General features: G+C 45.7%; 2 protein-coding genes across 4 annotated transcripts; one reads left to right on the top strand and one right to left on the bottom strand.

Moving 5' to 3' along the window:
* Positions 1-1824: 1824 nt before the first annotated feature.
* PI4K2A (phosphatidylinositol 4-kinase type 2 alpha) lies at positions 1825-38468 on the top strand. Its single transcript, XM_066355251.1, has 9 exons — positions 1825-2350; positions 12510-12710; positions 18165-18296; positions 18690-18843; positions 25729-25790; positions 28902-29001; positions 30033-30166; positions 30670-30729; positions 36527-38468. The coding sequence occupies exons 1-9, from the start codon at positions 1916-1918 to the stop codon at positions 36686-36688; spliced, it is 1440 nt and encodes a 479-aa protein (XP_066211348.1). The 5' UTR covers positions 1825-1915; the 3' UTR covers positions 36689-38468.
* A 2116-nt stretch (positions 38469-40584) lies between these two features.
* On the bottom strand, positions 40585-49525 carry AVPI1 (arginine vasopressin induced 1). 3 transcript variants are annotated; one of them, XM_066355270.1, is made up of 4 exons: positions 49365-49515; positions 49001-49260; positions 42092-42388; positions 40585-41170 (listed from the first exon to the last, which is right to left on the bottom strand). In XM_066355270.1, exons 3-4 carry the CDS (start codon positions 42376-42378, stop codon positions 41011-41013), a joined length of 447 nt encoding a protein of 148 aa, XP_066211367.1. In that variant the 5' UTR covers positions 42379-42388; positions 49001-49260; positions 49365-49515; the 3' UTR covers positions 40585-41010. The 3 variants fall into 3 exon arrangements, with proteins under 3 accessions (XP_066211367.1, XP_066211368.1, XP_066211366.1); XM_066355271.1 differs by lacking the exon at positions 49001-49260 and having other exon boundaries at positions 49365-49525; XM_066355269.1 differs by having other exon boundaries at positions 49001-49515.
* Between the last annotated feature and the right edge of the window lie 11423 nt (positions 49526-60948).

Raw genomic sequence — 60948 nt, 5'->3', positions numbered from 1 at the left:
TCAATAATAACCTCAGCAGTGATAAAAATCCACCATTTGTTGACTGCTTTTTATGTACTAAGTAAGCACTATGCAAAGTTCTTTACATACTTATTGTGATTCTTTTTTGGGTTGTTTTTTTTTTTGACAGAGACAGAGAGAGAGTCAGAGAGAGGGACAGATGGAGACAGACAGACAGGAAGGGAGATGAGAAGCATCAGTTCTTTGTTGCAGCTCTTTAGTTGTTCAGTGATTGCTTTCTCATATGTGCCTTGATGGGGTGGGGGAAGGCTACAGCAGAGCAAGTGACTCCTTGCTCAAGCCAGCAACCTTGGGCTCAAGCCAGAGACCATGGGGTCATGTCTATGATACTACACTCAAGCCGGCAACCCTTTGCTCAAGCTGGCGAGCCTGTGCTCAAGCCTGATGAACCCATGCTCAAACCGGCGACCTTGGGGTTTCAAACTTGGGTCCTCCGTGTCCCAGTTTGACGCTCTATCCCAGGGGTTGGGAACCTATGGCTTGCGAACCAGAAGTGGCTCTTTTGATGGCTGCACCTGACTCACAGACAAATCTTTAATTAAAAAAAATGTTAAAAATATAAAACATTCTCATGCATTACAATCCATTCATTTCCTACTGCTCATGTTCATGGTTGCAGGTGGCTGGAGCCAATCACATCTGTCCTCCAGGACAACACCAAATTTTTATTGGATAATGCCTAACGTATACGGGTCGTTGTATGGCTCTCATGGAATTACATTTTAAAATATGTGGCGTTCATGGCTCTCTCAGCAAAAAAGGTTCCTGACCCCTGCTCTATCCACTGCACCACCGCCTCGTCAGGCTATTATGATTATTTAATCAATTGAAGAGATGATTATTCCCATTTTATAGGTGAGGAAAGTGAAGTTTAGAGAGTTAACTAATACAGAATAAGTGATAAGTATGAAACCAGGGTTTAAACTCAAAACTAAAATGTCTCTGATTGTCTCTTTCTTCCCTTCTCCCCTCCCCCTTGATTTAATTACATTCTTCCTTTAAGACTTAGCTCATAGTACATGCACCACCCGGCCTTTGCTGACTCTCAGCCTACTCTCAAGTCACTGAACTTCTATTATAATTTTCAGCCCTGATTGCTGGCTCTTTTTTTCCTACTGCCTCAGAGAGCTATATGTCTTCAACTTGAGGGCAGAAACTATACCATTCTTCACTTGACCACTAATAAAAATGTACTGAGCATCTACTGTGACTAGGCACTGAGGTTTTACAGTGATTTAAATAAAACGGTCATGGACTCTTACCTCGAAATTTTTTAGTCTAATGGGACATTTTCCCTCAATTAACAAATATTGAATTTTATGCCAAGAACTGTGTAAGCTGCATGAGAGCTGCGATTTTGAAAAACTTTTTTATTTAGGTAGAGCAGGTATTTTTGTTTCTTTGCTTCACTGCTGTTTCTCCACCTAGAACACTGTAGGATCCTAATATATATTTAGTGACTGAGTGTATGATTGAATAAATGCAGATACAAAGATTAGATTTCTCTGTCTCACAGTGGGCACTCAATAATTAGTGACTGATTAAGTAGGCTACTTTATTGAAATCTTCCAGAGGTGGGTCAGCAATTGAAGGCTAAGAGCTGAGGGCGTGTCTGACCCGAGCTTCGCTCCTGGAGCATGCGCTGTCCTCACAGAAGGTGACGAGCAAGAAAATGCGGAGGTCGCGATTGCGTAGGCGCTGATTCTGATTGGCTACTGTTAGCCCGCGAGGGGTCGTGCCTACGCGTCGCCAAGTAAACAGGAAGATGGGGGCGGGGCCAAAGAGGCCTCACGACCTGGTTGGCCAGGCGGGCGTTAGGGGTGTTACGGATTGGTCCCGGCCGGGAGTTCGGCTGTGTGGAACGCGCCGGTCTCGGGAACCGGCGGCCTAAGGGATGGACGAGACTAGCCCACTAGTGTCCCCGGAGCGGGCCCAGCCTCCAGACTACACCTTTCCGTCCGGGTCAGGCGCTCACTTTCCGCAGGTGCCGGGGGGCGCGGTCCGAGTGGCGGCTGCGGCCGGCCCGGCCCCCTCTCCGCCGGGCTCGCCAGGCCACGACCGGGAGCGGCAGCCACTGCTGGATCGGGCCCGGGGTTCGGCGGCCCAGGGGCAGACCCAAACCGTGGCAGCTCAGGCCCAAGCGCTGGCCGCCCAGGCCGCGGCAGCTGCTCACGCCGCCCAGGCCCACCATGAACGGAACGAGTTTCCAGAGGACCCGGAGTTCGAGGCTGTGGTGCGACAGGCGGAGTTGGCCATCGAGCGCGGCATCTTCCCCGAGCGCATCTACCAAGGCTCCAGCGGAAGCTACTTCGTCAAGGACCCTTTGGGGGTGAGAGCCGGGTGGGAACCGCGGCCACCGGCTGCGGGGAGGGTGGGCCTGTTCTGGGGAGTTTGGGACTTCGCCCGGCCAGAGGGAGAAGGGGGGCTGAAAGAAAGGCTGCAAAAAGAAAGACACCTGACAGTGCGAGCCCCCTGTTAGGATTTTGGAATGTCATGGACACTGGAGAAGGGGAAGCTCTGCGGAATGAAGAAATAAATCAGAACCTATTTAGTGGGGGAGGAGTGAGCGAAAAATGAAAAGAGGAAATTGACCAGATACAGGCCAGGGGCCCAGCGGTATGGTGGGGCAATCTACTTCTGGACTGAGGCGCGTGGGGAGATGCTGCTTTCTAGTAGGTTCCCTGGCTTTAAACTACAGAGACTGCTATTCGACCATTAACCTCCAGATGTACAGAGTTTTGCTTTGGGCCCGTTTTTCTCTCTTTTTGGACCAAACCAGTGTTGTCGCTGTTAATTGAAGAGGACGTGTAACCCATCAGACGTTCTCGAGGTTTCAGATTCAGCCTTCTTGTGCTGTGGAGATAGATGTCTTCTGCCAGCTTCCCCGGCCAGGCAGTGGTGATAGAGTGGGTGGAATCACCAGTTTTCATCTGTCTTGGTTATTGCTCACTTTTGGGAAATTGTTCAAATCCCTTTTCATGGTTCCTCAAGCTTAAGATGGAGTTTTAGAATCATGGGACTGTCAGCTGCCTTTTTTGCTTTCATTTCTCTCCCAGGACTATCATAATTAGCCATTCAGTTAAGGGAGAGTGTTTGCTGACCTGTATTTTGTCCCTTCCCTTTGTATAAAGGGGGATGGGATGGGGCATGGACTGACCAGGGCAGTTGAAAGGTGACCTTTGTTCTTTTTTTTTTTTTTTTAAACACGGGAGAAACAAATTTGATTTCCTCGTTATGGAAGCCTCATAAACAGCTGAGATCCAAAGGCAATTGAGGTTATGCCTCAATTCGCAGCTAAGGGATAGGAGTTGAGGTTAGAGGTGGAAGGCAGTACACAGGGAAGTTAAGAAGAGCAGGTAAATGTGTCAGATCTCTTTGGTAGAAGCTCTCTTTCTGGGTCAGGCCCCCTATCTAAGTTCTTTTAGGGAGTTAAGGGAGATGAGTCTGCTAGGTCTTGATTGCCTTCAGCTCAAAACAGTCTATATGCACAAGTGGCACATTTAGGGTAGTATGATCTGCTGTCCTATAGTCCTGCCTTTGAAACGTCCCCAAGAAGTCTAGCTAAAGGTTGAGTTGGGAGATTGTGCCATTTTATTGAACCAGTTCTTAGTCTTGAGAATACACCAGTTTACTTAAACAATTGTCTCATTTTAGGAGGCAGTGATGCAGGCGGGCTGTCAAAGTTAGCCCTATTATTACTCAGTTATTTAATAAGAGGCAGTTCTGTGGAAACAAAAGAAAAACAAAGTTTGATGATTGGAACAGATTATAATCCCAGTTTCTTAGTTCTGAAGGCAGCTAGCTGAGGCTGAGATTTCCAGATGTCCAGCTTGAAGCAGCTGGAGTGAGGGCAGGCAATGACAAACTGATAGATTTTTCTGGTTTGCAGTTTAAATGTCTTGAGATCTTTCAGGGTGACTTACCTTTATTCTTTTGAGAACTGCAGAGGTATCATTGAAATATCAGTGAGTCAAAAATATCAAGTCTTCTCTGCTAGAGTTTTCAGATGGGCCAGAATGGTTTATTGGAAAAATATGTTATAGTTCTTAGAATGATGGGTGTCAACGCTCCCTTAAATTTTCCCTGCATCTCTCCTGTGTGAACTCTTTTTTCTTTCTTTCTTTCTTTTTTTTAGTGAGGTATGTGTGTGTGTGTGCACGTGCGTGTGTGGTGGTGGAGACAGACTAGAAGGGAGAGAAATGAGAAGCATCAACTGGTAGTTGCAGCACTTTAGTTGTTCATTGATTGCTTCTCATATGCACCTTGCGGGTGGGGGTTTGGAGGCTCCAGCCGATCCAGTGACCCCTTGCTCTAGCCAGTGACATTGGACTTCAAGCCAGCTACCTTTGGGCACAAGCCAGCAACCATAGGATCATTTTGATGATCCCATGCTCAAGCTAGTAAGCCTGCACTCAAGTCAGATGATCCTATACTTAAGCCGGCAACCTTGGGGTTTAGAACCTGGATTCTTAGTATCCCAGGTCAATGCTTTATCCACTGTGCTACTACTAGTCAACTCTTTAAATGGGTAATATGCTATTTTGATAGGCGTGCTAAGTGGCCAGGATGGACTGTGACTTATAGCTCTTGGTTAGGTTCATCAGATGATCCAATTATTCTCCCAGATGTTATCGTCCCTAAATTGTCAACAAGAACCAGAGAGCGCCTGACCAGGCGGTGGCGCAGTGGGTGGGGCGTTGGACTGGGATGTGGAGGACCCAGGTTTGAGACCCCGAGGTTGCCAGCTTGTGCGCGGGCTCATCTGTTTTGAGCAAAAGCTCACCAGCTTGAGCCCAAGGTCTCTGGCTCAAGCAAGGGGTTGCTTGGTCTGCTGAAGGCCCGCGGTCAAGGCACGTATGAGAGGGCAATCAATGAACAACTAAGGTGTTGCAACGCACAATGAAAAACTAATGATTGATGCTTCTCATCTCTCTCCGTTCCTGTCTGTCTGTCCCTGTCTATCCCTCTCTCTGACTCTCTCTCTGTCAAAAAAAAAAAAAAAAAGAACCAGAGAGCAATTCTACCATCAACTGAATTAACATAGACTGGGTTGGGGAAAGCTTTGAGAGTAATAGGTCTTTCCAAGTTCCTCAAATAAGGGAGCAGTGAGTTAAATGGAAAGCTCAAAGGGGAACCATCACTTCTAGAAGAAAAGAAAGCTGAGTGTCCTGAGTGTTAGCAAGATGCTTTCATCTTTTTTTTGGTAAATCAGAATGACACTTAAGGTCTGAGTGGTTTTTATTTTAGCTTGTTGACTGATTATTTTTGCTAGGTACAGGAGCCAGAGGAAGGTTTTTGTTTTTCTTTCATGGATACTGTTACAGCTCTGTTGGAAGTGTGTCAGATCAGCCCAGAAGTGATCAGGTGCTCTAACAGGTGGGAGTAATATGATCTCTTAATTCTACCTGGGAGGTAAAGTACTACTACTTCAGTATATAGGCCACAGAGCATGACAAACTGTGGGTAGTTTCTTGGTGATTTGTAGGATTCTAGTTTCTGTAATTTCCTGGCCACTGTCCTTTCTTAGAGGGACTTTTGAGTCTGACCTGTGGTCGCACAGTGGATAAAGCCTCTACCTAGAATGCTGAGGTTGCCGGTTTGAAATCCCTGACTTTCCTGGTCAAGCACATACAAGAAGCAAGTACTATGGTTGATGCTTCTCACTCCCTCCCCCTTTCTCTCTCTCTCTCTCTCTCTCTCTCTCTCTCTCTCTCATAGACTGAATTCTCTCTCTTTCTCTTTTCCCTCTCTTTAAAAAATCAATAAATAGCCTGATCTGTGGTGGCGCAATGGATAAAGCATCGACCTGGAACCCTGAGGTCGCGGGTTCGAAACCCTGAGCTTGCCTGGTCAAGGCACATATGACAAGCAATCAATGAACCACTAAAGTGAAGCAACCATGAATTGATGCTTCTCGTTCCTCCCCCTTCTCTCTTTCCCCTCTCTCTGTAAAATCAATAAATAGAAGCTTTAAAAAAATCAATAAATAAAATCTTTAAAAAAGAGGGACTGTCGAAACATATATAATAACCTCACAAAACTTATTAATGTAACCATCATGTTCCCACTGTGGAAAATGTGGTTTAGAGCAGAGGACCACTTCCTAAATGCTGTGGTGTGTCATACTGGCCCACAGACTCATTGTACTTGGTCTTGTCATCTTTGGCCCTGCTCCAATTGTGTTTATTTTACTTAACAAATACTTAGATTGCACTTACTATATGCCAGGTAGTGTTTTAAATGCTTTACAAGTAATAGCTCACTCAATTCTCATAACACCCTCTGAGGTAGGTGCTATTATTATCGCCACAGATGACAGATACCAAGGCACACAGTATAAGTAATAGGCCCAGGGTTTCACAGCCAGTAAGTGGGAGGTGGGCTAGAGACCCAGGTGAACCGGCTCCAGAGTTCATACTCCTAAATACTATGCTCTGCTGCCTCAGAGTTAGTGTCCTCTGAATTTCTGCTTTCTCTTTTCAGCTACCATTTTGGTTAGGATTAAATCTGACTGTGTGAGCCCTGGCCAGGTAGGTCATTTGGTTGGAGCATTATCCCTATCCACCAAGGTTGTGGGTTTGATCTCTGGTCAGGATACATGCAAGATGTTTCTCCTCCTTCCTCTCTCTCTTCAAAGTCAATTTATATTTTTTTAAATGAGAGGAGGGGAGATAGACTCCTGCATGCACCCCCACTGGGATCCACCTGGCAACCCCCGGGTAGAACTGATGCTCAAATTAGCTGAGCTATTTTTAGTGCCTGAGGCTGACCTGTTCAGACCAACTGAGCCATCCTCAGCTCCCGGTTTGATGCTTGAACTAATTGAGTCACTGGCTGTGGGAGGGGAAGAAGGAGAGAAGGGGGAGAGGGAAGGCAGAGAAGCAGATGGCCGCTTCTCTTGTGTGCCCTGACTGGGAATCGAAACCGGGACATCCATACACTGGGCTGATGCTCTACCTGCTGAGCAAACTGGCCAGGATCAAATTAGTACATTTAAAAAAATGAATTTGTGTGACAGAAAATTTTAAATAATAATGATTTGAATAAAAGTACATTTAACTCTCATCTGACCAGCAGTGTCACAGTGGATAGAGCAGCAACCCAGAACTCTGAGGTCACTTGTTCAAAATCCTGAGGTCACTGGCTTAAGCATGGGCTTGCCACACGAGTATGCGTGGGATCATCAACATGATCCCAAGGTTGCCGGCTGAGCCCAAAGGTTGCTGGCTTGGAGCCTCCCAGTCAACATCAGTGCACAACTAAAGTGAAGTAGCTACAAGTTGATGCTTCTCACTTTTCTCCCTCCCTCTCTCCCTACCCTCTCTCTCCCTTCCTATCTTTCTTTAAAAAGTTTTTTTTTCTTTTTTATCTCTCTGTCTTAAAAAAAAAAAAAAAAGGTACATATAACTCTCATAAAAGAAGTCTATAGGCTACCCCACCCAGGGCTGGCATGGCATTTCACTGTATCAGGAATGCCGACTCCTTCCATCGGCTGACCAGCCATCCTTAGCAGGTGGCTTCCATTTCATGATCCAAGATGGCTACTCAGACTGCAGACATCTTACCTGCTTTTCAGCCAGTTGGAAGAAGAAAAGGGAAAGGGAGCGTATGCCCCCGCCCTTTAAGGCATTTCCTAGAAGTCGCCCCAGACCTTTCTCCGTATATCCCATTGTTCAGAACTTAACTGTGTTAGTGTCTGTGAACTATATCTTTATTTTGCCTAGCTAAAAGTCAGGGGTCTAAAAAAGAAGGGGGAACAGAGATTGGGGGAACATTAGTTTCTGTGACAGTTACATTTGGAAGCAGACAGTCCAAAAGTTATTTGAAGATTAAAGCCCTGACTCCGTTTCTCAATTTAGGAAGGTTTCTCCTTCAGGGTGAGCAAGTGGGGACCTGGAATAGCAAGATGGAAAATGCTAGATCAGAAGTCATAGTAGAGAGTACAGTACTCCTATTACCCTCCTCAGTTACACCCTTGCACTTGAGGGCTCATGTTCAATCACCTACAGAAGTATTTTTTGAGCATTTTCTGTTTTGTGAGGCTAGTAATACTAGATGTTCATATTGCTCAAAATCATACAAAAGTATGTTATAATACTGAATGTGCAACTGCTAGCTACCTGTGCCTTCCAAGAAATTGATGTCTTTTCATTTGGTTGAGAACCACACTGACAGCCAAATAAAGAATAAAGATCTCAAATAGAATCAATTTTTTTACTAAAATGTTATGAGGTAGTCAACTTTGGTTATCATATCTAAGTGTAGTTCTTGAGGTTTTCAGTAACATCTACCCTCTCTTATAGGCAGCTGTCCCAGGCCACAGTTGTAATGGATGAGGCAGGTGGGGTCGAAGGTAGTGGGTAAGAAGATAAATAAATACAAGCTAAAGCTCTTCATTATATTCTCTTTGGATCCCATCTTCTTTCAGGTTCTCCTATATCTGGAGTAACCCCGCCCTCTCTTTTGTAAGAGTCAGCATGTAAATAAGATTTCTCTGCCTAAGGAGCTGAGTCAGGGAGTACTTTTTTTTTTTTTAAAGACTTTATTCAATTTTCAGAAAGATAGAGAGACAGACAGACAGACACACAGAAGGGGGGAGGAAGCATCAACTCCCATATATGCCTTGACCAGGCAATCCTAGGGTTTTGAACCAGTGACCTCAGTGTTCCAGAGCGATGCTTTATCCACTGCGCCACCACAGGTCAGGCAGAGTACTGTTTTTTTCATCCTTTAATACAAAATACAGTGGTTTTCTCTCTCTCTTTTTTTTTTTTTTAGGTGAGAGGAGGGGAGATAGCGAGGTAGACTCCTGCATGCACCCCGACTGGGATCCACCCAGCAACCCTGTCAGGGGTTGATGTTCGAGTACTGTACCAAGTTATTTTTAGCACCTGAGACTGACTTGCTTGAACCAACTGAACTATCCTCAGCACCTGGGGCCACACTGGAACCAATCAAGCCACTGGTTGCGGGAGCAGAAGAGGGAGAGAAGGGGTAGAGGGAGAAGGAGAGAAGCAGATGGTCGATTCTCCTGTGTGCCCTGACTGGAAATCAAACCCAGAACATCTATACCAGGGCCGACGCTCTATCCACTGAGCCACTGACCTTGGCTACAGCAGTTCTCAGAGTGTGGCCCAGGGACCCTGGGAGTCCCTATTGGGGTCCACAGGTCCAAACATTTTTTTTTTCAGTGAAAGGAGGGGAGGCAGAGAGACAGATTCCTGCATGCACCCCGACCACGACCCACACAGCAAGCCCACTAGGGGGAGATGCTCTGCCCATCTGGGGTATTACTCTGTTGCTTAACAATGCAGCTCTTCATTGAACCATCCTCAGAGCCTGTGGCCAACTTGCTCCAATCGAGCTATGGCTGCAGGAGGGGGGGAGAGAAAGAGAGAGAGGGGTGAGAGGGGTAGGGGTAGAGAAGCAGATAGGCACCTCTCCTCTGTGCCGAGAGAGAGAGAGAGAGAGAGAGAGAGAGAGAGAGAGAGAGAAGTGAGAGGGGAGGGGTGGAGAAGCAGATGGCACCTCTCCTGTGTGCCCTAACCAGAAACTGAACCAGGACCTTTAAACACCGGGCGATGCTCTACCACTGAGCCAGTTGGCCAAGGCAGGTTAAAACTTTTTTTTTTTAAATTTAATTAATTTATTTTTTACAAAGACAGTGAGTCAGAGAGGGATAGACAGGGACAGACAGACAGGAACAGAGAGAGATGAGAAGCATCAATCATTAGTTTTTAGTTGCGCGTTGCAACACCTTAGTTGTTCATTGATTGCTTTCTCATATGTGCCTTGACTGAGGGCCTTCAGCAGGCCGAGTAACCCCTTGCTGGAGCCAGCGACCTTGGTTTCAAGAGTTTCATAAGAGTTCTAAGACTACTTTGCCTTTTTTTGTTGTTAATTTCCTTATTCGTTTACAGTGGAGATTTCCAGAGGTTACATGATATATGGTATTGAAACACACTTAATATTAAGGAAGATGTGAGAATCCAGTTGTCCTTTATAAGCCAGACTTTAGATCTGCAAAAATATAGAACAAAGCCAATCTTATCAGTAAAAATTGTTTTGAAAATAGTTATTTTTTATAAAACATGTCACTTATGTTAACATGTAGTGGGGTTCTTTTTATTGAATGAATTCATAAGTAGTTTTAACATTTCAATTTTAATTTCTACTAGAGGAAATATAGAGTTTACCCATATAAACAAAAGCTTTTAGGGTTCCTTAATAAGTTTTAAGAGTGTGAAGGAATCTTGAGACCAAAATGTTTGGTCATGTTTACCAAACTTAAAAATTATTAAAAGTTATTTCTGTATATTTTAGTGCATAAAATGAGTGATGTGCTTGAGCTGTCTTAGATTTTAGGTTCCAGAGGGAAAAGCCCCTTTAGCATAGCACAGTACCCTCTTCCTTGTGGTTGGTGGATAGATGCAGGAAACCCTTTGAGTTCCCGGCTCCACTAATTGGTTGTGGGTCCTGAATGTACTTCTGTTCCTCCATCCTTCCCATCCTACCATTGCCTCATTTTTCCAGTCTAGACATTATTTTTAGGGAAGCCCCTGCTGTACTGAGATAACCACAATTACTAATGCTGTTAGAATTGACGGAATGCTTTCTGATTCTCCTTACGGTGGAAGGAAACTGAGAAGTTTGAAAGGTTAGTCTATAAATGATGTTTGGCTGCACTCTTGGCCTTCAAGTTCTGCTTTCTTTAAGGGGAAGTATTTAAGCTGAGCCCTGGCATTTTTCAGCCTTGCTAGTAGCAGGAATGTCTTGTTTTCCCTTTTGGGGACCAGCTTGCTGAACGCCACATTGTGCCTCAGTTGAACTGACTGTTAGGTTCTGGGATATGCCTCACTGTTGTCCTGTGGTTCACTGCCCAGATTCCAGAGAGCTACAGTGGACTCATCAGTCATCATCCGAGTGTCAAGCTGCTGTGTAATTCAGAGCCCAGGGTCCCAGGGAAGCAAAGATAGAAAGATTCTTGCTAGCCACTTTGAATAAGAAAGTAATTCCAACTTATGATATGACTTATATGCATTTGACTTTTTCCAGTGGATAAGTTTGTTTATCTTTAAGAATAAATTGATTCTTTTGGAGGGGGGAAGAGAGTTCTACATTTTTCTAGCCCTCTCAAATCCTTACAAGGGAGGAACTGGTCTCACAATTGACCAAATACTGTTGAAGACATGTGCCTAGCCAACTCGTAATGCGGGCAGATGGGTGTATGTTTTCTGCTGTGACCTGCCATTCAGGAAGTGACACCCACAGGAAAATGTCTTATGACCCAGACTAGTTTGAGTTCGCTGTGGGATTAGGAGAGAGGGAGAGTCATATGATATAAAGATGAATTACTTGGATAGCATATTTACTTCTGTTCCTTTGAAATGACCAGTTTGACTGTAGGGAATAAGAAAAATGGAAAACAGCCTCAGAAAGCTGACTGGCCTGGGAAGAAACCTTTGGGAGGGAGGACCACAGTTTCTAGGTTGCAGTAGCATCACATATTTCCAAGGACCTTTGAGGATTAAGTTACTGTCTTCTAGAGAAGATGGGTTTAATCTTTGTGGCCTCTCATGTCCTGGTCTCTTGCCTATCTGAATGACTTAAGAGAACCCCATTCTAATCAGATAACAGATTCTTTTATCTGCTGTGATTTTTCTTTTCTGTTGCTTCCTTATTTTGTCATTCCTGATTTTTTTTTATTTTTACAGAGACAGAGAGAGAGTCAGAGAGAAGGACAGATAGGGACAGACAGACAGGAACGGAGAGAGATGAGAAGCATCAATCATCAGTTTTTCGTTTTGAACGTTGTTCATTGATTGCTTTCTCATATGTGCCTTGACTGTGGGCCTTCAGCAGACTGAGTAACCCCTTGCTCGAGCCAGCGACCTTGGGTCCAAGCTGGTGAGCTTTGCTCAAATCAGATGAGCCCACGCTCAAACTGGCGACCTCGGGGTCTCGAAACTGGGTCCTCCACATCCTAGTCCGACACTCTATCCACTGCGCCACCGCCTGGTCAGGCCTGATCTTTTTATTGTACGGTATTAACACCTGGGGGTGGGAGAGTAAGGCTGATAGAGGAAATCAACCACCTAGGAAGGAATTTTCTTAACCTCATTCCATAATACTTTACTACTTTCCTTTTAGTTGATAATACTGTGAGTCTTTACATAATTGATGCAAAGCAATAGTGTATATGCATATATCTTGGAAGTTGGGGTTTGATGGTGTTAAAATGTTTTGTATCACATATATCAGACTTGGCACCTTTGGCCACAGCCCTTTCTGTCAGTGGGTGGGTCTCTTAGCTGCATAGATGACCTGGTGTCTTCCCCTTGTAAGTTGGGGAGAATCTAGTGTCTGACTGTAAGTAGAGGTTGTCTTCCCATGCCCTCTCGTTTCTTTCTACATCCTTGCTGACCTGGTATGTGAGCTACTTGAATCAATTTGTTTTTAACGTCCTTTGTTTTCTTTTGTCTGTGTAGAAGATCATTGCTGTCTTCAAACCCAAGAATGAAGAGCCATATGGGCACCTTAATCCTAAGTGGACCAAGTGGCTGCAGAAGCTGTGCTGTCCCTGCTGCTTTGGCCGTGATTGCCTTGTCCTCAACCAGGGCTATCTCTCAGAGGCGGGGGCCAGCCTGGTGGACCAGAAACTGGAACTCAACATTGTACCCCGCACAAAGGTCAGTGACCTGTCTCCAGGGGCTTTACTGCCTGGTCCAGTGAGGGCTCTTTATGCCCCGCGTTTAGGGTTCTCAGCCCTTTTTTGTGTGTGGTGGGTAAGTGCGGAGAGGTGGGTGTAGCCCATGATTTGATCATCTGCTGACAGCTGTCCTGAGAAGGGCATACATACAGTTTTTACATCAATTTCAGGAAGTTGCCGACATTCTGGTACACGTTTATGGGCTCCCTGCCTCTTGGTTATTTTTGTTGTTGTTGTTTTGTTTGTTTAAAATTTTTATTTTATTTGATTTTAGCAAGATAAGGAGATAGAATGAGAGGGACAGGAACATTAATCTGTTCCTGTATGTGCCCTGACTCGGTATCAAACCAGTGACCTCTGCACTTCAGTATGATGCTATAACCAACTGAGCCATCTGGCCAGGGCTGTATCCCATATAATCTCAAGCTGGTTAGAAACCTAGCTATTTTTGTGGTTCACTCTCAGATTTCCAAGCCATCCCAGGATCTAGATACAGTCTAGAATGGACTAGCTGATGTCAGCTAAGCACTTCTGTGGTCTGCTAAGAAGGACTAGAATGGGCCAAGGGCTAGAGTAAAGATCTGGCCTGAACCCCTACAGGGAACTGACATGGAATTCTCCTCACTCATCTCTATGCTATGGAATTCTGGTACTTGTCTAAACATAAAATTGGTGTCCCGGGAGGCAAATGCACCCTTAGAATGGATTTGTGTACACGTTATGTGGTATAGACTTAGATGAAGTTCTAAGGAATGGTCTGGATCGTACCCCTCTTACTCCCCCAAAATGCTTAAATACAGAATTAATTGCATACAATATAGGAAATTGACTGAGGCCAGGTTAAGAACCCCTGTACTACAGGGGTTCCATGAAACTTTCTAGGGATCATGAGGGGAAGGAATCAGCATATAAATATTAAAGGATATGTCATCAGCCATTGAGTCTGAAGCTGTCTGAGGTTTAGTAACTTAAGGTGGAACTCTTGGTATGATGCCCTAAGGCTTTAGAAGTGTCTTTGTAGCTCTGAGTCTTAATTATCTTGGAGAATCTGAGGAAAGCTATTGATTTTGTTCTCCCAAATTATTGTTCTCCATATGATTGCAGTAAGTGGTTCACAGACCAGTTGAAGTCCATCCATTGACCCTGTTGGAACCTTGCTTCTAAATTAAAAACCCCTACTTGAAGTTTTCTTCACAGGTTTAGTTAGGTGACTCGTGGGCAAAGAAAACTGATCAGGAGAAAGGAGCTTCCCTTCACTCTGTTTTCCAGGGTATTTTAGAAGAAAATGTGCTTGTTGTGGATGCTCCTTTGCCACCAAACTACAAACAATAAGCCAGTGAGTTTGTAAGTCTGTAGAAGTCAAGAACCGTTTCTTGAAATATCCTTCTCCCATTCTCAGCACCTAGCAAAGTCCTGTACTTTAGTAAACATTCTGTAAGGACCAGCTGAATCAGTGAATGAATACCAAACCATGAGAAGCAATACCAGAGATCCCCCAGCTTCAGGTCTGGGAGGGACTGATCACAGTTGTAGGTTTATAGCTCCTATTCAACATCTAATTCTCTGCCTGGCCTCGCACAGCTCATTCCTACCCTTCGTGCTTCAGTCCTCTTTGTGTGCATATAGTTAAACAGCACACTCTGACCGTCTTGTATAATAGTTAATGCTCCTGTGATCTCCTGCCTAACTGGAAATTCTTCTACTTGGCCGCTCTTACATTTAAACCCTCCTTGCTTGTCACCCTGTAATTTCCTTTCTTCATTAGGTAAGTAGCAGAGCGCCCTGGCCCTGTTCTTGCCTGTTCTTCAGGAGTGCAGTGCCTAAAACCAGGGTTTAAGTTTGAATTCTGGCTCTACAGCTTTTTAGTGGGTAACCTTTGGGCAAGGCACTTAAGAGCCCCCTCCCCCAACCACACTCAATTTACTCACTATTAAAATAGAGATATTAATAGTCCTTACTTTATAGTGTGGCTATTAAGATTACACAAAATAATCCATGTAAAACACATAGTTTAGTGCCTGGTACAATGTAAATGCTCCATACATCTTAGCCTGTGGTATTTTTATGGCTGTTCTAATCATTAATGTCAACCCCCCCACAATCTCTTTATTCCCCATCTCTGGTCTTCTTCTTTTCCTATTAGAGAACCTTAATGAGGCCTGGGAAACTTTTGAATCAAAAAGTCAGGAACAGCCTGACCTGTGGCGGTGCAGTGGATAAAGCGTCGACCTGGAATGCTGAGGTCACTGGTTCAAAACACTGTGCTTGCTTGGTCAAGGCACATATGGGAGTTGATACTTCCTGTTCCTCCCTCCCTTCTCTCTCTCTCCTCTCTCACTAAAAATGAATAAATAAAATCTAAAAAAAGAAAAAACTTAATTATGCCTGACTAGATGGTGGCGCAGTGAATAGAACTTCGGACGGGGATGCAGAGGACTCAGGTTCAAAACCTCCAGGTTGCCAGCTTGAGCTCGCGCTCACTGGCTTGAGTGCGGGGGTTGCTGGCTTGAGCGTGGGATCATAGACATGACCCCATGGTCACTGGCTTGAGCCCAGGGGTTCTGGCTTAAAGCCCAAGGTTGCTGGCTTGAGCATGGGGTCACTCACTCTGCTGTAGCCCCCTGGTCAAGGCACATATGAAAAAGCAATCAATGAACAACTAAGGAGCCACAATGAAGAATTACCTACCTGTCTCTCTACCTTCCTGTCTCTCTGTCCCTATTTGTCCCTCTCTCTGTCTCTGTCACACACACGTACAAAAAAAGTCAGGAACAACAAAAATGCTTGTCTTGTATAAGACAGATGAGACAGAACTTAGAACTTTGCAAGTTTAACATACAGCTGCTGGAGACTCGTAAGAGGAGGCCTTTCGCTCCCTGCCTCCTCACCCTGTGACAGGACTCTTTCCAGTTGATCAGAGCATCTGCCACTAATATTGGATTCATGTTGCAATGGAGCCTCAAATAGTTAAGGCTGTAATTCTCACTCAGTAGCAACTCTGCTCTCTTCCTGTAAGGGTTCAGGTTATGATAGATTCATTAGTCATAGGGGAAAATGGGGTTGTTACAAAGAGTCTGCACAAATAAATCTGATGTGGGAAAAGGTGGTTATGGCCTGAAAGAGCTGAGATTTCCCCATGGAAACTAGTAAGGTAGTCTTAGGAAAGCCTCCCCCCCACCTTTTTAAGAGAGAGGCAGGCAGGGAGAGACAGACAGTTCCAACAAACCAAGCTACTGGCCAGGGCTTAATTTTTTATTGATTGGTTGATTTTTAGAGAGACAGAGAAAGGGAGAGAGAGAGGAAAGAGAAGGGAAGCATTCATTTGTTGTTCCACTTGGTTGTGCATTCATTTGTTGCTTCCTATGTGTGCCCTGACCAGGGATCCAACCTGCATCCTTTCTGTTTCGGGATGATGCTCTAACCAACTGAGCTAACCAGCCAGGGCCAGGAAAGCCCGTATTCCTGTGCCTGAGTTTCCTGAGTCACAGGCAAAATGTCATCCTACAGTGTCTACACATACATTTAGGTGTTTCTTTAACACTGGATTTTACCCTTTTCTGTCTCTCTCATTCGTGGCAAAATAACTGGTTATTTCAAATGAATTTTTCAGGCTTAGGTAAAGAATTTTCTTACAAATTTGATTTCATGTATGTGAAAATCCACTTGTTGCTGTCTCTGAAAGAAGCTTGAGACTTATTTATTCATTCACTTAATAAACATTTTTGAGCATGTGCCAGGTGCTGTGTTAGGTATTGGGAATTCTCTTCCTCCCTAATTTATCATTAGTCCTAAGGGAGAAGTTAGCCTGACCAGGCAGTGGCGCAGTGGATAGAGCATTGGACTGGGATGTGGAGGACCCAGGTTCAAGACCCCGAGGTTGCCAGCCTGCGTGCGAGCTCAATTGGTTTGAGCAAGGCTCACCAGCTTGAGCCCAAGGTCGCTGGCTCGAGCAAGGGGTCACTCGGTCTGCTGTAGCCTCCCGGTCAGGGCACGTATGAGAGATCAGTCAGTGAACAACTAAGGAACTGCAACAAAGAATTCATGTTTCTCATCTCTCTCCCTTCCTGTCTGTCCCTCTCTCTGACTCTCTCTGTCTCTCCTACAAGAAAAAAAAAAAGAAAAGTTAGTGTTTAAAAAAAAAGAAAAGTTAGATATACATATGGATGATCACAAGACAATGTGATCAGTGCGATAATAGGTGTTCATATGGATTATGGATTACAGTGATGTCATCACAATTTGACAATCAAGTATAATATTAATGCCCATTAAAATTTTTTTAAATAGGCAGTGCATGCATCTAGTTCTAAAATCAGAAGGCACAGTGGTCTTCCAGCCACTCAGTTTCCTTCCTCAGAGGCAATTACCATTACTAGTTTCTTGTGTAATATTTCAGATATAGTCTGCATAAATGTGCATATAAATTACAAATCCTTAAAAATTAAAACTGACTTGCATATTAAATTTTTGAATTTGTACAAAATTTTGAATTTGCATATTGTACAAAATTCGAAAGGAAATAAAAGGGAATAGAGTAAATTGTAATTTGTTTTTATTTGGAGAGAAAACCGGCATTGGGCTGGCTTCTCCTAACTCAGGAAGTAGCTGTATTAGTCAGTGTAATTCACGTCAGCTGCAGTAACAACCCCTGAATCACAATAGTTTAACGTAATAGTTTATTCCTAGCTCACTTCATAGATCCATGCCCGTTAGGCAGCTCTCTTAGATCCCATGTCATTCCATGTAGTGACATGGGGTCTAGAGTCCTACTATGATGTGGCTCTGCCATCTAAGAGCCCTTATAATGAAGGGCTCCAGAGATTGGGGAATATGATAGTGATCATGGGAGGTATCAGAGGCCATGCCTGGAAGTGATGTACATACATCACTTTGTCAATATTCCATTGGTCCAAACTAGCCATATACTCTATCTTAGCTGCTAAGAAGACTGAGAAATATATTCTTACTATGTGTCCTGGAAGAGGAACAGTGTTGGTGAGCCTCAAGCTATTCTCTGTAATAGTGGGATAATTCCTTAAATTTGATTCCTTTTTTTTTTTTTTAAGGTGAGAGGAGGGGAGAAAGTGAGGCAGACTCCCTCATGTACCCTGACCAGGATCCACCTGGCAACCCGTCTGGTGCTGATGTCTGAATCAGCCGAGTTATTTTTAGCACCTAAGGCTGACACATTCGACCTACCTAGCTATCCTCAGCTCCCAAGGCCATGCTCGAGTAAATCAAGCTGCTGGCTGTGGGAGGGAAAGGAGAGGTGGGGGAGGTCAGGGGAGAGAAGCAGATGGTTGCTTCTCCTATGTGCCTTGACCAGGAATTGAATCCGGGGCATACATACTCCAGGCTGACGCTCTATCCACTGAGCCACCGTCCAGGGCCAAATTTGATTCTAACCTAGGTATCTGTTCTCTTTCCACTGTAGGTAGTACACCTGGCCAGTGAGACCTTCAACTATAGTGCCATTGACCGAGTGAAATCCAGAGGCAAGCGGCTTGCGCTTGAGAAAGTGCCAAAAGTTGGACAGCGGTTTAACCGCATTGGGCTACCGCCAAAGGTATAGACTATACTTATGCGACTTATTAAAGGTGATAATTTATAGTGGCATAGCCATTCAACTGGTGAAGCAGAGTACCTACAGACTTGCAGATGGGCGTGTGAATAGCCTGTCCTGAGGCTCCTGTCTTCCTCATTTCTGTCAAGGGCCTAAGATGCTAATTTTCTCACTTTACTCTGGACCATTTGGATGGGCTTCTTGAATTTGTCTGGGCAATCTCTATCACAGCCCTTTTCTCCTGTATTTGCAAGGAGATGAAGACATAAACATCTTGAAAACATCTTCCTCTTCTGATATAAAATCTACAGGGCCTTAGTGGGACCCTGGCTTACTCTTGGGATCTTGGAACTTGGGCTATAGGGAAATAACTTTCTTCCTCTTTCTTGGTTGCAGGTTGGTTCATTTCAGCTCTTTGTCGAAGGTTACAAAGACGCAGATTACTGGCTAAGGCGTTTTGAAGCAGAACCTCTCCCTGAGAACACTAACCGGCAACTGCAGCTGCAGTTTGAGCGGTTGGTGGTGCTGGATTACATCATCCGCAATACTGGTGAGCCCTGTGGGTGGTCTCTGCCATGTGCCAGACTGCTGAAGCACAGGGGAGGCCTGGGGCCTTGTAGGGCTTGGTATCAGAGTGCCTTATCAGGATGAGTTTTTTCTAAGTCCAAAGAGTTATGCACATTTGGGGAGGGTCTTAGAGCATACTTTTCCAAGACAAGCTTTGCCCAGGCACATTATGTGCTGTTATCAGAGGTGGGAAGGCCTGGAGCCAGTAGTTACTTTTTTTTTCTTCCAGTATTTAAGTTTTATCTTAGCTTCTTTCCTGGTCCCAGACAGAGGACACCAAGCTTGGCCTTCCAAAGCAACATGAAGAGTATAAAAGTACTCTTAACCTTTGTCCCCAGTCCTTCTTGTAGCAGCAAGGCCTATTAGAGAATGGTTTTGTCTTTAAGTACCTCGTATAAGTGGATTCTCACAATATTTGTCATTTTGTGATTGGCTGATTTCATTTAGTATAATGTCCTCAAGTTTCATTCATGTTATGACTAATAGTCCAGTGAGCTGTACCATTTACATGTCCATCGACATTGCAGAAGAGTTTCAGTTTCTCCACATCCTTGTCACCACTTGTTATTATCTAGAGTTTTTTTTATAGTAGTCATCCTAATGTTTGTGAGGTGGTATCTCCTTGTAGTTTTGGTTTGTATTTCCCGAATGATTACTTATGTTGCACATAACTTTCTATTCGAATTCTCTGCCCATCTTCAAATTGGGTTGTTTTATTGTTGTGTTATAGTTCTTTATATATTCTAGATATTAATTAATTAATTAACTACAAACAATCCCTTCTGTTCTGTAGGTTGCTTTTATACTCTGTTGATGGTGTCTTTTGATGTCATTAATTTTAAAATTTTCAGAACATTCAATTTGTTTTTTCTTTTGTTCTCTGTGTCTTTGGTATTATATCTAAGAAATAATTGCCAAATCCAATATTGTGAAGTTTTTATCCTTTTTTTTTTAAGTTTTCCATTAATGTATGAGAGGAAGGAAGAAGAGGGGGGAGAGAGAGAAAGAAATCAATGCTTTGTTCCATATTGTTGTATCATTTATTGTGTATTTATTGATTGTTTCTCTTACATGCCTTGATCAGGGCCTCAGTACGCCAGGGTGACGCTTTATCCAGTGAGCCACCTGTCTAGGGCCCCTGTTTTTCTTTTAAGAATCTTACAGTTTTAAGATTTAGATTTAGGTCATGGATCCATTTTGAGTTAATTTTTATAAACGGTGTTAGGAAGGGTCCAACCTCATTCTTTCTTCTTTTTTTTTAATCTTAGAGGAGAGGAGGCAGAGAGAGACTCCCAGATGCACCCAGACCGGGATCCACCTGGCAAGCTCACCAGGGGGAGATGTTCTGCCCATCTGGGGCCCTTGCTCCGTTGCAACTGGAGCCATTCTAGTGCCTGAGGCGGAGGTCATGGAGCCATCCTCAGTGCCTGGCGCCAGCTTGTTCTAATTGAGTCTTGGTTGCAGGAGGGAAGGAGGCAAGAGTGGGAGGAGGGAAGGAGGGAGAGAGAAAGAAGCAAGAGGGGGAAAGGTGGAGAAGCATATGGGTGCTTCTCCTGTGTGCCCTGACCAGGAATTGAACCCAGGACATCCACACACTGGCCTGATGCTCTACCACTGAGCAAACTGGCCAGAGCCTCCTCTTCTTTTTTTCTTTTTTTCAATGTTTATTTTATTGATTTTAGAGAGAGAGGAAGAGAGAGAGACAGGAACATCACTCTGTTCCTGTATGTGCCCTGACCAGGATAGAACTGGTAACCTCTGCTCTTCTGGATGATGCTCTAACCAACCGAGCTATCTGGCCAGAGCCTGACCTCATTCTTTTGCATATGGCTATTGAGTTTTCCTAACACCATTGTTTAAATGACTGTCTTTTCCCCATTGAATGGTCTTGCCACCCTTGTCAAAGATCATTTGATCATACATATGCAAATATTTATTTCTGGACTCTTATTCTATTCTATTGGGCTGTTTATTTTTACAGTGTTTCAATACCATACTGTTTTGTAGTAACTTGAAATCAGAAAGTATGAGTCCTCTAGCTTTGTTGTTCTTTTTCTAGATTATTTTGCTATTCAAGGTTTCTGTTTATTCCATATGAATTTTAGGATGGTCTTTTCTATTTCTTCAATTGTTGTGGTTATGATAGGAATTTCATTCAATCTGTTGATTGCTTCAGCTATTGTTGACATTTTTTTTGACAGAGACAGAGAGAGGAACAGACAGGGACAGACAAACAGGAAGGGAGAAAAATGAGAAGTATTAATTCGTTGCAGCATCTTAGTTGTTCATTGATTGCTTTCTCATATATGCCTTGATGGGGAGGGAGGGAGGGCTACAGCAGAGAGAGTAACCCCTTGCTCAGGCCAGTGACCTTAGGCCAGTGGTAGTCAACCTGGTCCCTTCCACCCACTAGTGGCCGTTCCAACTTTCATGGTGGGCTGTAGTGGAGCAACCAAAGTATAAATAAAAAGATAGATTTAACTATAGTAAGTTGTTTTATAAAGATTTATTTTGCCAAACTTAGTGAAAATCTGACATAAAGTACTTGGTAAGTAATTATTATTATATGCTTTAACTTGCTGTAACTCTTCTTTATAAATTTTATAAAGTAAAGTTACTTCCCTACTTTATAAATCACCATTACTGTGGAACCAGTGGGTGGTTAGAAATTTTACTACTAACAGAGATACAAAAGTGGGCGGTAGGTATACTACAAAAAGGTTGACTACACCTGCCTTAGGCTTCAAGCCAGTGACCTGTGTGCTCAAGCCAGCGACCATGGGGTCATATGTATGAACCCATGCTCAAGCCAGCGGCCCCACACCAAAGCTGGTGAGCGCTCAAGCTAGATGAGCCTGTGCTCAAGCCTGCAACCTAGGGGTTTCAAACCTGGGTCTTCTGCCTCCTAGTTCGATGCTCTAGCCACTGCGCCACCACCTGGTCAGGTTGTTGTTGACATCTTAACAATATTGTCTTCCAGTCTATGAATATGGGATATCTTTCCACTTATTTGTGTCTTTTTTAATTTCTTTCAGCAATGTTTTGTCATTTTCACTATATAGGTCTTTAATCTCCTTAGTTAATTTCTAGCTATTTTATTCTTCTTGATGCTATTGTAAACAGTTGTTTTCTTAATTTTCTTTTTGGATTGTTCATTGTTACTGCATAGAAATGCAACTGGTTGTTGTGTGTTGACTTTGTATCCTGATGCTTTGCTGAATTTATCAATTAGTTCTAACAGTGTTTTGTGGAATTTTTAGGGTTTCTACATATACAGTTACATTATCTGCCAAGAGAGATAATTTTACCTATTTCTTTCTGACTTTGGATGATTGTTATTTCTTTTTCTTGTATAATTGCTCTGGTCTTCCAGTAGTATGTAAAATGGAAGTTGTGTAAGTGGGCATCTGTGTCTTGTTCCAAATCTTAGAGGGAAAATTTTTGGTTTTTTCACCATTGAGTATGGGTTTTTCACATATGACTTTTATTATGTGGAAGGGGTTTCCTTCTTTTTATTTTTTATTTTTAAAGACTTTATTCATTTTAGAGAGGAGAGAAGGAGTAGAGAGAGAGAGAGAGAGAGAGAGAAGGGGGGAGGAGCAGGAAGCATCAACTCCCATATGTGCCTTGACCGGGTAATCCCAGGGTTTCAAACCAGCAACCTCAGCGTTCCAGGTTGATGCTTTATCCACTGTGCCACCACAGGTCAGGCAGGATTTCCTTCTAATACTAGCTCATCAAGTGTTTTTATCATGAATGTATGTTGAGTTTTTTCTGATGCTTTTTTTTTTTTTTTGTATTTTTCTGAAGCTGGAAACGGGGAGAGACAGTCAGACAGACTCCTGCATGCACCCGACTGGGATCCACCCGGCATGCCCACCAGGGGGCGATGCTCTGCCCCTCCGGGGCATCGCTCTGCCGAGACCAGAGCCACTCAAGCGCCTGGGGCAGAGGCCAAGGAGCCATCCCCAGCGCCCGGAGGGGAAGAGAGAGACAGAGAGGAAGGAGGGGGGGTGGAGAAGCAAATGGGCGCCTCTCCTATGTGCCCTGACTGGGAATCGAACCCAGGTCCCCCGCACGCCAGGCCGATGCTCTACCACTGAGCCAACTGGCCAGGGCTGATGCTTTTTCTATATCAATTGAGATCATTAGTTTGTTAATGTGATGTTTTACATTAATCCATTTTTTTTCTTTTTTTTTAAGTGAGAGGAGGGGAAATGCCCACATCCACTCCAACTGGGATCGACCTGGCAGCCCCCACCTGGGACCTTGAGTCAACCTAGCTATTCTTAGTTCTGATGCTTGAACCAATCAAGCCACTAGCTATGAGAGGGGAAGAAAGAGAGAAGGGGGAGAGGGAGGGAAGAGAAGCAGATGGTCACTTCTCATGTGTGCCCTGACCTGGGATCCAACCCAGGACTTCCTCATGCTGAGCCAATGCTCTATCCACTGAACCAACCAGCCAGGGCACATCGATCCATTTTCCTGTGTTGAACCATCCTTACATTCCAGTAGTAGATATTGGTCATGATACGTAATTCTTGTAATATGCTGCTGAATTCAGTTTGCTGTATTTTGTTGAGGATTTTTGCATCAATATTCATAAGGGATATTGGTCTCTAGTTTTCTTTTGTTCTTTATCTGGCTTTGGCATCAAAATAATGCTGGCCTTGCTTGACCAGGCAGTGGCGCAGTGGATAGAGCCTCGGACTGGGATGCGGAGGACCCAGGTTTGAGATCCCGAGGTCGTCAGCTTGAGCTCGGGCTCATCTGGTTTGAGCAAAGCTCACCAGCTTGGACCCAAGGTCGCTGGCTCGAGCAAGGGGTTACTCAGTCTGCTGTAGCCCCACGGTCAAGGCACATATGAGAAAGCAATCAATGAAAAACTAAGGTGTCGCAACGAAAAACTGAGAATTGATGCTTCTCATCTCTCTCCGTTCCTGTCTGTCCCTATCTATCCCTCTCTCTGACTCTCTCTGTCTCTGTAAAAAAAAATAATAATAATGCTGACCTTATAGAATGAGTTAGGGAGTATTCCCTCCTCTTTAATTTTTTGGAGAGATTTGAGGACGGTTGGTATTAGTTCTTTAAATGTTTGGTAGAATTCACCAATGAAGCCATCAGGTCAAGGGTTATTATTTGTTTAGAGTTTTGATAACTGATTCAATTTCCTGACTAGTTATAGGTCCACTCAGATTTTCTGTGTCTATTTAGTTTTAGTAGGTTTTGTGTTTCTAGGAATTTGTTCATTTTATTTAGGTTATTCAGTTTGTTGGCATGAAGTACTCACAATACCCTCTTATCATTATGTAGACTCAGTAGTAATGTCCTCACTTTAGTTTCTGATTTTAATAATTTGAATATTCTCTTTTTTTCTTCGTAGTCTTTTTTTTTTTTTTTTTTTTTTTTTAGAGATACAGAGAGAGTCAGAGAGAGAGGGATAGATAGGGACAGACAGACAGGAATGGAGAGAGATGAGAAGCATCAATCATTTTTTGTTGTGATACCTTAGTTGTTCATTGATTGCTTTCTCATATGTGCCTTGACCGCGGGCCTTCAGCAGACCGAGTAACCCCTTGCTGGAGCCAGCGACCTTGGGTCCAAGCCGGTGAGCTTTTTGCTCAAACCAGATGAGCCCACGCTCAAGCTGGCGACCTTGGGGTCTCGAACCTGGATCCTTCCGCATCCCAGTCCGACGCTCTATCTACTGCGCCACCGCCTGGTCAGGCTTCTTCTTAGTCTTTATAGCTAAAAGTTTGTCAATTTTATTTATCCAATGAGACAACTGTTATATTTTAATGTTAGAACATTTAGTTTAATTTTTATAATGTCTATATAGGTATGTTTGGCTTTTCATCTACCATCTTATTATTTGTTTTCTGCCTATTTTTTTTTTCAGCCAGTAAAGCAAGATTTATTGTTCATGCAGTAGGAAAATCAGAGAAAAGGGGGTCTTAGGAGACTGGTGCAGGGGATTGGGCCAGGATGAGCTGCTGCTGCCCATTGCTAACCTGGTTGCAAGTCTAGTGGGGTCTCTTAGAGCTTGGAAAAAAAGAAGAGCAAGGCAAGGAAAACAGCCTGAGGAGAAGAAGAGGGGGATGAGGGAGAAGGGAAAGACAGAGCTGTGCTTCCTGCAGGGAGAGTGCCTCTGCCTGTTTTCTTCTATTCACCCTTTCTCACTGTGATCTTTCTTTCTTCCTTATTTTCTTATATTATTTTATAATCATTTGATATCCTTCCTCTTTTAGCATAGAAGTAGTATATGCCTTGTCTTTTCTCTTGGTGGTTACCTTAAAGATTACAATCTGAATCCTTTCTTCTCCAAATCTAATAATACTAATTGGTACCTTTAGTATTTTCTTGGACAATGCAAAGATCTTAGAACCCCTTAGCTCCATTTACCTACAGACTTTTAAACTGTTATTGTTATGTGTTTAAATTATATATGTATATGTATGTATGTATGCATATACAAACACATATAAAACTGTAAGACATACCGTGTCACTAATGACAATTATGGAGACTTTTGAACATACACAAATAAGCAGAATAATGAACCAGTCATTCTACCTCTTAGCCTCTTCCCAGCTCATCAAGTGCTCTGTAGGAAAAGAAGCCACAGATGCTGGACTCCCTCTGGATTTCCTTTCTCTTCCAGATCTTGATACTTTAACTCTTAATGATCTTGTTAAAATCTCCAAAGTCTTCAAGAGACATTTTAAAACTTTATAGTTTGCAGTTGTTTTAAGTAGAATAATTAGTCCAAGTGTTCAAAATACACCTAGTCTACCATGAAAATGAAAGTTGCCCCCCACCTGTTTTTGTTTTTGTTTTTTTTGGTAACTTTATGTTTCTGTTTACACAGATCGTGGCAATGACAACTGGCTGATTAAATATGACTATCCAATGGATAGTTCTGGCTCTCGGGTAAGAGGTTCATTTATATCTTGAAGAATAGGATGAGGTAGATTATAAGCATTCAGAAGAATTAGAATAACATATATTTAAGATTGCTAGATTAAGCCCTGGCCCAGTAGCTCAGTTGGTTAGAGCATCATCCCAATATGCCAAGGTTGCGGGTTCGATCCCTGGTCAGGACACCGATAAGAAGCAACCAATGATCCTGATCTATGGAGGCTCAGTGAATAAAGTGTTGACGTGGAATGCTGAGGTTGCTGGTTCAAAACCCTGGGCTTGCCCTGTCAAGGCACATATGAGAAGCAACTATAAGTTGATGCTTCCCACTCCAACTCCCCCTGCCCTCTGCTGCCTTTCTCTCTCTCTGTTTTCTCTCTAAAATCAATAAATGAAATCTTAAAAACTAATAAAATGACTCAACCAATGAATGCATAAGTGGAACAAAAAATTGATGCTTCTCTCTCTCTTCCTTCCCTCCCTCCTCTCCCTTCCTCTCTCCCTTTCTTCCTCTTTCCCCCTCTCCCTCTTTCCCCTTTTCCTCTTCCTCTCTCCCTCTCCTTCCTTCTCTCTTCTTCTCCTTCCTACTCTCTCAAAAAATTTAAATGTATAGATTAGTGTTTAGTAGAGTTTCTCTCTGTTTTTTAAGGAATATATTACTAAATGATGTTAATGGAAATAGAATGAAGAAAAATTCAGATTAATTTGGGACATGCTTTATGCCTTAGCGATCCACATTGCACAGTAGCATAGTAAAGGTCTGAGAAGTTGTACATTAAATGAACCTGTTTAATTTTGATTGCACTGGTGATTTCTATACTTTTTTGACTGTGGAATACTTTTTTCGCAACAGACCATAATTCCAAAGAACATCAGTTTAGAGAAAGTTGCTTCCTGCAACTTTCTTTACTCTCATTCTTTCTGTACTTCACTACACTTCTCTAACCATGTTCAATCTGAACATTTAAAAATATTAATGGGGGCCCTGGCCGGCGGCTCAGTGGATAGACCACCAGCCTGGTGTGTGGATGTCCAGGTTTGATTCCCGGTCAGGGCACACAGGAGAAACACCCATCTGCTTCTCCCCTCTCCTACCTTCTCTCTCTCTTCCCTTCCCACAGTCAGTGGCTCAATTAGTTCGAGTGTGGCCCTGGGCACTGAGGATAGCTCTGGGGGAGCATGACAGCCTCAGGTGCTAAAAATTGCTCAGTACTTGGGCATCGGCCCATGGCCTCCAGGTGGATCCTGGTCAGGGCACATGAGGAAGTTTGCCTCACTGTCTCCCTCCTCTCACCAAAATAAATAAATAAATAAATACATAAGTAAATAAATACAAATTAATGAGGAGGCTACCTGGAGAAGGAGGAAGTGAGATTGGTTTTTCTTCCTCATAATGTTTTCTTTTCCTTCCAGCTTTATTGATATATAATTACAGATAGCATTATATAAGTTTAAGGTGTACGATATTATGATCTTTAAAAATTACTGATTTGAGAGAGAGACAGGAAGGGGAAGAAAGAATCATTGCTTTCCTGTTCCACTTATTCATGCATTCATTGGTTGATCCTGTGTGTGTCCTGGCGAGAGATCAAACCTACAACCTTGGTGTGTTGGGACAACACCCTAACCAACTGAACTACCCGGCCCAGGCTACAATGTGATGCATGTATATATTGTGAAATGTTTACCATAATAAGGTTAGTTCTCACATCCTCATAATATTTTTACTTCCTTTTTTAATAGTCGTTCTTAAATTTGGACCTCAGGCCCTGGCCGGTTGGCTCAGCGGTAGAGCGTCGGCCTAGCGTGCGGAGGACCCGGGTTCGATTCCCGGCCAGGGCACATAGGAGAAGCGCCCATTTGCTTCTCCACCCCTCCGCCACGCTTTCCTCTCTGTCTCTCTCTTCCCCTCCCGCAGCCAAGGCTCCATTGGAGCAAAGATGGCCCGGGCGCTGGGCATGGCTCTGTGGCCTCTGCCTCAGGCGCTAGAGTGGCTCTGGTCGCAATATGGCGACGCCCAGGATGGGCAGAGCATCGCCCCCTGGGGGGCAGAGCACCGCCCCTGGTGGGCGTGCCGGGTGGATCCCGGTCGGGCGCATGCGGGAGTCTGTCTGACTGTCTATCCCGGTTTCCAGCTTCAGAAAAATGAGAAAAAAAAAAAAAAAAAAAAAAAAAAAATTTGGACCTCAGAATTACCTGAAGAGCTTATTGAAAGTAGTACAGATTCTTCAAGGCTTTCCCCCATTATGTTGGATAAAACTCAGGATTTCGTACTTTGAATAAGGTATCCCAGGGGGTTTTGATGTAGGCGTCCTGGACCTATGTTGCCTGTTCCTCTGCTGGCACCAGTGAACCTGAAGCATGGAGCCAAGTAGACAGTCGTGGGCTGTCCCAGGTAGCCTGCCCCACTCTTTTTGCATTCAGCTCTTGTCCTTGTCCTTTTTCTATATCACTGAAGCAGGGAACAGACTCCTGTGTGCGGGAGCAGCCACCTGTTATCTTCCATGGTCCTGTTATCTCACTGGAAAGATGTGGTCACCACCAGTGAGGTGGCGTCTGAGTCAGGGTCCACACAGAAGGACTTTGACCAACTGACGTTGATTTGTAGTTCTTTTTTTCATACCCTCAGGAATCACGTTGCCTTTCCCTGGAAGGAATGGTTTCTAGGTATCTTTTGTTATTGTCAGTTCCCTTCTTACCAAGGACTATGGAACTCCTGGGGCAGTACGCCTTTTTTTTTTTTAAGATTTTATTTATTGATTTTAGAGAGAGGAAGAGAGAAAGGAGGGGGAGGAATAGGAAGCATCAGCTGTTAGTAGTTGCTTCTCAGTATGTGCCTTGACCAGGTAAGCTCGGGGTTCAAGCCAGTGACCTCAGCATTCCAGGTCAGTGCTGTATCCACTGCGCCACCACAGGTCAAGTCCACCTTTTCTAAGACCAGAAAGGGACTTGAACAAGCCAAGGTAGAGGTGCCATAAGTGTGCTGAGTAACAATGTGGAAACCAGTTCAGAGGTTGAATAAGGATTGGTGCTTGAGGAGGATGAGATGGGGTGTTTTGCTACTACTTTTAAGGGCCTGAGGCACATGGGCCCCTAAATATTTAGTTTTTTCTTGCTTTTCAGGACACAGACTGGGTGGTGGTGAAGGAGCCTGTTATCAAGGTGGCTGCCATTGACAATGGACTGGCTTTCCCCCTGAAGCATCCTGACTCCTGGAGGGCATGTAAGTCTCAAGACCACTGTGTCTCTTTTCTTACTAGGTCTCAGTTTGCTCATCTGTGCAAGGTAGGTAATAACACCTGTATCATAGGATTGTTCCTATGAAGTAGGAATGAAATGAAGAAGTAATGAAATAATGCAGCCCATTCACTTTAGCACAATGACTGGCACATGGCAACAACTCCATAATTGAGCTAGTATTATCATTTTTACCCCATATTATTCCCATTAGAAGCAGAGAGTGGAGTTTTCTCATCTCTGCTTTGCATTTTTCTTATTCCTTCTGAGGACTATCTTTTTTTAAAATTCATTCTATTTCTGTTTAAATACAAGCTGTTTTCCATGTTCTGTCTTACTTGCTGACATCCTGGAAACCAGCTCTTGCCCTATTATAACTGAGAAACTTCTTTTTTTTTTTTTTACAGAGAGAGGGATAGATAGGGACAGACAGACAGGAACGGAGAGAGATGAGAAGCATCAATCATCAGTTTTTCATTGCAACACCTTAGTTGTTCATTGATTGCTTTCTCATATGTGCCTTGACCGCGGGCCTTCAGCAGACCGAGTAACCCCTTGCTGGAGCCAGCGACCTTGGGTCCAAACTGGTGAGCTTTGCTCAAACCAGATGAGCCCGCGCTCAAGCTGGCGACCTCGGGGTCTCGAACCTGGGTCCTCCTCATCCCAGTCTGACGCTCTATCCACTGCGCCACCATCTGGTCAGGCCTGAGAAACTTTTAAAAAGAGGTAGAGATACAGGTGGGGGGTCACTAAACCCGTTGCAGCGCTAGTTTGTCCTCAGAGTGAGCATCTCAGTGTCTCAGGATCAGTCATTGATTTCTAGATAGCCTTGTGTCTTGGAAGGTCATGTAATATCTGGAAAAGTACAAGCTCTGAGACTAGGCCGACCTGGGTTTGAACACTAGTTCCTCCACTTACTGTGTAACCTTTAGGGTTCACAGCTCTTGTAACTTTTCTGTTGTATATGGAGGAAGAGATGGGCAGGCTTTCTTTCAATACCACCTTTGCTCTTTTCAGATCCTTTTTACTGGGCCTGGTTGCCCCAGGCAAAAGTCCCATTCTCTCAGGAGATCAAAGATCTGATTCTTCCAAAGATATCGGACCCTAACTTCGTGAGGGACTTGGAAGAGGACCTATATGAACTCTTCAAGGTTAGCCCTGGAAACGTCGCCTTATAACCATATAGAAGAAGGAATTCTGAAAGGTTTTCTAATTGATCTTAATACAAGCTCGAGAGCAAGGCTAACACCCTTCTGACTTCTATTAGCCCTTGAAGAACAAGATTCCCACATGTGGACCGCAGCATCTAGTTTGGATTGGTTTGAAAAACACTGGCAGCTGTGATGAATCACACTGGTGTTTATCCTGTGTGTCATGTGACTGCAGTATATCTGCAGAGCTCTCATTTCAAATGGAATAGTGGATCCTGGAGTTCTTTAGAGTTAGTAATGAGACTCAGGACAAAGTCTTTACTTGTTCTCTGTTTCCCCAAACTGTGAATCAGGGAGTTTGGGGGTTGTAGTTAACTTCACTAAGCCTCATAAGCCTTGTGTAGGTTTTGTTTATTAGCAGGTCTCTAACTGGGTTAGGAAAATGGGTTCTTCGGAGGGATTCATGCAGGTTCCATCTCCTACTGCCTTCCTTGCCTTTGCAGAAAGATCCTGGTTTCGACAGGGGTCAGTTCCATAAGCAGATTGCTGTCATGCGGGGACAGGTAAGCCAAGGACATCTGGTGTCATCCCTGGAATCCCTCTGGGAGGGTTATATGCTCATTTTGAGTAAATGTGTAAAGATTGTATTTTATTAGTCTATGTCATAAGTTGTTGTGACTCTGTAGTAACACATGAGAGGAAAGGTAGCTTTCCCTAGTCTCCCACCTCTTCCAGGGTATCTAGTAGTTGATGCACTTACTGTGTGCTTACTTCTCTTGTTATTTGCTGGACAGTTCATTGGTAAATTTACCCAGCAGTCCCTTGTCCTCAAGTTGCTCAAGGTAGACCATATGCCTTGGTGGTTAAGAGCTAGGCGCCGAAATCAGACTGCTTTACTACTAACATGCTCTGTGGCCTTGGGCAAGAGACTCTGCTTCCTTGTTTATAAAATGGGACAGTAAAGTACTTTGCAGAGTTGGCCAGAGTATTACATGAGATAATGCATAGCAAGTGTTTAAGCCCTGGCTGGGTAGCTCAGTTGGTTAGAGCATCATCTGGATATAACAAGGTTGTGGGTTTGATCTCTAGTCAGGATACATATAAGATTCAACCAATGGGGGGGGGGGGAGAGAATCAACCAATGAATTCATAATTGAGTGGAAAAACAAATCAATGTTTCTTTCTCTCTCCCTTCCTCTTTCTCTGAAAATTAATTTTAAAAATTTAATACAGTAAGCCTTCAAGTATTTAGTAAAAACAATGCCTGGCACATAATAAACACTCAAATATTGACTATGGTTATAATTTATTTTGTTATAGTTATAAGTCATATTAATTCTCTTTCCACTTCACCTTCAAAGAGAGCTAAGGAAACTCCCAGGGCGTTATTGATCTTCCAAAGCACAGTAAAGAATATGCTTGAAAACTTCTTTTAAAACTCTGTAGGAGCCTGACCTGTGGTGGCACAGTGGATAAAGCGTCAACCTGGAAACGCTAAGGTTGCCTGTTCAAAACCCTCGGCTTGCCTGGTCAAGGCACATATGGGAGTTGATGCTTCCTGCTCTTCCCCCCTTCTCTCTCTCTCTCTCTCTCTCTCTCTCTCTCTCTCTTTCCCCTCTCTATAATGAATAAATAAAATCTTAAAAGAAACAAAAAACAAAAAAAAAGCCTCTGTAGGACACTGACATTCACATTGAAGTCTTAAAGAGAGCTGGGATAGCCTGGTGGTTAAGGGCACAAACTGGTCAGAGTGCCTGGGTTTAAATCCTGGCCCTAAATCCTGGCTCTGTCATTTACTGGCTATGAGGTCTTGGACAAGTTACTTCATTTCTTTTTTTTACTGCCTTCCTTTGTAATACGGGATTAATAACAACATCTACCTCAGTAGGTTAGTATGAGAGAAATGATTTAAAACAGAGTAGTCTAGCAATACTGAAATACTCGACATGTTAGCTATTTTGAACATCATAAAGTTCCGTGTGCATCTGGCTCCTCCCAGCATGTAGGTGGCCAGTATATTAGTCACATCTTCACTTGCTTACCAGTCACCTATCAAAGCAAAATGAACCTCTGCCTTACAGAAATATGACATACTGCAAGGAAAGGAGGTTACAACTCTCTACCTACCTCACCTGTAATCACACAGTGGGCTATATAAGGGCCCTGAGCTAAAGGAGAAAAGTGAAGAACCCTCAGAGAGAGACTCGAGTGGTAGTTGTTACCATAAAGGCTTCTAACCAGGAGTTATATAAAGAATGCAGGAGCTGGCCCTAGCCAGTTGGCTCAGTGGTAGAACATTGGCCTGGTGTATGGATGTCCCGGGTTTGATTCCCAGTCAGGGCACACAGGAGAAGCACCCATCTGCTTCTTCACCCCTCCCCCTCTCACTTCCCTCACTCCCTCCCTTTCTCCTATCCTCCTTCCCTCCCTCTGTCCTTTCCTCCTTCCCTCCCTTCCTCCCTCTCTTCTTCCTTCCCTTCTCTCCTTCCCTCCCTCCCTCTCTCTTCCTCCTCTTGCAGCCATGGCTCAGTTGGAGCAAGTTGGTCATGGGCACTGAGGATGGCTCCATAGCCTCCATCTCAGGCACTAAGAAGAGCTCAGTTGTTGAGCAATAGAGCAATGCCCCAGAAGGGCAGAGCATCATCCCCTATGGCAGGGGTCGGGAACCTTTTTGGCTGAGAGATACATGAACGCCACATATATATATATATATATTTTTTTTTTTTTTCATTTTTCTGAAGCTGGAAACAGGGAGAGACAGTCAGACAGACTCCCGCATGCGCCCGACCGGGATCCACCCGGCACGCCCACCAGGGGCGACGCTCTGCCCACCAGGGGGCGATGCTCTGCCCATCCTGGGCGTCGCCATGTTGCGACCAGAGCCACTCTAGCGCCTGGGGCAGAGGCCACAGAGCCATCCCCAGCGCCCGGGCCATCTTTGCTCCAATGGAGCCTTGGCTGCGGGAGGGGAAGAGAGAGACAGAGAGGAAAGTGCGGCGGAGGGGTGGAGAAGCAGATAGGCGCTTCTCCTGTGTGCCCTGGCCGGGAATCGAACCCGGGTCCTCCGCACGCTAGGCTGACGCTCTACCACTGAGCCAACCGGCCAGGGCCTACGCCACATATTTTAAAATGTAATTCTATGAGAGCCCTGGCCGGTTGGCTCAGTGGTAGAGCATCGGCCTGGTGTGCAGAAGTCCCGGGTTCGATTCCCGGCCAGGGCACACAGGAGAAGCGCCCATCTGCTTCTCCACCCCTCCCCTTCTCCTTCCTCTCTATCTCTCTCTTCCCCTCCCGCAGCCGAGGCTCCATTGGAGCAAAGATGGCCCAGGCGCTGGGGATGGCTCCTTGGCCTCTGCCCCAGGCGCTAGAGTGGCTCTGGTCGCAACAGAGCAATGCCCCGGAGAGGCAGAGCATCGCTCCCTGGTGGGCAGAGCGGTCGCCCCCTGGTGGGCGTGCCGGGTGGATCCCGGTCGGGCGCATACGGGAGTCGGTCTGACTGTCTCTCCCCGTTTCTAGCTTCAGAAAAAAAAAAAGAAAAAAAAAATGTAATTCTGTGAGAGCCGTACAACGACCCGTGTTCATTATGCATTATCCAATAAAAATTTGGTGTTGTCCCAGAGGACAGCGTGATTGGCTCCAGCCACCTGCAACCATGAACATGAGCGGTAGGAAATGAATGGATTGTAATACATGAGAATGTTTTATATTTTTAACATTATTTTTTTTTTTTAAGATTTGTCTGCGAGCCAGATGCAGCCATCAAAAGAGCCACATCTGGCTCGTGAGCCATAGGTTCCCAACCCCTGCCCTATGGGCTTGCCGGGTAGATCCAGTCAGGGCGCATGTGGGAGTCTGTCTCTGCCTCCCTTCCTCTCACTGAATAAAAATTAAAAAAAAAAAAAAAGAATGCAGGATCTGCCCTGGCTAGATATCTTGGTTGGTTAGAGAGTTGTCCCAATATGTAAAGGTTGCTAGTTCAGTCCTCAGAGCACATATAGAAATACATCGATGTTTCTCTCTCTCTCTCTCGCCCTTCCTCTCTCTTTCAAATCAAATTAAAAAGGAAAAAAGCAGGATCTGAGGGAAAGCCTTTTTAAATAACATTTTCTTTTTTTTTACTTTTTTTTTTTTTCATTTTTCTGAAGCTGGAAACGGGGATAGACAGTCAGACAGACTCCCGCATGCGCCCGACCGGGATCCACCCGGCACGCCCACCAGGGGCGGTGCTCTGCCCCCCAGGGGGCGATGCTCTGCCCATCCTGGGCGTCGCCATATTGCGACCAGAGCCACTCTAGCGCCTGAGGCAGAGGCCACAGAGCCATGCCCAGCGCCCGGGCCATCTTTGCTCCAATGGAGCCTTGGCTGCGGGAGGGGAAGAGAGAGACAGAGAGGAAAGCGCGGCGGAGGGGTGGAGAAGCAAATGGGCGCTTCTCCTATGTGCCCTGGCCGGGAATCGAACCCGGGTCCTCCGCACGCTAGGCCGACGCTCTACCCCTGAGCCAACCGGCCAGGGCTAAATAACATTTTCAAATAACATTCTCTAGCATTATATGCCTGTTACACATTTCTCAACTTTTTAAAATTTATTTATTGATTTTTAGAGAGGAGAGGAAAAGAAAGAGACAGAGAGAAAGAGAAATATCAATTTGTTGTTCCACTTATTCATGCCATCATTGGTTGATTCTTGTATGTGCCCTGACCAGGGATGGAACCCACGCCTTGGCATATGGGGATGACGCTCTAACCAACTGAGCTACTGGGCTAGGGCCTGATAAATCTCAACTTTTTAATTTGAAAAATTTCAAATCTTGAGTGTGATCTTCTAGAGTCACCACTTGTGACATTTAGTTAGCCACATTTGCTTTATCTTATATCTGTATATATTAATATATTATCTATCTGAATATTAGCTATATCTATTTCTCCATATATATGTACATATTTATATATCATTATATACTGCTCATAAAAAATAAGGGGTATTTCAAAATGAATATGAAGCTATAAAATATCCCCTAATTTTTGTGAGCAGTGTACAAGTATATATATATATATTTTTTGCCAACTTCTAGACTTTTCTTTGAAGATAGGTAAAAAGGAAGATAGAATTTTAGAAAATAAAGGTAAAGTCATATTATACTGGTTCCTTATCTCCTTTCTTTTTGACTAATCCTGTGATCAGTTTTCCATGCCAATAAAATATTTTTATTTATTTATTTATTTTAATTTTTTTTTGTATTTTTCCAAAGTGAAAAGCCGGGGCAGGCGCGGGGGGGGGGGGGGGGGGCGGAGGCAGACAGACTCCTGCATGCACCCGACTGGGATCCACCCAGCATGCCCACCAGGGGGCGGTGCTCAGCCCCTCTGGGGCGTTGCTCTGTTGTAACCAGAGCCATTCTAGCGCCTGAGGCGGAGGCCATCCTCAGTGCCCAGGCCCATTTTGCTCCAATGGAGCCTTGGCTGCGGGAGGGGAAGAGAGAGACAGAGAGGAAGGAGGGGGAGGGGAGGGGGGAGAAGCAGATGGGCGCTTCTCCTGCGTGCACTGGCTGGGAATTGAACCTGGGACTTGCACACACTGGGCTGATGCTCTACCGCTGAACCAACTGGCCAGGGCCTTTTTTTTACTATTTTTTAAGATTTTTAAATTTAATCATTGGAGAGATATGAGAGAGAGAGAGAAGGAGGAGGAGGGAAGCAGGAAGCATCAACTCCCATATGTGTCTTGACCAGATAAGACCAGGGTTTTGAATCAGCAACCTCCACGTTCCAGGTCGACACTTGATCCACTGTGCTACCACAGGCTAGGCCTCAAATATCTTTTTTAATATTTTCTTATCCCTAAAATTATTAATTGATCTTATACTCTTAGGCATTTATATCATTTTCACCTTATGAATTGCATTATATTAGTTAAAACATGCTCTGTGCATGTCCACAATTGTTTCTATCATCCTAAAAAGTGGACGTGCAAGTCAGAGGGCCTGTTTGTGATAAGCCTTGATCGCCCACCCACTAGCCTCTCTGAGAGACTGTCCTGCCCTCCAGCCCTACAGCCGTGTCTCTGAACTCCCCCCAACTCTGAGTCCCCGTTTTCTTTTGTATCTTTACTAAAAGGAAGGGCAACATATAGGAGATATTTCTTATCATTTGTATTTTTAAAATGACTAGAGACGTTTTCATTTTCTATATATTGCCCACTTATATTCTTACTCTTATAAGTAGCTTATTTGCACAATTTTCTGTTAGCATGTTGTCTATTTTTTTATTGATTTATAGGACCATCCTATCTGCCAGTCTCCTCAGAGGCAGATTTGGATGCCTAAGGTCTTCCTTAAATGTATCTTATTTTTCCCACTGCAGATCCTAAATTTGACTCAGGCTTTGAAGGACAACAAGAGTCCCCTGCACCTGGTCCAGATGCCACCCGTGATTGTTGAGACAGCCCGTTCCCATCAGCGGTCTGCTAGCGAGTCCTACACACAGAGCTTTCAGAGTCGGAAGCCCTTCTTTTCGTGGTGGTAGCCTGAGAGGCAGACAAGGGCGCACTGTCTGAAACTCGGGCTGGGTGAAGGCTGGGGAGCGGGCTGCAGGAAAAGACAGAAGGTGGTGGGGAGCAGTGCCCTGAGAGCCCTCCCTCTCTGCTGACCCACCCCCTCAGGGCTTTCCCAAGCACAGGGAGAAGCACAGACAGGGACAGTGAGTGCTGGTGGGCCCTCCTCAGTGCTGAGGAGACCTGGAGCTCTGTGCAAGAGCTCCTGAAGCTCTGCTAGAAGGAGCATCTGCCTTCTAGCATCTCCTGAGGCAGGCTGGGGAATTCCCCTTCCTCCCTGACACCGTGCTCTGTAGCAATTCTTCATTATATTCTGCATCAGAAACAAATAACAAAAACAAAATTAAATTATTAGCAAAACCCAGGCAGAATCCCAGACCCTTTCATGTCAAAAACCTGGAATCTAGACCTAGGTTTGCATGGACCTAGACATTCAGGTGCCTGGAATTTCCTCCCTCCCGTGGACCCAGGCAGCTGGTGACCTGCCGTGTTGGGGCAGCAGAAGCCACTCCGTTTCTTTGAGATTTTGCCAAGTCTTCTCTTCCCACCAGTGCTATAGGCTGACTAAAAGCCCACAAATGTAACTCTCCTGGCAGAGGTACTTTTGCTCTAGACCTCCGAGAAGTTCTGTGTATGATCCTGTAGATCAGCTCTGCTCTCTGCCCTGCTGGAGACCCAGCTTCTCTAGTTCAGGCCTGCAGCTTGCCTGTCACTTGGGCAAAGGCAAGAGGGAGAACAGGTACTCCCCAGCACGTACAAGTGACCCATGTAGCCTGAGTATATGCTGGGAGTGGGAATTGGTCTATGGGCAAACTTACCCCAGCCTAGCTTTGTGAGTCCTTGGCCCTGGCCACAGGTGATAAACTCTCCCAGTCCTCTGCTTTCTTCCTGTTATTTTCCTCAACTCTTTGACTTAGGGGTTCAATTTGGGTTCTGGAGTGGATCTCAGCTCATTAGAGGACAGGATATTAGGTTCTTGGACTTCTTTTTATGCTACTATTGCTGCTTAGTGGGGTAACAGGACTTATATTCTGCCTCCTAATTGGTAGCTGCCCTTTGCTCCCTGACCGCTTGTTCCAGGCCAATTTTTCCATGGCTTCTTGAGAAAGGGGGACCCAGAGGAGAGGCCTTCAGATGATTCCCTAGTGCCTGTCCAGATCAGTGTGCTTCCTGCTTCCATGTCTCTTTTCCCCTCAGCTATTCCCTCACCAGGTGTCCAAGCCCTTTCTACACCAAAGCAAAGAGTGGCCTCTCGAAGGAGTGAAGAGGGCGCCATCTGTGGCTCGGGCAGCCCTGTGTGGCTGGACACTTTGGGTTTCTGGAACCCTGCGATTGGTCAATCAGCCCTGGAAAGTTATCTTGAAGGTTTGAAAAACAACCAAAGAAAGGGAGCCCTCTGCTTGCCCAGCTCCCACAACCCAGGAGGCAGAGCAGAGATGTGCCCTTGTCAGCTGGGCCAGCCTGCCCCTCCGTTCCAGCTCCCAAGAGCCAGCTGGTCTTGGGCTTCCATTCAACTGACAGGAAGTCCCCGGGAGCTGGATGCACATGCCTGTGGACCAAGGACAGCTCCCCCACTGACCCCAGCCCCGACAATGCCAGTCCACCAACCTGGACACTAGCCTTGGGGACCATGTTTGTGAGAATGCCTGCCTTTTGACCGCAGGAGCAGAAGGGGAGCCAGGTATATTTAGCTTTCTGGAGACATCTTAATACAAATACATGGTAAAACTCTGCAAGTGCGGTCAGGAGAGCCCGAGGAAGCAAAAGAGGAGCCTGGTTGCTCTCCCACCCAAGCAGATCTGCACATGGCCCTCGTTCAGATCAGCTCTGTGAGAAGGAAGCTGGGTCCAGCGTCACAGAGGGCTGGTCCCAGTCCTAGCACGCAAGAGTTGGGGTGGGGGCATCCTTCCCTGGCCTGTCCCTGTTCTCTGAAGTCTGTACTCAGGTTGCCTTGAATGTGGACTTGGGGAGAGCCAGCAGCCCAGAGTGCCAGGGCAGGCTTCTGGGTGGCACTCACGGAACAGCCCAACCCTCTGTCAGCCATAGGCCCTGTCCCTCAGTGTCAGGGAGTCGAGGCTGGGCTGTGAGAATCCTGCTGCCTCTATTGTTCTTCTAATGCACTGTAGAAACTGTATGTAATGTATTTAAATCAATGCAAATGTATGAATAACAAGTCCAATTCTGACCTTTTTTGTCTAGTTTTCTTTGGTGGAAGAAAGACAAGATAGAATGCAATTTTAAGGACAAAGAACCCTGTTTCCATGAGTTGCTGAGATATGGCTCCTGAGTCTGTTTTCCTTTAGTAGGGGAAATACAGATCCTCATTTTCAAAGTCTCAATGCCCTGAACATCAAAAATATTTTCATAACTTTTCTAAAACCAGAACTGACCTGAAGCTATTTGTAACCATCATATATCCCTTCGTGTGAATATTTGTTGCAGAAATATTAACATTTTGCTATGGGATGTACCCCCACTAGGTATTATACAATATTTGCACTACTTCCAAAAAGCTGAAAGAATTCTGAATTCCAAAATTAGCCCAAAGGGTTTGGAATAAGGAATATGGACCCACTTCTCCTTTTAGTCATAGGAGGGCAGCCCTGCACTATGTGTGCTTGAAGTACTTTGAACCATGACTCCTTTCAAGTGATGGATAATCAAAAAATAATAATAGCCTGACCGGGCGGTGGCACAGTGGATAGAGCGTCAGACTGGGATGCACAGGACCCAGGTTTGAAGCCCCGAGGTTGCTGGCTTGAGCATGGGATCATAGACATGACCCCATGGTCCCTGGCTTGAGCCCAAAGGTCACTGGCTTGAAGCCTGAGGTTGCTGGCTTAAAAAAGGAGTCACTCATTCTGCTGGAATCCCCCGTTCAAGGCACATATGAGAAAGTGATCATTGAACAACTAAGGAGCCGAAACAAAGAATTAATGCTTCTCTCCTCCTGTCTTCCTATCTGTCCCTCTCTCTCTCTGTCCAAAAAAATAATAATAATTAAGTGACGGGTAATCAAGTGGACAGGAGGGTGGGAGGGGAGCTGAAGGTGAGTGCGCATGTGGCACGCTTCTGTTGAGGCTCACCTCAAGGGTTTTCAGGCTGTGGGGACCTGATCATGCAGGAGGCTCAAGAACGACTGCTTCCGCTGTTGACCCTCAGGATCATTGGGTTGAGGAAGCCAACTGAGGAGCTGGAGCCCGTTACTGTAACTGCAGGCTCACTGCCCGCGCTCCAGAGCTGACCGAAATAACCTCCCCTCTTGAGCTAGCCAGGGGCCAAGAACCCTCTCCTCTCCTGTGGATCAGGGCTGCCTGCAGAGGCTTCCTCTCGCCATCTGACAGCCTCTGGATAAGGAGGCTTCAGCGCAGGGCTCTATAGGATGGCAGTGAGAAAGCAAAGGAGGCCATCCTCATCTTCCTGGGAACACACCATTCTCTGCAATGAGCACACCCTTTCACCCCTTGCTCCAGACTAGCAGTGGTAGTCAACCTGGTCCCTAGCGCCCACTAGTGGGTGTTTCAGCTTTCATGGTGGACAGTAGCGGAGCAACCAAAGTATAAAAAAGATAGATTTAACTATAGTAAGCTGTTTTATAAAGATTTATTCTGCCAAACAGCAAAAATCTGACATAAAGTACTTAGTAAGTAATTATTACTTTAACTTGCTGTAACTCTGCTTTATAAATTTTATAAAGTAAAGTTACTTCCCCACTTTATAAATCACCATTACTGTGGAACCGGTGGGCGGTTAGAAAATGTTACTACTAACAGAGATACAAAAGTGGGCGGTAGGTGTAAAAAGGTTGACTACCCCTGCTCCAGAAGATCCATTTTGGAATCTTCTCCTGTTACAGACTCACACAGTCTTGATGCAAACATTTTTATTTTGTCACTTAAACCAGTTTCCTTTTGTGGCCTGACGGGAAGGGGTGTAGGACAGGCTGCCAGACCATGGGTCATAATAGGAGGGTTAGTAGCAAGAGTGGTAAGATGCTTAGGTTGAGTGCCTGTCACTTGACTCCAGGGGAATGTCATACATCCCAAGTATAGTGTTAGATGGGGAAGGGCCAAGGCAAGAACAGTCGCTGTTCCTCCTCCTGGTGAGGAATGGGTCCCACACGATGTAGAACTCAATGGACACCTCCAGTCCTGTTCTGAATTGAGCAGGCCAGCAGCAGCATGTGGGGCTGTCTGCCTCAAGTCTCTCTTCCTCCTTCACCTTCCCGGGCCCTTTGGCAAAAGTCCCCATGATTCCTGGGGAAGTTACCTCCATTCCCAGGCCCTTCCCTGGGTCAGTGTCTGATCTGATGGAGGTATCTTATGGGGCCTGGCTTCCTCCAGTTTCGGCGGATCCTGGCACTTGTCCTCCTGGTGTTCACATACTGATCGCTGGAAGCCATCTCTGCGGCACTGCTCTGTGGGTCTGCCAGTGGATCACGGGGCTCTGGGATTCTGTAGGGAACAAGTGTGTGATAGGCCAGCATCAATACAAAAAGACAGAATGGGGACTAAAGAGATTTTGGTCATGAGAACTATTAAAAACGCCCCTGAGACCTACATGAGGAGGCTAAGCTTTCAGTTTCTGTACAGAGAGTGGGACTAGATCAGGGTGTCCAATACTCAATATTTCTCCCAACTTCCTCATCCTACCCACAGCAGACATCATTTGTCAGTCAAAGGAGACTGGAGAAACCAAGTATCCTTACCAAGGTTTGTTAAGTAGGGATTACTCATCAACTGGAGTTAATATGGACCTAATGATCTCAGGGCCCTGGTCAGGTCTCATGTTCCGATTGTGGGCCCCGGAGAAGGCAGTGGAGGAGTGGGGCCCAGAGTGTCCTGTAGTGGCTTGTTAGGCCATCTGGTTCAGCTGGATCTCTGGGCGCTCCCTGCTCTGGGCTGGCGGTGACCAGACAAAGAGGTGGATGACTACGGAAAGTTTAGGGTAAACTTTCTCAAGTTTAAACCTTTGATGCCTCTACAGTACTTGCCTGTGCTATATTCCCTGTAATTCCACAGCCAAGATTTTCATCAGGCTTTGAATGTTAACTATTCTTTAATAGGTAAGTAGGATTTTTTTTCTTCCAAACACTAATCCTCCCAGCTGGTTACGAATCACTGTGAAATGAGGTGGCACTGGTACCCCTTCCCATGGGGACGTACATACACAGGGTCATAGATGACTCCAGTAGTAACAGTAACCTTTTAAGTGCCAACCATGTAGTAGGCACTGTGTAGATCTTACAACAAGCCCAATGATAGGCCCTTTACAGCGAGGCCAGGTCAGTAGTTCCAGGTCCCAGGGCCAGGAAATGGTGGGAGACGGGCATCCTTACTGCTCTCTCCCTCAGCCCTCCAGTCCCAGGAACTCACCTGAGCCGGCTGCAGTGGTGTAGCGAGTGGCCCAGCGGCTTCTGCCTTGGGGGCCTCTTCCTGCGCAGCCTCCTCAAGGCCTCCGCCACGCGGTGGTCCCCTGCGTACTCCCAGATGATCTGGGCCCGTTCCTCAGCCAGCTGGTCCCCGCTGCGCTGAAACAGGCCCTGGATCTGCAGCAGCTCGGCGTCCTGGAAGATGTTGGCCGCAGCCTGCTTGCGGCCCCGGGCCTCCGTTGGGGCCTGCCACGGGAGTGGCTCGCTCACCACGGAGGCTGGGGTGCCCATCCTGGGTGTGCTGGGGAAGGAAAGCGTGGAGGGACATGAGCAGCTAGCTCAGCAGGCCCTTCCCAAACCTGGGGTCCTGATTAATGCAAACTTCTGCTGTTTCAGTTCTTCAGGAGCCCAACTGGAGTAAGTTTTAAAATTACTCTAATTTCTTAGGGCACCTTGGGGAAATAATATTAATAATGACAGCCAAACTTTATTATAGAGTGCTTAAGTGTCCAACACAGGTGTTTACTTAAGACTCACAGAAACCTGTGAGGTAAGACTTGTTCACCCCCACTCTACAGATGAAGGAGTGTGACTCAGAGGTTTAATGACTATTCCACAGTCACAAAGCCCTTTTGTAAGTGCAGAGCCAGAAGGAGAACCACGTCTGCCTGGTTCTAAAGTCCAGGCAGAGCCCAGGATACCCAGGCCCTAATGAGAACACCAGCAGCAGCAGGAATGTGGTGAGCACTGAGCACGTGTCAGGCATTGCTCTAAGAGCTGTATTCGCCTAACATCATTCACGTGAGCACAGCAGCCCTAGGAAGTAAGTACTGCACAGATGAAGAAGCTGAGAAACGGAATCCAGATTTCTGATGCAAAGGCCCAGACTCTAGCACAGAAGGAAGAGAGGGGTTGTGGAGTTGGGCTACCCAGGTTGGAACCGCACCTGTGGCTGCCTCCACCACTCACTGGCTGATGACCTGCACGCAGCTGCTTCCTGTGTAAACGGACCAGCTGTGCTAGTACCTACTTCATGGGTTGCTGTGAGATCTGAGCGAAGACACAAAGCAGTAACGGTGCTCAATGTTCCATTCTGCTTTGCGTACATAAAATTGACAAGAGTTACCTGACCTCCAATCTTCAAGACCCAGGGGACAAACCAAGTCCATACAGGGTGGGGCAAAGGTATGTTTACAGTCTGTATGGAAAATAATACAGTAATTAAATAATACAAGAATAAACTTTCATAAACTCACAACTGTAGCCCTACTTTTGCCCCATCCTGTATAATTTAATAAATATTTGGTATTAAATAGGACAATCAGATCTACCTATAGTCCAAAAGACCACAAAGAGAAAGGGGCAAAAAGGGTTAGAATACTCTTTCAGGGCAGAAGCTGAAACTTACAAGAAAATTTAATAAAGGTTAGGCTCGTGTCAATGTTCCCCTATCATACCCAGGAAATGAAAATTACTTCCCTCAATTCTAGAGCGTTCACATCGACTGACAAAGCCCTAAGAGGCTCACCCATCTTGTTCTTGTCTGGTACAGCCTGAAAAAGCCACTGGATTGGAAAACAGACTGGAGACTAGGAAGACCAAGGACCTGGGCATTATGCGGGGCTGGTTTGAATCCCAGCTCTGCCACTTGCCTAGCTGTGACCTTAGGCAAATTAGTCAACCGCTCTGAGCCTGTTTGCTTAACTGTCAAATGGAGCTAATAGCACTTCTCAGAGTTGGTGTAAGGATTAAATGAGTCTAGTATGGTACCGGGTACCCAATAAGAACTAAATAAATGCAAATGCCCCTCTTTTTGGTTTCCTTGACTTTTGTTCTTTGGTCAGAGGTGTGATGTGCCTTTTTTACTCCCAGCAATCTTGCCTGAGCCAGCCCAGGGCCTGCCTTGCTCCCGTGGTCCCTCACAGCCCTGGGCCTAATGGGGAAGGCCCGGTTGCTAAGCCAGACCTCCTTTCACAGCTAGCTAGAGATAGCTGTCGGCCATCGACCAGCTTGAAAAGAGGGTAGAGAGGGCCTGACCTGTGGTGGCGCAGTGGATAAAGCATCGACCTGGAAATGCTGAGGTCGTTGGTTCGAAACCCTGGGCTTGCCTGGTCAAGGCACATATGGGAGTTGATGCTTCCTGCTCCTCCCCCCCTTCTCTCTCTATCTCTCTCTTATTTCTAAAATGAATAAATAAAATTAAAATAAAATTAAAAAAAAAAAAAGGGTAGAGAAAAGGTATTCTCACAGTGGTTTTCAACCTTTTTACACTCGGGACCATGAAAACAGGAGAATTATCTCAGAGACTACTAAAGCAGAAATCATGCTGAGCATAAGCAAATTGGACCAATTATTGAGTCTAGAATCTTCACACATCATCAGGGTGGTTTACTCTTTTGAGGACCAGTGGTAGAAAAACACTGCTCTAGCGTGTGAGCCATCTCTCTCCCATTTAGTCTTCCCATATAATGATCGTCCCTCCCTTCTTCCGGCCTTTCCGCTCACCTCAATAGCCACCCTGCTGATTCCAGTAATTTCTACACTCCCCTGTCCCAGTTTCTAGATCTATCATAAGAACCCACTCTCTTTTTTTCAAAAGATTTAATAACTAGCCTGACCTGTGGTGGCGCAGTGGATAAAGCGTCAACCTGGAAACACTGAGGTTGCTGGTTCAAAACCCTGGCTTGCCTGGTCAAGGCACATATGGGAGTTGATGCTTCCTGCTCCTCCCCCTTCTCTCTCTCTCTCTGTCTATCTCTCTCCTCCCCTCTCTAAAATGAATAAATAAAAAAAATTAAAAAAAAAAAGATTTAATAACTAAAATAAACCTGTAGAAGACTTTCAGATAAATTAAGTTCATAAAAATTATACTTTTTATCTGGAAAATGGGAATTTAAAAAGCTGCCTCTCCTTAGGCACTAGTACGGGAATCCAGTTAAAACCTAACGTGTGGTAATTAACCCCCCCTCCTCCTGGAGCTGGATGATATAAATACACTAAGACCAGAAAACAAGTCACCAAGTAACACTTTCGGGCTGATAAAGAGAAATCAAAGCTAACTATGGAGCAGTTATTCTTATCAGGCAATATGCATGACATTGTTTCATCAAAACAATTCTAGGAACCAGGCTGTTATCCTCACCCCAGTTCACAGAGGAGCACAGGGAAGCTGAGACCGAGATCAAAGTACCAGGGGCTCAGCCAAGGCCAGAACCTAGGCTAACTGCAGCCCAGGCTTTTAAACAAACAAGTTGTCTTCACAGCCAAGCACATTTCTTCCCATCATTTCTGTGAGGAGTGCTAATTCACAACGGGGAAAACCACCAGCAGCTGGGAAAAGAACACTGTATAGGCCCACATTTGACGCAGGGTTGGGGTGTGGAATTTATTTTAATCTTTTCACTAACGTCAGGGCTGTTCCCTGGGTGATGGGCTGTCCCAGCTTTGAACTCGTGGCACTCTGAAGAGGAAGATCCTCAGGTTCCGCAAAAGAAATCTAGAATTACAGCCCAACCCAGGGCACAGAGCACTGGCTTATGAGTCAGAGGACCCGGTTTGAGCCCCAGTTCTGCCGCTCAGTGGCTGAGAGGCCTCAGGCACTTCACGGGCCTCCGTGGGCTTGCTTCGCTGTTGCATCTGTAAGAACTGGTTTATGTAGATTGTCTCTGAGAACCTCTCTAAGTATTGAGGGTCAACAATTTCATGACAAGGCTAGGTCTGCACAAAGGAGAGATGGTTTTCTTGCCTCCTAGGGTCGAAGAGCAACCGGTGTGGACAGATCTGGCTAATTAGGTGTCAGAAGACTCCCCAACCAATAGCTCCTCTTCTCAATCCTCCCTGGAGGCTAGACACTGTTTTGCTGCTGTAGGCTGGGGGGTTAGGGTCTAGAACAGGGGTCCCCAAACTTTTTACACAGGGGGCCAGTTCACTGTCCCTCAGACCGTTGGAGGGCCGGACTATAAAAAAACTATGAACAAATCCCTATGCACACTACACATATCTTATTTTAAAGTAAAAAAACAAAATGGGAACGAATACAATATTTAAAATAGAGAACAAGTAAACTTAAATCAACAAACTGACCAGTATTTCAATGGGAACTATGCTCCTCTCACTGACCACCAATGAAAGAGGTGCCCCTTCCGGGTGTGCGGCGGGGGGCCGGATAAATGGCCTCAGGGGGCCGCATGTGGTCCGCGGGCCTGGGCCGTAGTTTGGGGACCCCTGGTCTAGAAGAAGACAACTCACTGCTCTAAAGCACTCTAGTGACCTAGGCAGGCTATGACCAAGCCTAGGGCAGACCCCTAGGGGGGTCTGTGTGGTGGGAGAAGGGCTGATGTCCCCTCTCTCAAACTCAGACAATCTCATCGTCCCCTTAAGAGGATGGCAACAGGATCAAATAGCAGCTGCCCCAGGGAGGAAGTGGCGTGGACCCTGACTTCCTGGATAGTCTCAGTCGCCTCTGTGAGGGCTGCACAGGCCCTGTAGCCCCTACCTCCAGTCACCCAGTTACAGTGAGTACAAATGCACCAACAGGAAACCACCCGGGAGAGTCTGAGCTTCCAGCCTCACCATACCCTCTATGACCCTTAGGGTGGGAGGCTAGCATCTCCAGATTTTGAGGCCCCTCACTCTTGGCTCTGCCTCCCACCCTAAGATTCAGACAGAAGAATGAGGCCGAGAATAAGAATCAGTAGGATATCAGGTAGAATTAGATTGTAAACTTGGAGAAAACTGAACCAGAACACATTATCAAAACTTTTCCTGTCTCATTCCATGTATTCATTAGTTACCTTCCCCCTCATTTCCTGGACAAGACCTGAATCCAGGGAAGTCAGTATGTACTTGAACAATGGTACTTTTTAAACTGGAAAATGAAACCACAGGCCTACTAAAAGATTACAAATGAATCTTTCATTTCAGAGCTGACAAAAGAAAGATAAGCAGCGGTCTGTGAGCAGATGAGCAGATGAGTGAAGACTAATTGCAAAATACTTTAATTTGGCACAAACTAGGTTAGTAAATACCCAATGTTGAAAGTGACAAAGTTCAATTTGTTTTGAAGCAGGCAATAAGGGAATCATAGAGTTCTAACAAAGAAATATATTTAAAAAGTAACTGACCGTGCAATTAATTTGCAATTTATAAATATGGTGCTCAGCTGAGTATTCTTTGTAATGTATGAAGCTCAGCTTAAGACACCTATCTGTGTTTATTGTGGTCTCAGGGAGGTGTGTGTAACCACTAGAGGCAGAACACACTTGTGTAAGCTAGGCAGCAACTAGCTCCTCACTGGCTCACCCCCTTCAGATAACTCTGTTGGTGGTAATAATCTGTAATCAGAGGCCAAGGGCCTCTTGGAAAAAGAACTGGAGGCTCTGGCTCAAGGCCCAAATCAACACTTGTGGCTCTGGCCCGCTTCCCTGCACAGATATGCCACCGTACAGCAGCCAGAATCTGTGGCTCCTCAAGTGGGAGACCCAATCCAAATGGCTGCATGGGTCCCCCACCCCGAAGGGCCCAGCCTCAGCCACGCATGCCCCAGAGAACTGGACATAACGTTGGCCTCCATATCTGTGTTTCATGATGTGAAGACAGGAACTGAGGCCCTGGCCGGTTGGCTCAGCGGTGGAGCGTCGGCCTGGCATGCGGGGGACCCGGGTTCGATTCCCGGCCAGGGCACATAGGGGAGGCGCCCATTTGCTTCTCCACCCCCCCCCCCCTCCTTCCTCTCTGTCTCTCTCTTCCCCTCCCGCAGCCAGGGCTCCATTGGAGCAGGGATGGCCCGGGCGCTGGGGATGGCTCCTTGGCCTCTGCCCCAGGCGCTGGAGTGGCTCTGGTCGTGGCAGAGCAACGCCCCGGAGGGGCAGAGCATCGCCCCCTGGTGGGCAGAGCGTCGCCCCTGGTGGGCGTGCCGGGTGGATCCCCGTCGGGTGTATGCGGGAGTCTGTCTGACTGTCTCTCCCCGTTTCCAGCTTCGGAAAAATACAAAGGAAAAAAAAGAAAAAGAAAAAAAAAAGAAAGGAACTGGGCCCTTCCCCCAGAACAATTCTCCCATATGACCTGGAAAAAAACAACAACTACTAGATCTAGGAATAACTTTTCTCAAGAGTTCAAGAACCCTGAATTCTGGCTGTGCCACTGATAACTGGGTGATCTTAGCAGTTTTCTCCTACCTCAATTTGCTTATTGTCAAAATGGTGAGAATAACCCTTACGGGGATAAGGGAAATAAAGTACTCTGAAAGCATCCATTCCAGTACATTGCTTTATGAATGAATGGTGTAAGGGAGAGGCTGTTTAACCACCCATTTTCATCATCACCACTTCCATGAAACTCCCTCAAAAACGGCCTTCACTCTTGGGAGAAGACAGTGAAGGGAAATGGAGTCATCTGCGGACTTCTGTTTTTTTTTTTCTTTCATTCTTTTCCCTATGGACTTTTAAATCATCACTGCTATCGAGGCACCTTGCTCAGCACAGAAAGTGCTGTTTTTCATTTGACATGCAAGTCAAATGCAGAACAGCCCTATCAGACGGGTAATCTCTTTAATCCTCATGACACCTCTATAAGGAGATACTATCGCTGCACCCATTTTACAGATGAAAACGCTAAGCTCAGGAAGGTTAAATAACTTGACCAAAGTCATATAGGTAGTGTGTGATAAGGCTAGGATATGAAACCAGGTAGTCTGACCCCAGTGCCCACGCTCTCAACCACTGTTATTTTTGTTCCCGCCAGATGGGTGCCAAAATCTTCAGAGGAACGACGCAAGAGGCTCTGAAACCTCACGAAGCCTGCTATCTGCTTCTGCGGGTTTTGGAAGGCGCAGGGATTGAAAGTCAGGGCTCCCCGCCAGCCTCTGTGCCATCCACATTTCATGGCTCCACGGGGAATCAGAAGGATTACTCACCAAGCTGAAGGGCAGCGCCGACGGACCTCAAATCAGGATGGGGCAAGCTAAGATGCGCCTACCCCAACCTCTGCCTGGCCTTTCGAAAGAGCGGGCGCAGCTCTGGGCTTCTGCCGTGAAGGTGTTCACAAGGGTCAGGCGGCGTTCACCGACAGGACGAATGCTTGGGAGAGGGTATCTTGGCCGAGATCACAGAGCGATATCACCAGCACAGGTCGGCTCCCGGGGATCAGACGTGGCGCTTCGCACAACAACGGGCCCTACGTGGATATGGGGGTTCGGGTCCGGGCGGCACCCCGGCTCTGACGGCTCGCCCTCCCACCCGCTCCTAGCACAGCACAAACCAGGTCGTGGACCTACGTACCAGGCTAACCCAGGCCGGCCACCTCGGTCACAATCCGCGGCTCCCCGGAGAAAGCACCCCCAGTCGGGAACAACCAATCCTCAGCCGAGCCTTAGCGTGAGCTCCAAAGCAAGCCTTCCAAAATCGAACGCAGGGACTCCGTGGGCCAATCAGCAACCACAGAGGGGAGAGGGGCGTGTTCTGGCTCCTCCCCCTTCCCTCCGTGGGCCCCGAAACCCGAGTGCGAAGATTCCCGGGTCCAATCAGCAGCGTAGCAGCGGCGAGGGGCGTGTCCGCACGGGTTCCTTCCCTTTGCCCCCGGCCGCCCCTGCGTCTCTCCGGGAGGTGCGCCGCCTTCATTGACGTCAGTCACTAGGGAGAACGCGGTTTAGCTGGCGCGGGACCCGGGCGGGGCCGCATTCCTGCCCTGGGGTGCGGCAGCCACTGGCCCTGCTGCGTACACGTGATAGGGTGCCCCCTCCCCTGGGCCTGAGGCCTGTGCGCACCGCGCTGGTTCTTTGAGGCCTTCGGCCCTCACGAATAGATCTGCAGCTCCTTAAGCTCACCAAACCACTTATGTTCTAGCACCAGCTTTGTTGGAGAGGAAGGAATGGTCAGTGCGGTGGTCAGAACTTGGGCTGCAAAGTCAGAATATCTTGATACAAATTTTGGATCAGTTGTGCAATCTTGGGCCAGTTACCTAAATGAGATAGTATTAAAAAGGCTTGATTTGCCTGACTAGGCGGTGGCACAGTGGATAGAGTGTCGGACTGGGATGCCGAGGACCCAGGTTTGAGACTCCGAGCTCGCCAGCTTGAGTGCGGGCTCATCTGTTTTGAGCAAAGCTCACCAGCTTGGACCCAAGGTCGCTGGTTTGAGCAAGGGTTACTCGGTCTGCTGAAGGCCTGTGGTCAAGGCACATATGAGAAAGCAATCAATGAACAACTAAGGCGGAGCAAGGAAAAACTGATGATTGATGCTTCTCATCTCCATTCCTATCTGTCTGTCCTTGTCTCTGACTCTCTCTCTCAAAAAAAGGCTTGATTCATTCATTCAGCAATGGTCCACTAGGGATCCACTCTGTGCGAGTTTCTTGATAGGTAGTGAAGAGTAAGCCCTTCCCTTGGGGGAATTTACAGCCTAGTAAGGGAGGCAGACATTAAAAAGCGCGCAAAATATTTAGTTGTGATTACAATTGTGATAAACATCTTGCTTATAAGAGGGTAAAATGGAGGAAACTAAGCTCTCTCTAGGAGGTTCTGGAAGGCAGAAGTAACATTTAAACTGGGATATGAAGTTGGTCACATGAAAAATGTTTAAGGAAGAGAGAATAGAATGTGCTAAGGCCAGCAGGCAGCTTGATTATAGGAGACTTGAAATGAGGCCCGGAACAAGGCTGGCAAGGGAGAGAGTAGTGAAAAAGCAGAAGAGGCTGGCAGTGAAGACGGTTCCATTTTTTCTTCTGAAGATCCTCTGCAGGGAATAGTATTATATGTATTTATTTCATAGATATTTAACAGCACTTACTCTGGAAGTAATGTCAATCAGCACTTTACAAATATTAGCTCATTTCATCCTCATGACAGATTTGTGTTTTTAGATGGTCACTTTGGCTAGAGCTTGGAACTTGGATTGGAGGGAGCAGGAGTGGATGCAGGATATCCAGGACAGCTCTTGAAAAATGCTTGTTTACTTCGTTGGAAGAAGAGGGGTTGTTTGTGCACTGGTTCAAAAATGGTCAGCAAAGGTGCTCGAGAACAGGCAGCTAGGTCTGCCTGACATCTTTCTCACTGCAGAGCTGACCTTTATAGTCATTTGATTTCTCTTCTATAAAAGTTCCAAGAGGGAAAGAGTAGCCACCACACCAGGATCTGTGGATCCCTCTTTGCAAGGTGGAAGCCGTTCTTCCTCATCCCTTGGTCTCCAGTTCCTCTTTCTGTCCTGCACAAAAACATCAGCCAAGCGCTTTGCTGTTGTTAAGTGTTTGAACAGAAACACTGTTCAAACACTTGCTTTTCCTGAAGTCCTGGGGAAATATTAAAAAGAGCAAAGAGCCTGACCAGGCGGTGGAGCAGCGGATAGAGCATCGGACTGGGATGCGGAAGGCCCAGGTTCGAGACCCCGAGGTCGCGAGATTGAGTGCGGGCTCATCTGGTTTGAGCAAAGGCTCACCAGCTTGAGCCCAAGGTCGCTGGCTCAAGCAAGGGGTTACTCGGTCTGCTGAAGGCCCGCTGTCAAGGCACATATGAGAAAGCAATCAACAACTAAGGTGTTGCAACGGGCAACGAAAAACTAATGATTGATGCTTCTCATCTCTCCGTTCCCATCTGTCTGTCCCTGTCTATCCCTCTCTCTGACTCTCTGTCTCTGTAAAAAAAAAAAAAAAGAGTAAAAAGCCCTAGCCAGATAGCTCAGTTAATTACAGCATTCCAATATACCAAAGTTGTGGGTTTGATCCCTGGTCAGGGCACATATAAGAATCAACCAGCCTGACCTGTGGTGGCATAGTGGATAAAGTGTTGACCTGGGAACGCTGAGGTCACCGGTTCAAAACCCTGGATTTACCTGGTCAAGGCACATATGGGAGTTGATGCTTTTTGCTCCTCCCCTTCTCTCTCTTCTCTCTCGAAAAAAACTGAATAAAATTTAAAAAATAAAATAGAATAATCAACCAGTAAATGCATAAATAAGTGGAACAACAAATCCATGTTTCTCTCTCTCCCTTCCTCTCTCTCTACAATCAATCAATAAATTTTTTAAAGAAGAACAAGAAAAGAGCAAAGAAATCAGTATTGTTCTCCAATAGAAAGTAGTGCTGGAATTCTGATGCTGGCAGTTCAGATGACCATACCAGCGTAGGGATCAAGAACTTGTGCTTCTGGGTCCTTTGTGACTAAGGCTGGGTGGAGAATATCTGGTGTCTCCAAATATTTTTACAGGCATGTGACCATGTACTTAGCACACAATGGAATTATTTCTGTGGTTGCAGCTTTATAATTCAGTATTTTTTTTTAAAGATTTTTATTTATTCACTATAGAGAGGGGAGTGAGAGAGAGAGAGAGAGAGAAGGGGGGAGGAGCAGAAAGCATCAACTCCCATATATGCCTTGACCAGGCAAGCCCAGGGTTTTGAACCGGCAACCTCAGCGTTTCCAGGTTGACGCCCCATCCACTGAGCCACCACAGGTCAGGCTATAATTCAGTATTTTTGTTGAGAAGACGGTACACTGCCACGGTTGTGTAGGCCATGCAGGAGAGGGGGATCTGGGATCTACCCCCTAACAGGGCCCTGTTTAATGAAGGTCAACTCTGGGGCTACAGCCCTGGAGCAATTCAAGCAAAGACTTGGTTTCACCAGGAATCAGGTTAAGTAAGGTGAGATGAATGAGAAATAGTCCTTAGAGACAATATTTAACAAGGCACTGAAAAACTCAATAATCAAGATAAATATTTTAATGTAATATTTTTAAAAATCAAAATTAATGCAAAATGTCCACAGTGAACAACATATCAACATTTAAGATAAAGACAGACCCTCCTGACCTGTGGTGGTCCAGTGGATAAAAAGTGTCAACCTGGAACGCTGAAGTTACTGGTTTGAAACCCTGGGCTTGCCTGGTCAAGGCACTTATGGAAGTTGAAGCTTCCTGCTCCTCCCCCACTTCTATCTATCTATCTATCTATCTATCTATCTATCTATCTATCTCCTCTCTAAAATGAATTTTAAAAAATTAAATAAATAAAAGTTAAAGACAGGCTGGCCGGTTGGCTCAGTGGTAGAGCGTCGGCCTGGTGTGCAGGAGTCCCGGGTTCGATTCCCGGCCAGGGCACACAGGAGAAGTGCCCATCTGCTTCTCCACCCCTCCCCCTCTCCTCCCTCTCTGTCTCTCTCTTCCCGTCCCGCAGCCAGGGCTCCACTGGAGCAAGGATGGCCCAGGCTCTGGGGATGGCTCCGTGGCCTCTGCCTCAGGAGCTAGAGTGGCTCTGGTCGCAACACAGCGACGCCCCGGATGGGCAGAGCATCGCCCCCTAGTGGGAGTGCCGGGTGGATCCTGGTAGGGCGCATGGGGGAGTCTGTCTGACTGCCTCCCCATTTCCAACTTCAGAAAAATACAAAAAAAAAAAAGATTTTATTTAACCTGACCAGGTGGTGGTGCAGTGGATAGAGCATTGGACCGGGACACAGAGGACCTGGTTTTGAGACACGGAAGTCGCCAGCTTGACCTCCAGCTCATCGAGTTTGAGCAAGGCTCACCAGGTTGAGCCCAAGGTCGCTGGGTCGAGTAAGGGGTCACTCGGTCTGCTGTAGCGCCCGGTCAAGGCATGTATGAGGAATCAATCAATGAACAACTAAGGAACCACAACAAAGAATTGATGTTTCTCATCTCTCTCCTCCTTTTCTGTCTCTCTGACTCTTTCTGTCTCTGCCACACACACACACACAAAAGATTTTATCTATTCATCATAGAGAAGAGAGATAGAGAAGAGGGGGAGGAGCAGGAAGCATCAACTCCTATATGTGCCTTGACCAGGCAAGCCCAGGGTTTCAAACTGACAACCTCAGCGTTCCAGGTCCACGCTTTATCCACTGCACCACCACAGGTCAGGAAATGCATGGCAACTTTAATAGAGCCCTCTTCTCTGAACTTACAAACTGAACAGGCCCAGAATAGCAAATTTCCTAAAGGCAAAGTGTACATTACTGAAACACAAAATAAACAAGCAAACAAACCAAAATATTATTCATGTACATTAGAATTAAAGGTCAGTCTTGTAGAGTCAGTTTGGGCTGCTATAAGAAGATACCACAGACTGAATGGCTTAGCAACAGAAATTTATTTACTCACAGTTCTGGAGGCTGGGAAGCGCAAGATGAAGGTACCAACCCATTTGGTTTCTGGTGCAAGTTCTCTTCCTGGCTTACAGACTGCCCATGCTCACTGTGTCCTCACATGGTGGAGAAAGAGCTCTCTGGTATCTCTTCTTGTAAGGACATGAATCCTATTGGATCAGCGCTCCATTCTATGGACACTCTCATGTAACCTTACTTTCACATATAGTCACATTGGAAGTTAGAGCTTCAACATACAAATTTTGGGGGAACACAATTTAATTCATAGCAGGTATGAACTCATGGCTTTTAATATATAGACAAGTAGATATAAAATAAATCTAGCTATAAATGTATGTGTGTTTGTATGTGTAAATGTGTACATGTGTATGTATACACAGGAACACGCACAAACACACACATTCCCCCGGCTGTGTCTGTTGAGTGGGCCTAAAAGCAGTGACAATCCAAAAGGAATGAGCATATTTAGTACCCAGATATTGATTTCTTAATACCATTTTCCTCCTAAGGAACCCCAGCTACTTGGAGAAATAATCAACATTACCACTGGGTTTGAAGAAGTTCAAAATGATCCTAGAATATCTTGTGCTAGAATGGAAGGAACTACTCAAAGAATGATGGAGACGTGTCAGAATGACTAAGCGTCAGTTTATAAGGGCTCTCATTAGTCAACTGCAGAGCGTCAACATAAAACATGACAATAACATATTATAACCCAATGAGTAAAATAAGAATATATAAGCCCATGGTAATATAAATAAATAAATAAATAAATAAATAAATAAGTAAACAGAGGAGATAAGAAGATGCAAACTAATAAACGTAGAAGAAATGAGGCAGTCAGAAAACCATTAGTGATTACTAAATCAGCTTTGTGGCCATTATAGAAATAAGAACTGTGGTAGTTTTGCATATTTTTTTTCTATTTGTTATATATACATGGTATTTTTGTACATACTAACTTTTTCTTTTTCTCTTCCCATTTTCATTTCCCATTTCCCATTTCTGTATCATTTATGTAAGTTGTTGGAAGTTAATGTTACAATTTAGTCTTAGGTAACAGTATAGTCTGTGGGACTATGACAAATCTGGGAAGTATTTAATATAGACTGTTGGAACTGTGTATCTATCTCCTCATTTTGGAGAGAGGGTGAGAACTTCACTTGTAAGAAAGATAGCTGTATCTCATTAGGTGGAAATATGGAGCTGTTTCATTGTTGTATGGAAGTCTAAATGTATATAGAAGGTTATATATAGAAGTTGAGTCTCCAAAGGGGTGGACTGTGCCATTATCTCTCTCTCTCTCTCTCTCTCTCTCTCTCTTAGATTTTATTCATTTATCTTTAGAGAGAGAGAGAAGGGAGGAGGAGCAGGAAGCATCAACTCCCATATGTGCCTTGACCAGGTAAGCCCAGGGTTTTGAACCAGCGACTTCAGCATTCCAGGTTGATGCTTAATCCACTGCGCCACCACAGGTAAGGCTCATCATCTCTTTGATACTGGAGCAAGCCTATAAATATTTCACCTTTTCTATCTGGCACAATGCTCAGCTTTGTCAGTAGAGGGAGCTGCTAAAACACGGTCGGAGAAAAGAGTTTCTTCCTTTGTTTCTGCTGTGCTCCTTTCACCAGGCTCCTGCAGCTTGCTTCTCCAGTGCCCACTCCTGGGAGCACACGTGGCTTCCCAGGTTCCAGGCTTCTGCAGTGTGGGCAGCTTCTTCAGCACCTGGGTCCTATAGCACATGGCAGCCAGCAACACACAGTGGCTAGCAGCTTCCCTTGCTGCCCCCTTGACCCCTTGAGTGGCCTTGCAGTAACCTTTGAGGTACACGCAGTAGTATCTTATGAATGGTTTCTCGCAACATTCCAGATAGCTGATTTCCAGCAAGCTCTATCAGCACAACACTATAGTGACTTCTTTGTCATCCAGGGAGCCGCAGCCGTGCCCTCTCTAAAACGAGGCCTGAATCCTGGCCCTAGTAAGGGGTGAGGGTTGAAGAGCTCTTCTTTAGGGGTCTGTCTCAGCTCTAGGGGTAGTGGCTACTCCTTATATATTCATTTCTTGCATTCTTTAGAGTTCTGTTCTTTTTTTTCTTTTTCTTTTTCTTTTTTCTGAAGCTGGAAACAGGGAGAGACAGACAGACTCCCGCATGCGCCCGACCGGGATCCACCCGGCATGCCCACCAGGGGGCGAAGCTCTGCCCACCAGGGGGCGATGCTCTGCCCATCCTGGGTGTCGCCATGTTGTGACCAGAGCCACTCTAGCGCCTGAGGCAGAGGCCACAGAGCCATCCCCAGCACCCGGGCCATCTTTGCTCCAATGAAGCCTTGACTGCGGGAGGGGAAGAGAGAGACAGAGAGGAAAGCGCGGCGGAGGGGTGGAGAAGCAAATTGGCACTTCTCCTGTGTGCCCTGGCCGGGAATTGAACCCGGGTCCTCCGCACGCTAGGCTGATGCTCTACCGCTGAGCAAACCGGCCAGGGCTAGAGTTCTGTTCTTTAACTTCTTATTACCTAATCCCTTGGTACTCTAACCACCCATTATAGTAAATAATTCCTTATATTGAAGTGTCCCTGTTCTAATTCATGAGTGGTTTTTGTCTCCTGTTTGGACTCTGACTGATACAGTGGAAAATGGTTAAGATTGGCAGGATGGTGAAGAAGGATGAGGAACCTCAAATGAGAGCAGCGTTCTATCTTGCAATCAGGGATGCATTGAGACCCAGTGAGCTGGGTGTCAAACTCTTCTAGAAAACAATATTGATAATAAAGCTGACATATATTGAACTCTAAGCACTTTATATCACATTTAATACTGCAACAGCCTTCTGAGACAGTGCCATTGCTATTAATCTCATTATACCAATGATGACACTGAGGTTAAGAGATTGGAAGGATATCATAGGTGTTCAGTTACAACGGCTGCATAACAAATCAGCCCCAAAGTTAGCAGCATAAAACCATTGTATTATGCTCACAGATTCTGTGGCTCAGGATGTTTCAAAATGTACTCAGAATTTTGGTTTTATTCGGGAAGAGTAAGGCCAACATATCAGGAGATGACTGCCATTGAATCAACCCTGGCGATCAATGGGGTGACAGATGTCGCAGCCAGATCACCCTCACATCCGACTGCCATTGAAAAGATCATTTGTTACAGTTCCCAAGAGGAAAGGACCTTGCCATGCCACACAGGGTCACTTGAGAAAGCACCAGGGTCAGTAAGGAGGCAATAGGAACAGAGAAAACATGGGCCTGATTTTAACTAGTTTTTATGAAAAGAAACAGCCCAGGCAAAGTAAGTAGGCTAGACAGGTTAAAGATTGACTAGTTTGAATAATTCCAGTAGGTTCTGGGGCATAGAGATTGTGTCTAGTTGTCTGATACCTGGCCCTGGAATGATCAGGGCAGAGGAATATTGTCGCCTGAAGGGTAAGAGCCATCGGAGTGTAAAGGAAGTGGTTTGGAGTTTGTGCTCAGGCTTGGTTGGTATACATGTCAAAGGTGTGTTTGCCTGCAAGTTATTTGCTAGCTCCAGGAATTACCTGACCCTAGAAGGGACAGCCCCTCCCTGGATCTGCAAGGTCCCAATATATTATAAAACATCATAAAATACAGAAAATTAAAAAAACATGATTGATTCACAGAAACTCAGAGCACAATGGGAGTGGCTTGTCTCTGCTCCACAGTGCCAGCATTTCAGCTGGAAGTCGTGAATGCTGAGGTTGACTAGACAGCTGGGGGCTGGAATCATTTGAAAGATGAATTTTGATATGCCTGGTGCCTAGTCTAGGAAAATCTGAAGGCTAGAACTGCTGACTGGAGTGCCTCAGTGGCTTCTCAATGTGACCTGGAGCATGGTGACCTCAGAGTAGCCCTACTTCTTCCATGGCAGTTCAGGGCTACAATTATGAACTCTAGTGAACAGGGAAGAAGCTGTATTGCCCTTTTTGTCAGAACTTAGAAGTTATACAGTGTTGTTTCTTCCATTTCGTTAGTTACAATCAACTCACTACCTGCCCAGATTCAAGGGAAGAGGCCATAGACCCGACTTCTTGATAGAAGGGGAGTCAAAGAATTTGTAGCCATTAAAAAACAAAACAAAACAAACAAAAAAAATACCACAGAATGAAACTAGGATTCAGCCCCCAGTAGTTAGGCTCCAAACCCTACTTGCTTCATTACAATGCCATTATAAGAACGAGAATTGTGTTTGAGTTAGCTCAAGTAAAGAAGTGGAGAGGGGGCCCTGGCCAGTGGCTCAGTGGATAGAGGATTGGCCTGGCGTATGGACGTCTCAGATTTGATTACCGGTCAAGGCACACAGGAGAAGTGACCATCTGCTTCTCTCTCCCCTCCTCTTCTCGTCCTGTAGTCAGTGACTTGATTGGTTCTAGCATGGCCCTAGACATTGAGGATAGTTTGGTTGGTGTGAAGGTGTCAGCCTCAGGTGGTAAAAATAGCTCAGTACTCGAGCATTGGCTCCAGACAGAGGTTGCCAGGTGGATCCCGGTCAGGGCGTATGTGGGAGTCTGTCTCACAGTCTCCTCTCAAAAAAAATGGAGAGAGGGTTAGTATAAATCAACAGTGACTTTGTAACAAGAAAACACTGGTTCTCAGGTTGCCTGTCACAACAAACCAATATGCAGAGATAAGGATTGAATCATGATAATGTGCTTTTAATCAGATGGCCAGCAAGCTGAGAAGGCAGAGGGCTTCAGATCCAAAATCTGCCTTAACATCTCTTTCCAAGCTGGGCCTTTTATAGTGATTTTAGGGTGGTTAGGAACAGTTAAAATCATAAACATATATGATTAACCAAGCAAGAATGGAGGTGGTAAACTTTTCTCAGGATTGTCTTCAAAGACTTGACATATGTCCCTTCAGATTGTCCACTCAGGTTGTTCTGTCCCAGAGGTCTCTTGATTGATATCAGGACATCTGGGCTACTCCCAGATCTTATGAGTGATGGATCACATCATCTAATTCTACAAAACAATTTCTTAGTCAAGTATTCTTGGAAAAAAGGCAAAAGCAAATTATATAAGATACATTGTCTAAGGTTAACCCCTTACCTTTCCTAGCCCCTTTCAAGTTCACAGAAATGAAGTCCTGCTGAATAACATGGAGCAAGTTATAGGCAGCTTTCATCATCTCTTGTCTCTGCATAATTGGTTGTGATGGTTAATTTTAGGTGTTAACTTGACTGGGCTATGGGGCTCCCAGATATGCGGTTAAACATTATTCTGGGTGTGCCTATGAGATGATATTAACATCTGAATTGGTAGACCAAGTAAAGCAGATTGCCCTCCCTAATGTGGGTGGGCTTCATCCAATCAGTTGAAGACCTAAATAGAACAAAAATGCTGCTCCTCACATGAGTGAGAGGAAAGTTCTCCTGCCTGATTTATGAACTTGGACATTGGGTTTTTTTCTTGCCTTCAGATTCAAACTAAAACATCAACTTTTCATAGGTCTTGAGCCTGCTGCCTTGAGAACTAAACTACACCACTGGGTCTCCTGGGACTCCAGCTTGCTGACTGGAGATCTTGAGACTTGTCAACCTCAATAAATACATGAGCCAGGCCCTGGCAGGTTGGCTCAGCGGTAGAGCGTCGGCCTGGCGTGCGGGGGACCCGGGTTCGATTCCCGGCCAGGGCACATAGGAGAAGTGCCCATTTGCTTCTCCACCCCCCCCTTCCTCTCTGTCTCTCTCTTCCCCTCCCGCAGCCAAGGCTCCATTGGAGCAAAGATGGCCCGGGCGCTGGGGATGGCTCCTTGGCCTCTGCCCCAGGCGCTAGAGTGGCTCTGATCGCGGCAGAGCGACGCCCCGGAGGGGCAGAGCATCGCCCCCTGGTGGGCAGAGCCTCGCCCCTGGTGGGCGTGCCGGGTGGATCCCGGTCGGGTGCATGCGGGAGTCTGTCTGACTGTCTCTCCCTGTTTCCAGCTTCAGAAAGAAAAAAAAAAAAGAAAAAAAAATACATGAGCCAATTTCTTATATAAATCTATTCTATCTGTCATCTATCTATCTATCTATCTATCTATCATCTATCACAATTCTGTTCCTCTGGAGAACCCATTCTTCTGCAAACTAGCTTCCTCTGACTGATTACTTTTATTCTCCTACTTCTAGTTGGCCTTCTTCTTTTCTCCTCAGACCAGCTTCCTCTGCCTACCCTGAATTTCTACTCCCCACAAATTTGCCTAGTGCCCTGGCTTTGGTTACCCAGCACTAGCTCCATTCAGTCAAATTCCAGAAGAAGGAATCTGATAGACCCAGCTTGGGTCAGCAGTGGAGAAGGGGTAGGGGCCTTATATTATAAATATACCGTCCTGGCCGGTTGGCTCAGCGGTAGAGCGTCGGCCTAGCGTGCGGGGGACAGGGGTTCGATTCCCGGCCAGGGCACACAGAAGAAGCGCCCATTTGCTTCTCAACCCCTCCGCCGTGCTTTCCTCTCTGTCTCTCTCTTCCCCTCCCGCAGCCAAGGCTCCATTGGAGCAAAGATGGCCCGGGCGCTGGGGATGGCTATGTGGCCTCTGCCTCAGGCGCTAGAGTTGGTCGCAACATGGCGACGCCCAGGATGGGCAGAGCATCGCCCCCTGGTGGGCGTGCCGGGTGGATCCCGGTCGGGCGCATGCGGGAGTCTGTCTGACTGTCTCTCCCTGTTTCCAGCTTCAAAAAAATGAAAAAAAAAAAATATATATATATATATATATATACCATCTATATCTAGAGCCTCCACTCCCATAGGAAT

This window comes from Saccopteryx leptura, chromosome 13 (assembly GCF_036850995.1).
Source record: "Saccopteryx leptura isolate mSacLep1 chromosome 13, mSacLep1_pri_phased_curated, whole genome shotgun sequence".
NCBI lineage: Eukaryota > Metazoa > Chordata > Mammalia > Chiroptera > Emballonuridae > Saccopteryx > Saccopteryx leptura.
Note: the sequence above shows the minus strand (reverse complement) of the source record. Positions and strands in the feature narration are given on the sequence as shown.

Coding starts and splice junctions, on each gene's coding strand:
- PI4K2A (XM_066355251.1), top strand. CDS start 1,916: ATGGACGAGACTAGCCCACTAGTGTCCCCGGAGCGGGCCCAGCCTCCA. Junction 25,791..28,901: donor TGGATAGTTCTGGCTCTCGG/GTAAGAGGTTCA, acceptor CTTGCTTTTCAG/GACACAGACTGGGTGGTGGT. Junction 29,002..30,032: donor TCCTGACTCCTGGAGGGCAT/GTAAGTCTCAAG, acceptor TGCTCTTTTCAG/ATCCTTTTTACTGGGCCTGG.
- AVPI1 (XM_066355271.1), bottom strand. CDS start 42,378: ATGGGCACCCCAGCCTCCGTGGTGAGCGAGCCACTCCCGTGGCAGGCC. Junction 41,171..42,091: donor CACCACTGCAGCCGGCTCAG/GTGAGTTCCTGG, acceptor TGTTCCCTACAG/AATCCCAGAGCCCCGTGATC.